Raw genomic sequence first — 72,089 nt, forward strand, 5'->3', positions numbered from 1 at the left:
GGTCCAATTCGTTATGAGGACCAGTTTTTCATAAGGCTCAATTCGTTATGAGGACCGGTTCGTTATAGTAGCCAATTCGTCATGAAGGCAAATTCGTTATGAAGTAACGAATGGCTTCATTCGTTATGAACCCAATTCCTTAAAAACTGGGTAACGAACTAGAAGTTTAATAGAATGACAGAACAGTCCCTGGACTTAGGGATGAATGATTTAATTACAAATTAGCCCTTGAAATTTATTAATTTATTTGAAGATACCTTAAAGGATTGAGAGGTTAACAATAAAATATTATCATGAAATCCTAATGGAAACGTGACGTTTTGCATAAACGGAAGCTCATAAAAACAATTTTTATTATTTATCATTAATTAAGATTGGTTATTTTGTTTCCATTTTCTCGGAGCTCGCTTAAGGGATGGCTATAATCCAAGTTTGTTGTTTTTAGAGAATATTTATAAGTGGATTGCTTGAGGACAAGCAATGTTCAAGTGTGGGAAATGAATATGATGTACACAAAAATATACATATTTTTAGCATCAAATAATCTCTAAAAACTGCAATTTCTATTAAATAACATAGCACAAAAGGCTACTTATCATAATAAAATGTAATTTTAGGTGAAACCAAGCCCCAAACGAAGAAACAAGCGAAAAGATGAAGAAAAATAGAAGAAAACACAAGAAAAACAAAGAAACACGCCCCCATGCTTCTGAACACCAGAAAAGACAAAAATCTAAAAGAAAAAACAAAAACTGGGAACAAAAGCACGGGACCGTGCTTCTCTACCACGGGGCCGTGGACGTCTACCAGAAAAGACAAAATGAATTTAGCACATGTTACTAAAATGCACGGGGCCGTGCCTCAGGAAGCATGGGGTCGTGGTGAGTCATCATGTACGATTTGACAACATGCAACTGGGACACGTAGACACGAGACCGTGCTTAATAAAGCACGGGGCCGTGCTTCTAGCTCTAGACAACCTATAAATAGAGGCTCTTGTTTCATTTGAGAGGTGTGCCTTGAAAAGAATTCTATCCGGTTTTTTCTTATAAAAACACACACTAATACTCACATAGAAGATTTAGTGAAGAGTTTGAAGGCTTGGAGGTCATCACCATCAACCATCATCGTCATCATTAAGAAAGAAGATTCATCTACATTTGGAAATGTTCCAAGTTTAATCATGTATTTGTTATCATCATTCATCTTAATGATTATCATCATGCCCATTATGAGCTAAACTCCTTTACCATCTAAAATCTATGAAGAAATTTTGTTTTACTTGATGATTATTTAAAACATGTGATGTAGTCTAGTAAAGTACATGGTTATCTTACAATTATCTTTTGATGAGAAATGTTTCACCATCTTAAATCACTAATTCAAAGTTGGTGGTTGTCAATTCTATTGGCAATCGTTCATGATCGATTCATGTTCTTGAAAGATAGAAATACTCTGATACATTATCGAAACATGGATCCTTATATTGGACTTAGAAATGATGAGATATAAGTTATGATGTATTTCTCTAAGTCTTGGTAATCCGAAAATGGCTTTGCTTAGGATATCATGCTAGTTAAAGGAATCATATGTTAATGGAATGTGTAAGTATAACTTACTTTAAATCAACCAAGGGGAGGTTGTGTGAGTTAACTACAACCACCCGAAGTTGTTAGAATTGGTATTTGAGAAATCGAAGTCAATCATAATCTTTCTACTTTACGAAACTACTTGCCAACTTAAATTGACATTTTGGAGGTGGCATAACATTAGGAAAGGGTCGACTTTAAAATACGCATGTTACCTCCCTAGTGCCAAAGATGCTCATTTAATGTTTAAGGAGCTATCTATCATATATTGCTATGACAAGTTTACCACATGTTTGAATATTAATCATCAATGCTAAAATGGAGTGGATTCTTGATCTTAGATAGTAACCTTCGCATAATTGAACAACTCGTTTAGAATCTCTCGTCTTGGTCACCTATATATTATATATATAAGTATTTATATTTTATAAAAAGTTCAAAAATTAACCCCAAAATGATTAAAACCTTCGATTAAAATAAAACAACGATTTATCATTAGAAATATTTGTGTCCACGGATCGATACTTGGTTCTTACCAATACTATTCTACATATACGATAGGTACACTTGCCTATTTTGTGTGTGTTTAGTCTTTGTAGAGATCACTTTTATAAATTTAAAACAAGATCTTGTGCAAAAGAAAATCATTCCATTTATTTTATAATTCATCACACGCACAACACACATCAGAATACATGACCATTTTCTTTTTTTCCAAATCATTTGCCCCCATATGCATGATACTCTCGGAAATGCAAAAATACACTAAAAAACGCTCTATCTTGCATACCCTCTCAAAGGCTTTTTTTTCAACTATCAACTCTGGCAACCTAAAGTGGACAATCGCAATCACAAAACATAAAATAAATTGAATTTTGTGTCATAATTTATAAAATTATGTTTTTTATAATGTTTTCACTTCTTATGGTTAACTCTTATAAATTTCAGAGGGAAAAATTATGCGATATGATCAAGCCATAGGGACCATTCTTATATGTAGATCGTAGTTAACTCTTATGAATTCTAGTGGGAAAAATCATAAAACTTTATTTAAATTTTACAAATGGTTGTATTCGTTGATGAACCGTGTAACATAATATGTTATACCAAGAAAAGTTTTTACTATTTGTGGGAATATTGTTAGCATTGATTTTGAGAAATTAATGAAATGTCATTGTTTAAAAGAATAAAAAATTCATAATGATAAACTCTCTCTCTCTCTCTCACACACACACATATATATATATATACAACTTTATGTACTTAATAAATACAATAATACAAATAGTAAATATTACACGATAACTACAATATGCGTAAGAGCATTCACATTCCGTTCTCCATCCCCATCTCTATAATTACACTACAAAACACTACATTTCTCTTTCCTGTTTAATTAAATAATACTTTTATCATTACAGTTTTCTCTCTCCCCTACTCACAACCAATCCAACAAATATTAAAAAATAAATAGGGGCAAACAATGTTCCCTAAATGTTTCCCCAAATTTACAAAAAATCACCACATTTCTCTCTCCACCCTATAATTTACACTCACAATCATTCAAAACCCATCCCTATAATTTACCAATCCCCTCACATAATTATGGGGGATGGGATGGGAATGCTCTAACATATTTGAAGTCAAGTTTCATACCGTAATATCATCAAAACTAAATTTCAAACCGGCTAAACTACTAATTTGACTGATACAGTAAACGAAAAACAACCCCACAAGGATAGACATTTGTGGAAAAACAACTCTTAGGAGTATAGGAGTGCTTCTCTAAAATACCTTGGAGTACACTACACCACCACCATCATCATCATCAAGCGGGAGGGAACGGTCCTCATTGACTTGTGGTTCATGATAAGTTGAGTTTCTTATTGCATATGGGTGGTCAAACGGTTTGAATGTCATTTGATCTTCCAAAGGTTAACGAAATTGGCCCAGTGCGACAAGAATAGGAGACCTTGGCGCTATGGATAAGCAATCACTGGAACATATACATTTGTAGGTGTGGGTGTTATGAAAACATGTGTTGCGGTAGATTTTGATTGAGTCTACCTCGAACCACTTCCTCTAGAGCTAGAACCATCTCATCACACACCAGCTCAAGATCTCTTGCCACCACCGACATCTGTATTTTTTGTGAATCCATAAAGAGTTTTAGGTTTGTGTGTGTAAAATATTGATACAAAATATAGATGTTTGTTGATTTAAATTTGTAAATAGAGTGATATATTATAAGGTTAAATTAATATTTATTTAATTAAATGCCAACAGCTAGAAATCCACAATCCAATGGCTCAATCTACAAATCATGTTGATAAGAAGTAACCAAGAAAGGTACTCGTGTGTTCTACCCGAGCGGGTGGGGGCAGTGTAGCCGAACGATGATGTCATATTCGAATGAAATACCCCGAGGTGCCCTACCCCCTTATAATCACATTAAGTTAAACTAAGGGGTGTTTAGGATTGTTTATTTTCACCAACTTATAACTTATTAATAATAAGGTGTTTGGGATTGCTTTTTATGTGTGAGAGAGAAAAGCTAATAAGTTACACTTTTGTAAACACTTTTGTAACTTATTAAAAAGTTATAAGGAATCCCAAACACCCCTAAGGCTGAACGATGTGGTTCAAGGGCTCTCACATGGGGTCCAACGTGGCAGGTGGTAATCCGAGGTGGCTTCTGTGAGCTGCGTGAAGCACCCCCCCCCCCCTCCTCCCCCCACGCTTGACAAGGTCTACGTGAGGTGGGTCATGCGGTTCATTCCCATCTTTGCTTCTCTCTCCTTCAATTTTCCTTAGTCTATTATTTATTAGGGTTGTTTGATTTTTGGAGCCATGGAGGAGAAGGGATGATTGTTTGATTTTGGGAGGAAGACAATTCGATGGGTTGATGGTAGGAGCTAGTGGTGGCGGCTAGAAACAAGGCAACGGTGATTGGATTAGGTTAAAAAAGGTGGGGGAATAGGGTTTGTTATATATTGATTTATAATTTATTTTTTTATAGACATGAAGCTTCATGGTTTAATATTTATTTTTAAGTTTTTATTTTGTATATTATATAAGATTTAATTATTTTTTAAAAATTATAAATTGTATTAAATAAACAAGAAAAATAAACATGGAGGATTAAGGGAATGATTTGTACCCCTACTTGAAGAGTGAGGAAGAAAGAGGGAGGTAAAGTTGACGTGATGCAAACGTTGCGAATGAGGGGGAATGATTCAAATAAATCATACCCATCAGGGGAGGGGAATAAAGGGGAATTAGTACAATAAAGAATGTTATGGGAAGGAAAATGTGTGATTTTATTTCGCGTCCCTGAGTTTAATGAAAATGAAAAGAAAATAAAGGAAATTAAACATTTTAGGTGCTTATGAGTTAAGAGGAAAAGAAAAAAAATAAGTTTCATATTATATAATTTAAGTAAACTACAATAATGAGTTAGATATAAGGATAATTTAGAAATTGATAAGAAGTTATTATCAGACATAAATTTTCTCTATCTTAATCTCTTCAAATTGAGAGGGCGAACATATGCTCAAATTTCCAAGCCTTTACCCTTCCTTCCCCTCTCACTCTCTTCTTACAAAATCTTTGAAACATGATTTTGCTTTTCCTTTTTTTTCTTTCCCTACCCTTATTAATTGAGACACAACTTAAATATCTTATAGGTGCTTTAATACATTAAATGAAAAAAGAAATTACTCTATAAAATAGTAATCAAGTTTTAAAATTATTCCAATCGGGTCACTAATAAAATATATTATTTCATTCTGGTCACTAAGTTTCTTTTTTATTCTAATAATAGATATTTTATCTAAATAACATGTTATATAGTTTTTTTTAAATCTAAATAGTTTTGCATTGCAAAATATTTTTTTTAAAAATAGTAAAATTTGAGAAAATAATTTTTAAATTGCAAAAAAATATGAAAAATTGCATAAGGGAACCTTTTATTTTTTTTGCAATTTTAATTGTTTTTTCTCAATTTTTACTAATTTTGTCAATTTAAAAAAATATATATTTTGCAATGTCAGACTATTTAAAAATAAAAAAAAAAACTTGCATAGTCTTCTATCCAGGTAAAATATCTAGAATAGAAAACAAAAGAAATTTTAGTCACCTGATTGTAACAAAACATTTTATGGTTAACCTGATTATTAAAACAATTTTAAAACTTGGTTACTATTCTATAGATCTATAGAGTAAGGATGAGTTCGGGATGATACTGAAATGTGCAGTTCGGTATCAGTAATTCGTGCAAAATTTAGGAAATACTGACACCAGTACCAGTACCGTACCAATACTGAAAACTAAAAACTTGTTACCGATACCAAAAGCGTTCATCCATGTTACTATAGAGTAACCAATTTTAAGGTAAAGTATTTGTGTTAAAGAAAATTAGTTACTTGATCATCTATCTATAATATATATAAACGAAAACATAAAAATCATGCGTGTCGCGATGTGGTCGCTCCTTCTTTTTTTGGAGTTATCAGATTTGCTTAATTTTTAAATGGAGGCTTCTCATGCATTTGACCCGAATTCACGGGTATGGTCTTATCAAATCCGGATATTTCTTAAAAGGGTTATAACATATCATTAAATTAAAAACTATTCTCATCGTATTATTGATGTGAAAGTCCTATAAAATAGAATATACTAAAAGATATTATATGACTTTTTTAAATATTATTTATAATTAAGAAACAATTTTATAGTAAAAAAAATAAGCGGGTAGTGAGTTTTATCAAACCCAGATAACTTTTAAACCGGGTTATAACATCTTAGTTATTTTTGAAACTTTTTTATCAGCAAACTCTAAATATATTATAAATTTCAGAGTTTTTATTACCAAAATGAGGGTGTGGAAAAATTTATTTACCTAAATAGGTAATTTTTAAAATATTTACTAAAATAGGTTTTTCTCTGCTTCTTTAATTTAAATAACATTTTATAATTCATATCTTTCTTACTTTAATTCAAATAAACTATTTATTCATTATCTTTCGCATTTCATCTCATGAAACAATTTACAAAACGTGTTTATAGTTCACATTTCTAATATTTAGTATTTTTGGATTTTTTTTTTCATCATTGCGCTAATCAAATTGTTTAGACAGAAACCACACTAAATCATAGCTAAAAGTATGAATAAATAATTCCTTTAAATTTCTTTCACATAACTTGTTCATGTTTAAATACATTATACAGTAGCCATGAATGATAAAAAAGTTATAAAGTTTAAGAAACAATTCGTTTACTTCTTTGAAACTAAATATAAACCGTTCAATAGAAACCGTAATGATTAATGAATCAAGTAAAACAATGGCTACACATATTAAGAAATAATTCTTTCTTTCACACCGATACGTTTAAATATGTTACGCTTCTGATATATTTTTTTTCACATAATTGAAACTTGTTATCAAATCCAGCATGTGATTCCGAAACCGGCGTTTGAACTTGAATAATCAAAACCAGAGATTGAACTTGATAAATCGATCCAAGTTGCGATTGAACAAGAATAAACGATTGAAACTTGTGATTGGAATAATGAGTTTTGAAAAGCTATTGAAACGAAAATTTGGAGAAGTAGAACGTTAGTTGGCTTCTTGAGGAAGTGGGTTGTATTTTTTTAATCATTTATGAGTTAAAATATAAGAAATAGAAAAAAAAAACCTATTTTAATAAATACTTTTAAATCATCCATTTTGGTAAATAAATATTCCCCCACCCCCATTTCATTTTAGTAAAAAACTCATAAATTTCATTACAATAAATAAAATTAAACCCAAAAATACCATCCAACCATCCAAATTCAACGATCAAGATTCTCCTTGTAGACCACCATAATCCAGATTACCAACCTAATTACTTTATAAACCAGTTTTCTTGATCCTCATTTGTCTTCTTCTAAGGTTTTAGGCATTCATATCTTTTACATAAACCTTTATGTTCAAGCAATTTAATTTGAACACCTTCACATTATCTATCTTCTCTCTCTGTTTCTAATCCCAATTTCTTATCTTTTTCAGTTTCTTGATTTCAAGAACTGAAAGCAGATAATGATTTTGGGCAGCAAATGGAAGGTGTCATTCATACAAAAGGGGTTTTATCTCTCCCATCAAACCCACAATCAAGAATCTTTCTTAACAAATTTTCACACCAATCCATCAGACAAAGATTCAATCTTTCAAACCCTTCAAAACCCAAATCCACACTTGGGTTTGCTTCAAATCTTGATGGGTCAAGTAAATTTCAAACCTTTATGGGTCAACAAGCTTTTAAGCCTTTGTTTGGTGTCAAAAAGCTTAATAATTTACATGTTTGTAAAGCTTCTGCTGGAGAATTGGAGGCTGAGCCACCAAAGTTTATGGGTGTTGAAGTCTTGACATTGAAAAAGATTGTACCTTTGGGGTTAATGTTTTTTGTATTCTTTTTAATTACACAATTCTTAGGGATACAAAAGATGTGTTAGTGGTGACAGCAAAGGGTTCAAGTGCTGAAATCATACCCTTTTTGAAAACATGGGTTAATTTGCCAATGGCTATTGGGTTTATGATTTTGTATACAAAGTTGGCTAATGTTTTGTCAAAAAAGGCTCTTTTTTATACTGTAATTCTTCCGTTTATCGCGTTTTTCGGGGCGTTTGGGTTCGTTTTGTATCCACTCAGCAATTATTTTCACCCGACTGCACTTGCTGATAAGCTTCTTGAGTTCTTGGGGCCTCGGTTTCTTGGCCCGCTCGTGATTATGAGAATTTGGAGTTTTTGTTTGTTTTATGTGATGGCTGAGCTTTGGGGAAGTGTGGTGGTTTCAGTATTGTTTTGGGGATTTGCTAATCAGGTATAATGTTTATTTCTATTTTTTAAGTTTATCTGGATTGTTACTGAATTGTGTTTATTAGTTTATAAGACAAAAACTTGCAGTGTGTTTCAATTATAAATATGATTGAATTTAGTGTTTTTAGACCATAAAGTTTCTGTTTTGAGATGAAAAATTGTTTTTATTGTAGATGAAGTGTGTTTGAAATGCGAACTTGATTGAATGATAGACGTGTTTTTCTTGTACATAAATTCGGTGCCTGTAAATATATAATGGATAACAAATAATTGAGGTCTTTTGTTTGCATTAGACAATTGTATATTTGGATTTCCTTCATGTATTAAGTATATGATTAGTGTATACATATAAACGTATATGCTTAATGCATGTATGATTTATATACATACATAAACATATAGGTTTAATGCATCTATATGCGTGAGTTTGCATGTATGGTTTGCGTATATACATTTCAATACATACTTTTATTAATGGAATATTTGTACTTGTAATATTGTTTCATGCAGATAACAACCATTGAGGAGGCCAAAAAGTTCTATCCACTATTCGGGCTCGGGGCCAATGTTGCCTTAATTTTCTCGGGCCGTACAGTGAAATACTTTTCAAATATGCGAAAACATTTGGGCCCGGGAGTTGATGGATGGGCCATTTCTTTAAAATACATGATGAGTATCGTGGTGTTAATGGGCCTTGCAATTTGCGGGCTTTATTGGTGGGTCAATACGTTCGTTCCTCTTCCGACTCGTAGCAAGAAGAAGAAGGTAGCATTTTAGATCTTTATACATTTGCTTGTTAGGTAATTAAAGTGGTGTTTATATTCACATTTTGGTACTAGTTATCTTATTACCACTTCTTTTAACCTAATTCAAGATTCTTTTATTTCCTTGTTTTTCACAAATGACATCTTTGGTATTTATGTGTTTATTTCTTAACTAACTAGAATTTTAAATGCTAAAAAAATATAATTATTAAAGTTGTACTTAGTATTTTCGACGACCCTTTGCATTATAGTTGATTATTTGATTATCTAAATCTATCAAGAGTTTTGGGACTTTTAGCACTCTTTAATTGTTTATTGAGTAGATTACAATAATGGTCCTTGTGGTAAGGCCATATTTTTGTTGTGGTCCCAAGTTTTTGGAAATTACACTTATGGTCCCCACTGTTCACTCAGCCATGACTTTTGTTCTTTTTCACTAACATTAAAACTTCTGTCAACTTTTACGAAATTAATCTTTTACTCGTATAAACTTTTTATATTCATTTTTTTTAAACATGGTTATATTTTGCAGGAGAAGCCAAACATGAGCACAATGGAAAGTTTGAAATTCTTGGCGTCATCACCATATATTAGGGATTTAGCCACTTTGGTTGTCGCATATGGAATTAGCATTAATCTTGTTGAGGTTACATGGAAATAAAAGCTCAAGGCGCAGGTAAAGTTTTTGAAAATAATTCATATTAGTATATAAAAATGATAAAAAAAAGAAATGTGGGTCGATGGTAATTTTACACAAATAAAATGTATTCTTTTGGTTGACTTAAAAGGGATGCAAAACTATATTATTTCAATAGTAATCTCTCTTGAAAATGTTGACACTTCAACTTACTTTGCACCCATATGATCCGTTTTCTTTTAAACTGTTTAAAAAAAAAAATCTTGAATGGGTCAAATAATAAAATTCTTTTAAAGAGGGAATATGGCAACTTGCTTAAACGTCTCAAAACAGGCCAAAGTTATCTAACGTGTAACTTTAAACATACAGCTTTCTAAATCACCTTGTTTAAAAAATGAATATTATCTTTGTACTCATATAGTTTCTATAATCATATCTTAACACATAAATTGTTTATATACAATTTCATAATAATGTACCCTTTTTTTTTCAGTTTCCTAGCCCGAACGAATATTCTTCATTCATGGGTGACTTTTCAACTGCAACCGGAATTGCAACATTTACGATGATGCTTTTAAGCCAATGGATATTCAACAAATATGGTTGGGGCGTGGCTGCTAAAATCACACCCACGGTCCTACTTGTAACAGGGGTCGGTTTCTTTTCTTTGATCTTGTTTGGTGACCCGCTTGGGCCCGGTCTTATGAAGTTTGGGCTGACCCCACTTTTAGCAGCGGTTTATGTTGGTGCAATGCAAAATATATTTAGCAAAAGTGCAAAATATAGTTTGTTTGATCCTTGCAAAGAAATGGCGTATATTCCTTTGGATGAAGACACCAAGGTTCGGTTTCTTACTTTGTTTGGTTTTTAATGATCATTTGGTGGTCAAATAATCTAGCTTTGATGTAACCATATATAATCTATTACTTTTTTATTGATGTAGGTTAAAGGCAAGGCAGCAATAGATGTTGTGTGCAACCCGTTAGGGAAATCAGGTGGAGCTCAAATCCAACAATTCATGATCTTAACCTTCGGTTCACTTGCCAACTCAACACCATACCTTGTCGGTGTGCTTCTAGTGATTGTGGTGGCGTGGCTAGGTGCCGCCAAATCACTGGACACACAGTTCACTGCCTTGAGGCAGGAGGAAGAGCTTGAAAAGGAGATGGAAAGAGCCGCGGTTAAAATCCCAATTGTTTCATCAAACGGGTCACTTGCCAGTGACAGTGACTCAAACACAAGTTCAACTGAAACGTCGTCTCCTCGAAATGTGTAGATAAAGATTGAAACTTTAGGATGTACTTTTGAGTATTTGTTGTTTTGAGTAGAATAATAAGAGCAAAGGCATGATTAGTGCTGGCTTTTTTAAGTCTTGAGAAGTTTTGCTTATTGTTCTCATCTATATAATATTTATAGAAACATCATCTTGATGTTGTCAATTTATTGTTAATTTGTTTTTTTTTACCAAAAAAGGGAGGGGGATACTTTGTAGATAATTTAAAAATAGGGAGCCATTTACTATTTGTTATTACAAAATATGGAACTTAAAGCAGTAAACTGGGATTTTGAAAATGAATTAGAAAACAAGTTAAATATCGAAAAGGCAAGAATCAGTAAGTGGAATTTTGATAATAAAGTTAAGAAAAATAAATATAGAAAATGGAGTCAAACCATATATGAACCAGTAAGATCATCCGTAAGGCTATCTGTAGTGGATGAGCTACAAATTGAGGCGTTTTGCGTCATGTGGCGCCCAGTCAGCAAAGGGTGAGTTTTTGATTTTGGGGTGTTGTAGCCCCATATATATACATATATATCTCTCACATAAACATGTATATAATAATAATATAAACACACAAAACACAGAGACATGCACAGCGAGAAAAACCCATCGCCCCCCGCCCCTTATCACCCTAAAATCACCCGGGGGCGGTGCCCCCCACCCACCCAAAACAAAAAAATCGCCCCTTGTCTCCTGGATTTGCCACCCACTACGTTAAGCCTAATGGAAAGTTATGGGGCGGCGTTTTGGCCCAAAAAGCCGGGGAACACCGCCCCCCCCCCCCCCCGACGTTTTGGGGTTTTTTAGGCGTTTTGTGTAAAATGCTGGAAATGGCTCAAAACCCCAAAAAAAATAGCGGCAGGGGAGCCTTGAAGCCGTTGGTTTTTTTTTAAAAAAATATATTCTCAAAAAAATAACCAAACGATACTATATAAACACATCTAAACCTCATTTTTTTACACAATTTACCCAAAAAACACCCAAAAACCAAAATGTTTCCGTTTAACAACAACCAAAATGTTCTCGGTTTCAGTCAATTTGCCCGTCAAGGCAACGCAAGCAACCAAAATCCACAACCGAACCCATCCACCGCCCCGATGCCAACCGTCCCCGTCCCTCAATCCCCGTATCTGTTCGAAGCGCATATGGCCACGTACATGCAATATCTTAGTTCGAGAGCCCCTTTACCAAATACGGTGCCCGGTTTCCAAAACCGAACTACAAACATTTTTGCCGGTTCGGGTTCTCAACCACAACCCAACGACGAGTTTGTGCCGGAGCCACAAATAAACCTGTAAGTCCCGAATCTGGATCACTATAATATGATATCAACCCGAACACGATGTTAGCGCGGAATCCTAACAAAGTGGTGATTCAAGAACAATGATACGAATTATATAAATATGATACAAATGCACACGATTATATTATTAAACCGTCTGGTACATGAGATTACAGAAATCAGTATATGCTCTCTAGATGGTGGCTCTCTAAGTGTTTTTCGCCTAAACCCTATACAATTATGACAAACTGAAAATTTTTCTTGCTTTTTTCAGACACCCATCGCGACTTAACTCAAATTTTCGGGACGAAAATTCTTTCAACATGGGAATGGTGTGACACTCGTCAATTTCAGGTTAACTCCGTTAATCCAAACTCCGTCAATTCAAACTTAAGATCACTTGATCTATAACGCACATCTCATTATATTTAAACTAGGGTTTTAAATGACGCTTGACAATCACTACATATGTAGTCTTTCGGGATTACACCGAAACGCAAACGAGTTGACGCAAACCATTGGTGAATAAACGAAAAACATCCAAACAATAATTATTTGATAATTATGTGTTAGGCTTATGTGCTATTTGATAATATTGTATAGAACACTAACTCAAGATGCAAACAAGTTACTTTAAGCTAGAAAAGTAATAATTAGAAGTTGAGGGGCCTTTGTGTAACATATTATTATTAATAATATTAAAAACCCTAACTCCTCTCTCCCTCTCTCTAACCCGATCGGCCTTACCCCCCCCCCCTCCTCTTGCGACGGCAGCCATCACCACCACCATATCACCTTCGTTTTGGCCTTAGTTTTCATAATCGGAGCATCCCGCACTTGTTTCTAGGCATCTCTCACCTTCCTCTTGGTTGTTTCTGCGTTTTTAAGGTACAAACATGAAACCCTAATTTTGCAAATCATGTATTAAGTGTTCTTATGCTTTGTATGGATTAGATGATGCTTGATTATGCTTTGGTTATTGATTTAGATGATCATATGTGATTTTGAACAGTGAAAGATTGCTAGAGCATTGATTGTTTGTAAACCCTAGAGGGTTTACTACTGATTTTTATGGATAATTATGTTTATTGCATGTTTGGAGATATGTCGTATGCTTAGGATGCATGCTAGACGTTTGTGTGTGCTTGCTGATTTTTGACAGCAGTGATAGTTAAACTTGAACGAGATGTAACTTGTTAAATATAAAACCAAACTGGATTATTTATGAGTCTAAAAGGTAGTACTCTGAGTCTAGTTTTCATAAAATCCAACCACGCCTGATTTGGAGGTGTTTTAGTTGCTCAAACGATTTAAATGTGATCAAAGGTCAAAACTGGTACTGGACAGATTGTAAGTTATGTTTAGACAACTGTAAATGAATGTTAATGTGGTAATTGGTCGAGATTGTTAACACTACAGTATACTAGGTTGAGTCTAGTTTCTATAAAGTCCAAGTTTGTAATTTTTGGACGGGTAAAAGTTTACTTTTATTATTTTACAAAACTGAAGTGCAAGTCTGAATTGTGAGACCTGCTGTTAGTCTATTTTGTAATTATCATATCTCATAAACTACAAGACCAAATGGGTTGGTTCCACTTCTGGAAGTTAACTTGTTGAGTTAAGAACCTATCCCAATTGGTCTTGCATTAATTGGATTTTTCATTTAACGGGAATAACAAATAAAATTCTGTTGCGCATGATTTTGACTGCTGTGAGTTTGCTGTAATGTTTTGGTCTTTGTGAGTAAACTATGTGGAATAAAAATACAATAAAAATAGTTCTGGAAACCTAACTCATGTGTGCTTTTGTGACGATATTTGGTGAATTAATTGATATACTATGATCTGTTGAATAGAGTAATCTTTCAAGTAGAATGCTGTCTTGATAAAACTAGCTGCTGAACTATGTGAAAATACATGAAACATGCATGTTGTTAAATAATTGCTATGTTTTGACCAAATTGCCCTTGTGGGGATAATTGCTAGTAATGTACAATATTAATACTTGACACGTAAGTAGTTGTTCACACATGTAACGTATCACCAATGTGTTTGTTGAGACACACACAATTCACAAACGAAACACGAAACGTATCTCATGCATAGGTATTATGTGCCGAGTCTAGAGACTCAATAATAGTTCCAACACTTAGAAAATCCCATTCTTGTTTTAGAACGCTAGTGAGGGTTTTCTGTGACGCGCATCTCTTGGTTGACTTGTTTTTGAATTCTTCGCAAACAGTGAGTTTCACGTTCCCCTTTTAACTCTTTTAAACGCTTTTACTTGGGGGAGAATACATACTCCAAAACGCTTTAGATTTTGTTATTAGTTATATATCACTTGTAAAGGCTAAGTGGCAAACGAAACAACTAAAGTCCTTCATAACATCGAACCGTTTAGTATTGGATAATAGCGAGTCACTGTTGAGTAGTACTACTGGGTTTGAGAAACCCCACCAAACGCTAAACTCGACTGGAGGTCGAGTGGGTGTAATCTTGGCTAACACATTACCATGGTCGGGATAGACATGGTGGCAAGGCAATTGATAAACAGTCAGCTTCGGTGTCGAACACTTAGTAATACTTGCTTTATAAACCAGCTACCTATAGATATATAATTGATTTAACATTATCTGGTAACGCAAACGCAAAACGTAAATGCAAACGCTTTTATTTATATAAACTTGTGAACTCACCAACCCCATGTTGACACTTTTAGTATGTTATTCTCAGGTAGCCGAGGCGGGCGCGCGGTATAGGAACATGCATCATTGAACTCTATCGTTTTTGCAAACTTATTTTTAAACTGTTATTAATTGGGTTTTAAGTCGTCCTGCGTGACGCAACACTTGGTTTATGATTTTACGCTTCCGCACTTATTTACACTTAAATGTTTTCGTGGTTTGAAAACTTTACTTATGGTTTGATTATAACTAATGATTCCGATCCTGTTAGTTCACACCCTCTGACGGTAAAACTCCGTTAGTGGATTTTGAGGGTGTGACAACAATAAGATCTATTTATAGGGAAACCAAAACACTAGCCCAACCAAAGCCTAAGGCCCACCGAGATCCATAAGGATCTCGGTTTACATACATAGTCCAATACGAAACCCAACAAACATAGAACTAAGTACAAACCACCAAATATGGACCCAACAATCTTCCCCTTGGTTTGTAGCTTCGTTCTTGTTTATTTTACTTCAAACTAGCCTAACCGAAATCTATAGGGATCTCGGTATTGCACCAATGTAATTCTTCAACTCGTCTTCGTTTGAATCACTTTAGTCTTGATCCTGTCGTGGCCTTTTGATATGCATCAGTCTAACCAAATTATGACCCAACAATCTTGCCCTTATACTGATGCTTTCAAGATCTTCAGAATCTTTACTAGAACATAATCAGCAACTTTAGTCATCAGCAACTTCAGCATCTGCATCCAATAATCTATCATCTCCCCCTTTTTGACAGCATCATCCAATTTGAATCTCAGATACTTCATATGCTTTCGTTGCAAGAATTCAGTCTTGAAAGAACAATCAACTTTGATAGAAATATCAACCAAAATATTTTGAAAATAATTAAATAAAACAAAATAAGACAGACATATTTTTTTTTAATTTTTTTTATTTTCTTATTTTTTATGAAATTTTATTGAAAAGACTTGAGATGAGATCATACCAGCTAAACCAAATATAACATATTCTTAACACATTTGTTTTGACAAGAGTAATCAAGAAGTAAAAAACAAAATAAATGAAATAAAATAAAACCAAAAACAACAAATAAAACAAATTTAATCACCCTGTCCTCTTGTAACTTAGCAAATTAGGGATCAAATATCAGTTCTGATAAAAACGCCGCCTTTTATGAAAAGATCCGAACATGGAATCATATTGTTTAAGGTGTTGTCACAAAGGTTCATGTTCAGCGTTATTATGACATAAAGAGACAAGTTGATCACAAGTATAATGAACTTAGCATGATTTTCATTGCATCAGTGATATGAATTAGGTTCAGTTCGGCATAAAGCTTAGATGGACATCACTCATGGACCTGTGGTGCCTTCTATATATTCTCAAAGCGTATTTGGCTTTCCCCTGATCACCCCAATTTGACTCCAACCCCCTAGTGCTTGATCAAAAGATTTTTATAAATAAATAAACAATAATTTTTAAGCTTTAAGGTTGAACGTTGGACTTAGTGCTTGTAAACTGACAAGCCTTTCATTCGAGACATGACAGGACTTACTTGTGTGCCCCCATCTCTGTAGTTCTAGTTTGACCCTTTAAGCTTTTGAAATACCAAGTTTTTAACAGTACAAATTATATACATACTCATAATAAGTTTTTTTTTTATGATTTTTTTTATCTTTTCATTTTTTTTATAATAATAAACATAATAGCACAACATTTTGGTGATCAAGACACTAACGGGCTTGTGTATGACTGGGTAATTGCTTTTCCGCCTATCATTCGGAGAGATGTATCTGGAGACATGCACATGTCTTCAAAATGACTCTCCACATTAAGTTTAGCAAATTTAGTTTATATCACTTCAACTTTTACGCATCATGGAAAGCTACCATACAAATCAATGACTGTTCTAGAGCCTTTTAAGCTTAATAACTTCACCCGTTAGGCACACAGAAACAATTTATCTATCATTTTCCAAAGGTTGGATCAATTTTCATTTGAAAATGTTTTGAAGCTTCTATAAAGTTGTTAACTGAATAAATATATCACTTCCCAGAAAGTTATAGAAGACACACATGTTAAGAACTCAGTCACCCCGGTCTCTCTTCAGTTTTCAGGTAAATGGCTATCCCGTATGACCACTAGTGGTTAACAGGACCAAAACATATATGAGAATACGTGTCCCTCCAACTTGGAATTACCGACATAATTTTAAGTGAAAGAATTCAAAACACGAAAACACATCACAATCGCCCCAGATGCTTTCAGTCTTTAGATAAATGGCTATCCTGTGAATCTACATGTAGATCACCGGACCAAACATATACAAGTATATGTTCTTCAAACTTGAGCAGCCGACGTAATTTTAAGCGAGAGTGAAGTTTGAAAGACATAGATAAACAAATTTTTATTAAACACACACACACTCTTTTTGAATATTTTAATTTTCTCCGCTTAAATTTGTGCAAAAACTTTTATGTACAAATTTAACCTCAAAAAGACTCAATCATCGAAACGTAGTATTTAATAAAAACTTTTATGAAGTGTGATAGTCAGCCAACTGATGTACTATCATTTCTCATGCACGTTCAAGTCATTTTCTCATTTTTTTGGGAAAAAAATACACTATACTTGAAAAACTATACGTGAACATATTTTTTATTTTTTTTATAAAAATTTAAAATTTTAAAATCTTTTTGACTGATCAATCTTTCATACCAAAGTGATACGGTTACCTTTTATCTTCAACACATCATCTTTCATTTATGAGAATCTCCCCTAGGAATAAGCTTGTATTGAGATTCTGCATCCGTGCGAGTTGAATGTCTGGAACAAGCATTTTAATATGCAATGTATTCCCTGATTTGTTCCTACACACTTAGAGAGCAGATTAAAAAAGTTCTATCACCCTAAATTTCCGTCCATGCAACAAATAATCCATTTTAATGGTTTAAAGATTTATAAAACAATGGATATTTTCTCTGTCATGTGCCTCGAACAACCCATTTAATAAACAATGAAATTGTGGTTGTTCCTACACACATAGCGGGATTAGTTGGACATAGGAACCCAAGTCATAAATGTCTTGGGGTTTCCTTGAGCATCAACATATGTGACCTCTTGCCAACTCATATCATTCCCATCTTTAACAAAATCATTTGTTATGACAGATTCTGGTTGCTGAGTTTTAAGTTTCCAAGTCTGTCTTGATTTAGTGAAATTAAAAGGAACAGACTTTGGAGTGGAGCAATTCGAATTCGAATTCGAATTCTTAGAACTCTCAACACTCTTTGACTTCTGAAAATTTATTCTTCTTTTAACATTTTCTAAATCATTTGAGTGCAAACCTGTCATATTAACTTTGAATCCTTGAGTATTAGTGACCCGTTGAACAGATACTCGTGGTTTTCTAAAATAAGCATTTTGTTTAACCACTAGATTCGGTTGAAACCTATTACCTTTCACCTGAGGAGCTTATCTATTAACAGCACGGTAGTGACACTCCTTTGCCAAATGCTCGCCGATCCTGCAGACGAAACACGCCTTCATCCTTCTTCTAATGTCAACGGAACACTTGCCTTATGTTGGAATTTCTTCTTAGGAAAGATTTTTCCATTCTTCTTGCCCCTTGACATAGCCTTCTGATTTTGCTTGTAGTATGGAACATATAGACGATGAACACAATTTTTGGCTATATGTCCTGGCGCGCCACAGTGGTAACATGTTTGCCTCTTGATATAAGTAGCACCCGATAATTTATCAACACATGGAGATCCGTAGGATCTATGAGAACGAGACTGTCCTTGTTGTGCTGATTTGTTACGTGCCTTCCCTTTGCTGCCACAACTCTGTGTTTTACTATTAGTACAATTTTGAGTTGTGGGGTCATCTGAGTTTGATGGCACGTTAGAATGAGATTCATTTTCACTAGCCTGAACCCCTTTACTATCAGAAGCAACATCATTTACTATATCTGCACATGAAGTAGAAGCATCAAAATTGTTCACACATTTAAAAACAGGCTTGATTTCCTCTAGGGATCCTGATCCAACAGTTTCAGATTAAACCTGTTTACTATACTTCATGTCTTTTATCTTTTCACCTTGTTCTTTGGTGATAGGGGTAGGGACATAATTGTGGTTGTTAGGTGGGGGAACTTGACAGTATCCTATTCCCTCACCTTCATTTTCCTTCCACCATAATTGGTTTTCAATCATTGAGTTAACTACTTTACTGGAACCATCGAATTTTTTAAAATCAAGTTCAGCCTTTTCAAACTTGCTAAGTTAGATTCAAGATCTCTAACTTGGAGGCTTCCAGTTTAGCAGTTAACTCAGCAATTTCTTGTTTGGCATCTAGATGGTGACAACTTTTTATACTAAAATTAGACTTAAGCTTTTTAATGTCCTTGTTCTGAGATTTTATTTTGTCTAGAAAGCCCTTTTCATTTTTCTTAAGTCTAAAATTCTTTGATTTTATTCTTTCCATATCTCTACTTAGACTGTCATTATGAAGTTTATACATTTCAATTTTCTCACCACAATTTAAAGAACACAGTTGAAAACATACCTCAGACGAATCCGGAGAGGTGAACACCATGTATGCAAACTGGAGTTCCTTGACCTTCTCCTCAACAGTGTTCTCTTCTTCAGAGTCTTCAACAGTAGCAAAATTTGCAGTTTGATTTCCAATGTTAAGTGCAGCCATCTGACTTCGAACGTTTGAGCAACCATACCTCTTTCACCATTACACGAACTACCTCTAGCCTCACCCCGAGTATTCCCAACTGGAACTAATGCCCTTTCCGTATTTCCATCCTTAGCTGGATTAATACATTCACGAGCAAAGTGACCCGGCTCATGACAGTTGTAGCACCTGAGAGTCTCTTTGTTAAAGCCCACCTTTTGGTTATTAGGCATGTTCCGATTATTTCTACCCGTCCTTTTAGTAAACTTCTTTGCATGGAAAACTGCCATGGCAATCTGCCACGAGATGTCCATTTCTTCAACATCATCGGGATGAATCTGATCTAGTTCAGCAGTGACCATAGGTTGAACCAGGTCTCCGGCCAGAAAAGCATGGTAACAGTTCATAAATACCTCCATTAGAGCTATGTTCTCTTGAGTCTCTTTTGGTATGGTGGGAATCTGGCTGAAGTTCTGACTTGGAGTGGTTTTACCAGAATCATTTGTAGACTGACCAGACTTAGTGAAAAATGCTGGAGCTGGATTTGGCGAATTAGATGAGGATGAGAACATCTGGAAGTTTCCCTATGGTGGGTGTTGAGTAGGCTTGAACAGTGAGAAGCTATCTTGAGACATAAGAGCACTGTTAGAAGCAACATTATATCCCGCAACACTGTAAGAACTGGCGTGATTTATTGCCTGCTGTTTATCATCCATATCCCAAGCTTTAATAGTGGCTATCATTTCAGTCATGCTCATTCTTTTAAGATCCTTGGTCTTTTTGATAACCGCAACATTCATGTCCCAATTTTTTGGTAAAGAGTTCACCAACTTGTTGTTAATTTCTGAGGTTTGCAGAAAAATTCCTGCAGTTCTCATTTCAGTCACAAGTGATATAAACCTTTGAAGTTGGGATTCTAATGTTTCTCCCAAAACATGATTAAACATATTAAATTTTTGTCGCAAGAGATCTTGGCGACTTCTCTTCATATCTTCATTTCCCTCATAAAATTCTATCAGTGCCGCCCACAACTCTTTAGCAGGCTGTAGTTCTCTAAACTGGAGAGCAATCTCAGGTGAGAGTGCCATGGTTAGAGTGGAGAGAGCTTTCTCATATTCTTCAACTTTAGCAAAGTCATCATCATCATATAGAGCAACCGACTTCACAAGAACCTCGTTTGAACCATCCCGTTGATAGGTGATCCTTTGAGGTCCCATCACAATGCTTTTCCAAATTTTTGAATCTTTCATCTTGGCATAGTGTTCGAAACAGAATTTCCATTCAATGAACCCCTCATGGGACAATAAACGGGGTATACGAGTGGCAGTTCCAATAATGGAGTCAAGTTCCTGATGAAGTGACGAGTTGGTTGAGTTACTAGTGTTAATTAATTGGGCCATTTTAAACTGATTGGATATTGTATTTAAGTCCAATTAAAATTTAAGTCCAGTAAGTCCAAGAGGAGCAGGCCCAAAGCAGTAGACTTGGCTGAGAACACGTTATGTTGACCGAAAACTCAGACTTTGACCAACTGTTGATCGAAAACAAAAGCTTTAACCAAATGTTGACTGAAAACTGAATTGTTGACCAATTCTATGACCGGGAACACAAGTGTTGACCAAAACTTGACCGAAAACCTCTCTTGGTCAAAAACTACGAGTTGCCGAGAACAGGTAATCACCGAACACAACACTCAGCCGAGAATAGCTAAGAATCCCAGTCGAGAACCACTCTTTTCACACCCTATAGTCAACCAGAATGTAACAAACTTCCTGTAACATCCCGAAATTTCTAGATTAATATTTAATATAATATTTTCGTTAGGTGAATTAAATGAGTTAGTGGAATAATAATAATACTAAATGAAGAAAATAATTATGGACTTGGGTAATTAAAATGGATCAAGATAGTGGGATGGGCTTAGAGTCCATGGGCCTTAGTAGTATAAATACCCACCCTAAAACCCTAAATCCTCATTTTCTTTCACCCAAATCTCTACACACTCAAAAAACACACACACCTACACCATAAACCTTCGGCCGAGAGAAAGAGAGGTGAGATCCGAGCAAGCACACGCGATTCAAGATAGACACAAGATCTAGAGCCCTTAAGCAAGCTAACCGAGACCGAAGAACGCATCGAGGTAAGCTGTTCGCCTTTAAAGTTTATGTTTTTAATAACGTTTAATCGTGAAACTTAGAACAAGATTAGATCGGGTGTAAATAGAACGAAAATCTGTAAACTTGATACCAAAGCGAAACTAATGAAATCATAATCATGTACGGCTCGATTAAAAGAGGACCTTAAACTAGTATTGAACGTTTTAACTTAAAGGTCCAACCTTTACGCGTTTTCGGGCCGAACCTTGTTTAAAAACGGCCATGGGGATGTTCGCGAGACTGGTTAACATCATCATTAAGGGTTATGGGTTGAACATGGGTGTTAATGAAGTTAAAATTAAAACCGCCGCCACCTGTTGATAACTTCACCGAAGGTTAACTTCGCCTGAGGTTAACTTCGCCTAAGGTTAACTTCGCTAAGGTTAACTTCACCTGTTGATAACTTCGCCTGAGGTTAACTTCGCCTGAGGTTAACTTCGCCTAAGGTTAACTTCGCTAAGGTTAACTTCACCTGTTGATAACTTCACCTAAGGTTAACTTCGCCTGAGGTTAACTTCACCTGAGGTTAACTTCACCTAAGCTTAACTTCACCTGAGTTTAACTTAGCACTAAGTTGAAATAATCTGATACGATAGGACGAGTATTGATACGTGTAACCTATATACAGTTAGCAGAGCACAGTTAAAGAGAGGAACCACGATAAACGGAGAAAGGAACCGCATTCAGGTGAGTTTCTAGCCCCATTCCTTGTTATGTTTTCGGGGCTGTGTGCATACTCGATGTGTTGTTAGTACACTCATCCTAAGTGATAAGTGTATGCCATATGTGATATATGTTATAGATATGAATGATTGCTTTTCGGTACGCGAACGATCTTCGGATATTGCGCGTACTATCAGGTTATAAATAAAGGTATGAATATTATATATGGAAGATGTATGAACATTACAAATGAACACTTGTCGGGGCGTGAACGATCTCTGGATATTGCACGTATCAACAAGGGGTATGACTGTTAAGTGAAAATTATGTGAAGAACGCCTAGAGTGTTCTTATGCTACAATGTAATTATAGTATATGTGAAGTATCTGTGTACAAGTACAGAAATGGTATTTGAGTTCTACGTCCGACGTATTAAGTTAGGATGGCGAATCCCTCTAACTTCTGTTGGACCTAGACTTGGCAGAGGATGGCGTAGTTAAGGACTGCGGGCTTTATACGTGATGTAGATGATAGATGTAAACGTAGATAGGGACGGTGGGCCTTATACGTGTTATAGGAGATAGACGCCAACGTAGATAAGGATTGCGGACCTTATACGTATTATAGATAGGCGTCAGCACAGGAAAGGACTGTGGACCTTATACGTGCTATACTTGTGTTCTGGTAGCATAGGGGAAGACTGCGGACTTCACACGTGCTATGGGATAGGTTGCAACATAGGGAAGGACTAAGGACCTTGTACGTGTTGTTAATATAGGATGGTAAATGGAAGGACTGCGGACCTTGCACGTACCATAACTGGTGAACATAGGTAAGGACTGCGGACCTTTTACGTGTTCACGATCTTGAGTACAGGTATAGACGGCGGACTATAAACGTACTCTCGGTAGACTGAGGTTAGCCATTGTAGATATGTATGTATGTATGGTAGTAGGGTAAAGGATTAAGTATGGATATGTATCTTCGGATATGTATGTATGTGTATGTATTGTATGGCGTCCGATTAACTAGAACTCACTCAGCGTAGCTGACTTTTAGTATGCACGCAGGTGAGTAGAATGAGACAGTTAGCTTGAGCGGGAACATGGTGGGCGAATAGGAGACTGGCATCTGAAGACTCAAGATGTTTTAATGTTAATTGACGTTTATTTTGAAAGACAAGAATGTTTAATTAAGGCAAGTTTTGGATTGCTGTAATGTTTTATGAAAGTTTTTATATTCCGCGAAAGTTTTAATTACTCTGATTTGTAAGAACTGTGTTTATGAGTAAATCCGACGCTAAAGTAAGGCTACCGGGTTCGGGGCCTTACACTTCCAAATAAAATGGGATTTGATTTAATTTCCAAATTAAGTCCAATATTTACCCAAGATATATCAATATTCTTCTCCGATCAGACTCTCGCCGGAAAACACAATATAACTACTGTAAAAAGGCTGTTCTCGAATCGTTGATATCACAATAACGAGCCTGAAAAGGTAAGGCTCTGATACCAATTGTAAGTCCCGAATCTGGATCACTACAATATGATATCAACCAGAACACGATGTTAGTGCGGAATCCTAACAAAGTGGTGATTCAAGAACAATGATACGAAATATATAAATATGATGAACACGATGTAATACTCCAAATGCACACGATTATATTATTAAACCGCCTGGTACATGAGATTACAGAAATCGGTATATGCTCTCTAGATGGTGGCTCTCCAAGTGTTTTTCGCCTAAACCCTATACAATAAGATCTATTTATAGGGAAACCAAAACACTAGCCCAACCAAAGCCCAAGGCCCACCGAGATCCATAAGGATCTCGGTTTACATACATAGTCCAATACGAAACCCAACAAACATAGAAGTAAGTACAAACCACCAAATATAAACCCAACAAAACCCGGAGCCACAACCCGTCCCGGAGACTCTCGGCGGTTCGAGCCAACGCGGACGTCCGAGAAAACACGAAAAAAAGCCCGCCGGCAAAGCTCGGGCTAAAAAGAACACCATACCGTGGTGTATCGACGAGTGAGAACTATGTGCTCGTGCTTGGTGCGCGATATCGGAAGATCCCGAGTGCGGTCGGTTTTTAAAAAATATATACATTTTTTAAATTTCTTAGAAAAAACATTGAACTTGTAATGTTTTTATTTTTTTAGCGAACTATCAACAAGCGGGCTTATTTTGGCACAAAATTAAAGAGTGTTCCACGAACTTGGCGGGACTCGCGTCGAGAAAAAGATTCGGTGCAGTCGAAATGGAACGACATCAACACCAAATGCACGGGTTACCATACGATTCACTATCGGATGACTCAAACGCAGAGTAGCGGTGTCTCCGACGCGGAAATAATGGAAAACGCGTTAATAGAGTATCAGCATGAGCTCAAAGGGAGTTTCCAATACTTTGGCATTTGGAAACAACACCTGAGGTTTCACCCGAAATGGGGCCCGGTTTTGGAGGCCAATACAGAAGGTGGTCCGCCCAAAAAAAGGTCTAAAACGTCGTCTTCCAATTGATCCGGACACGCCCCGTTCCGATGCTCGAAACTTCAACCTAAGCGATAATGAAGCCGGGAATCCTTATGCGGATATTACCGAGATGCCTTGACCGGGGGGTAGAAGAAGCAAGAGAAAGGGAAAGGGGAAAGGGGCCGCGTCGTCGTCGGCAACAGATTCGAATGTCGAAATGGGAAGTCATTTTAAAGAAATGAACATTCGACTCAAAGATATACAAGAACTTGGAGCTAAACGTCTTCAAGTAAATTTGGACGCCGTCGAAGTACAACATGTAGTCTTATTAATTTAGTTTTTATTGTAATTTTTTAATTTAATGTATTTTTTTATTTTAATTTAGTTTTTATTTGTGAGTTTAATGTATTTTTTTTTTAATTTTAGTGTAGTTTTTTTAATTTTATATCTATTATTTAAATGAATTATTATTTAAAAAAAATTAATGGTGATTGGGCGCCACGTGTCGCATAATGGGGTAGGGTTTTATGACTACACCATGTTTTTGTATAAAACCATAACTCTAACTGGGCGCCTCACATAATGCCTGGGGGTGTTTTTGACAGGGCGCCTCGCATGGTCTAAATGGGATTTTGAAATACATTAAATATGGTTCAATCGACATAATAGGAGTTGGAAAATAAGATTTTGAAATAAAATAAATTGTAATGAGCAACCTAAAGAAAGACTGTTTAAGAGTACCCAATTAACAGCATATAAATTAGTAAATGGGATTTTGATATAAATTATATATAAAGTTGACATGGAAATAAATAGAAAACGACTTTAACAGAATTACGATTGTCATAATTGACCTGCCTAGACTTGATTGGTACAAGTCAAGTTCTAAAAAGTGAAAAAGAATTTAAAACAATTACTATATCCACTATTTATTTTTTATCTTCAAATTTATATGAACATAAAAAGAAACAGTAGCAAGTTATTACATGCTTGGTACAAGAACCAAGTAAGCATATCAAACCAAACCAACAAATCCAATCAAACAACCACACACACAAATCCACACTAGTTTCACACATTTATTCAGTCTAAAAGAATCCTACACACACACACATATACTGCACTGCAACTAACAGTTGCAAAAACTATATCTTTACTGCTTTCTTGATTACTTTGTATGAAGACTTGATAAAATTCTTACTTCCTGCATAATTTTCTTCTTCATCATCACCGATGACAGCCAGCTTTCTTCTCATGCAATCAACCCCCTTTTTCATGCCCAAAATAATCGACGGTGACGATGGAATCCGCCTCAAAACTCTTGCACTCTCACTCCTTGCAATTTCCTTAAACTTTCCAATCTTTTCACTTTTTTCCTTCACTTCAAAACTCTTCCTCCTGCTAAGTAGTTTTGCTGACTTGTCACTCCCCAATTCGCTAACACTACTTCTTCTTGGATCAATCTTGCTTTTCAAGACCGTTTCTTGAAGTTTAGCACACTCCAATTCACTAGCATTGCTTCTTCTTGGATCTATCTTGTAAGGCGGGTTCTTCAAGATTGTTTCTCTCTTCGATTCTTGAACAAGCACCTCATTTTTCAAGATTTCTTGATGTGGAGACTTCAAATTCTTGATCTCGAGTGCCTCGGGTTTCAAGATTTCTTTCGGGGGATACTTTAAGTTCATCTTTTTTATGATTTCATCGGTCTTTTGATCATTTGCATCATAAAGCTGAGTGCTTTGATCATCGCTGTTACCATCTTTCTCAAGTAACATTTGAAGCCATTTTTCGACATTCCCTTTGCCACGCTGCTTTCGGCTTTCTTCATCTTCATCTTCCACTAAATCATATTCATCGGTTGGAAACCGAATGTCATATTCAATCCCGTTTTCTTCCATTTTCATTTTTAGCAGCCTTTGACCATTTTCAATATCATTTTTAATATTATCTTCAGTCTCTTCTATCTCTCCTTCTGATGCTTTATGCTCTTCTTCCAAAAACACCCTTAACTGCTTGTGTTCTGGGTGGGTACAAGGCAAACATAAAAGAGTATTATCATCTTTTTCTTGCTCAAAGACGGTTTCTTGTTCTTGGGTTGGTTTGTTTTCGGGTTGCTGATACAAGACAATCTGATCATTGTTTTCATCATCATGTATGAGGGTATCATCCATTCTTGATCTTTTTCTTGTTTGTTCCCAATCGGGTCGAATTTGTTTCTCTAATTCGTCTTTTTGCTTGAATTTCTTATGGAGTTCTCTTTCTGATGAATCACACATTGCCTTTTGAGCTTCCAGTCTAGCCATGAGAGAATTAGACGCTGCTTGGTTTAACCGAGCTTGTTCTTTATAAATCACACTCCTGCAATAATTAAAAAAGATTTTAGCAAATATCCTGACGAGAGGTTATTAATTAAACAAATAAAGATTAAAGGTGGGAAAGCCAACCTCCAAAATTTATTTTATTCAAACAACTGTTATAAAAATTTAATATAGAACAGTTTCTTTAATTATACATAAACCTTCTAAAATCATTTTATTGTAAAAATTATGGTAATTATGAGTGAAACACTATAATTTACCTCCTCAAATTCATTGCATTAAAGAAAAAATGTTACCAGTGAAATGCTATAGTTTTGCAACCAGATTTAACACACTAATTATTCAAAAAATACTTCAAAATTTTGAACAATTTTAAAGATTATGGAGTTCATCAGAATTCACACCCTCAAAGCTGTATGATTTCATTGATGACCCGTTTTGACCTGTTAAACCAACCCGACCCGTTTTCAACATCTTGTTATTAAAGATTCTTACTGGTGCATGGCGTCTCTAATCATCTTCTCTAGCATTCCCTTATACGACGATTGTGCTTCCGCTAACCGCCTACATTTTTCTGCACGCCTTCGTTTTTTAATTAACAGTAATTCAAGATCTTGAATTGAAGTTCTTTCTTCTTCATTCTTTTGTTTCAGTTCTACCATTTCTTCATCTAGTTTCTCAATCTCTGCATGCTTTTTTGCAGTTTCTTCTTTTTGTCTCAGTGAGTCCCGAGCTATTACAATAGCTTGATACGGGTTTGTATTAAAATTGGGAGCTTCATTTTCTTTTGACATACTTGGCCTTGATTTTTTTAAAGCTGTCACAAAATATGAGTTTAATATGGTTGATTTAGTAAAAAAAAAAAACCATTTAGTCATGAATGTGTTAATAACTACAAACTAATTCTTCATAGATAAGTGAAATTTTTGGACATAAAATCGGTATCGGCGTGACCTGTCTCGACCCGTCAAAGCATTGGAGATCATTTTATACGAACAATAAATTATTAACGAAATAATATATTTTAGAATCATATTTGACACACCAGTTATTTATTTAAAAGGTAACAAAAAGAGTGTCAATATCATAATGCATAAACTTCATAATCATATCTTTAATGAAGTTGTATAGTTTTGTTATCATAATTTATACACTAATTAATTTTAATAAAATAAGAAACAACTTGGACAAAATGTATAGGCATTTCATATTTGTTACCTATAGGTGAATTTGTTGTGTGTCTTCGGTTAATATCAACCGACTGCAGAGCCAATAAGGTGTCATTTGATTCCTTTCTAGACAAAACAATAGCAGCCGGAGCAAGTCCTGATTTCTTCTTTGATTCGTTAAACGGTTGTGGAAAACAATGTGAATCCACCGTTTGTGAATCATTAAGTTCTTCACACTCACCGTTGCTAAACAACAAATAAAATCCCCTTTGCCTGAAAAGTTTTGTGACAAAGTTATACAAGTAGAGGTGGAAAAATTCATGGGTCAAGCGGGTTATGAAATGGGTCAAAATGGACCGGTTCAAGTTGGATTGACCTATGTACTAATAAAAATAAAAATAACACAACCCAAATCTACACATTCAAAATTAAATGGTTCAAAAAAATTTATTGTAAATTTCTTGCAATAACATAAAAACACAATTTTGACCCATATAACCCGTTTGAAAAAAAACATAACCCAAATCGACTCAATAACCATCAAGGTGTCAAGAATTCTTTACCTGAAATCCGAGTTTGACGATGCAAAAATGGACAAGAACTGGTTAACCGATATACCCACTTGTAGGTCCCACCATGGAACCAAAAACTCAAGCTTGTTATGCTTCTTCTTGCATACTTGCCATTGTAGTAATCTTAAATTGCTTGAAACAGTCAATCCTCCCCCTGTAATTCATCAATAAATTAAAAAAATAATACGCACCTTTGTTATAAATATTTTAAGAAAAACTATATAACAAAATAGTATCTATTTATTTGAATAAATCAGCGTAGGATATTGAGAACGTTTGAATAACACTTTGGAGGACTTTCAACCGGGAGTTCATGAAAGACAACCAAATTGAACTGAACCCAACCGAATTTCTGGTTCGGTTTTGGTTTTGCTTGTACCAAAACCAAGAAAATCAAACTACTTTTATAACTGAACCGAACCCGTAAAAGCTGAAAACCGACTTTTGTTATTAATTTATGAATTATAATTTTAGTTTTTGAATGCTTAGTAATTTATAAGAACTTAATAAACGATTAGTCTAAAAGTTTTAGACTCAAATGTGTATTAATGCCCAAATTCATTATTTTGGGCCAATTTCTTACCTGCCAAAATATCTTAAGCCGAAATCACAAAACCAAAAACAGAAACCAAACTGAACCATTGTGAAAACCGAAAAGCCAAAAAGAATGGTTTTCAAGCCCAAAAACGAAACTTTGATTTTTGAGCTCGCTTTGAGCCCAAAATCGACCCAAACCCTATGTTGTAGAAATCAAATAGGTTCACTATTTATAAAGGTAATTACTTGAGCAAGGAAACCAATGATCAACATCCCAAGCAAGAGGAGAAGCCACGTCAGCATGAATATACAGAACATTGCCATACGGGTCTACTCTAAACGTCTCGGGATCAAAGCCAGCATTCCTGAAATCAAAATCATTAAAAAATCAAAATCCCTTTTTTATTGAATAACATATAGTTTCTTGAATTGAAGTCTCAAATTACCCAAGATGGTTGAGCTGCTTCCATAGTAGGCTGACAAAAATCTTTGGCCTTGCAGACGGTTTTGCTTTCGGGTCAATAACCGGAAACAACTCATCTAACTCATTGGCTCTTGAAACCTATAAAAAAGCATACATAATCAATAAAACAGGTTCTTTATACCAAATTAATTGCAACTCCAAATTATTTTTCTTTTACACAACATGTGGAGATCAAGAATGAAACTTTTGAAAAAAATCAGCACACAGAACAAAAATCCCTAAATATTGAATGTTAGTTTCATGATTGGTAATCTACTTGATTTTTGTGTTTAATTATCTAAATTACTAATATTCTTGAAAAAAGGCCTAATCTTGATTTGAATTACATGATCTGTAACACACTTGATCTGATAAATTCAGTGTTTAGGGTTTTGTTTTGTGTTCAATTTGTCGACACAAATTGAGAACACCAACCCTAAATTAGGTCTTATTTTAAGAATGTCAAAATAAAACCCTAAACACTGAATTTATCAAATCATAAGTGGATTACCAATCAAGATTAGGGCTTTTCTATTTTTCACAATCTGCTGAGATAAAAATCAAAACTTAAACGAAACTCTAATCACTGAATTGATCTAATCAAGTGGGTTCCAGATCATGAAATGCAAATCAAGATAAGGGTTTTATAAAACCGAATCGAATACTTTAGTAGTTTTACCTGATGCGGTTGTATCGCATACGGAGTGAAAGTAAAAGGCGGGCCAAGCGCGTACGGGCCAAACCCACGACCCCGACAGATCTTAGCATAAGCTTTCGGGTAGCCGAGGCCTTCATCGACCCTCAATTCTTCTGCGGAAAACATCAACTCATCGGCCATTGTCAGGTGGTTTGAGTTCCAGTTAAAGGTGAAGTAATAGCAGAGCAGAGAACAGCTAGTAAATGGATGTGTTTTGTTGGAGTAGAATATAACGGTCGAGTTGTGTTGGGTGATAATAATAATGACTAGGATTTTGTTTGGTCGTTGGGCTTTTCAAATTGAACTTACGGGTGCCACGCTGGCAACTGTAACGGCTACATTAGTAGTATAATACTGGTCGGATTTGGTGCTGAAATTTTCACACTTTAAGCTAATAACATATATTTTATAATTAATTGTTTTAAATGAATATTATAATTGATTGATTATATTATACTACAAACAAATCATTGTCTTTAAGTATATCAAACTATATAATATTGAATTTGAATTCAGAAATTTTTGTACCGAGACAAATGTATTACTGCAAATTTTGAAAAATAAAAAATAATAACTAAAAAAGGTTTAATTTTATAGGGATGTTATATTCGGATACCATTCCATGGTGTATAGGCCTATAGCACCGACCTGTATAGACATTGCGTGTCCAAGTTCATGCTCGTAGTTGGTTGGTTGTTTTTTTTGTGTAGTTTGTACGGGTTGTATAGGCCTATACATGTCGTATACTATGTCTTGTATAGGTATATACGGGCCGTATAGGAACATCACACCTCGTATAGGCCTATACGAGGCATATAAGCACGTTCTTTTGAATTTTTTGTTTAATTTTTTTAAATAACATCCTCTTTTTTTTTAATAACATCCTCTTCCATGGTACATATAAGCACGTTCTTTTGAATTTTTTAATAACATCCTCTTTTTAAATAATAAAACAACTTTTAGTAAAAAAAACATAAAGTTTAAGAAATAATATCCCATGTAGTTATAAAATAATACACATGATTTATACTCCCTCCGTCCCTCTATAAGTGTCATGGTTTGAAAAACACAAAATTTAAGAAAGTTTGAATGATTACATTTTTTTTCTTAAAAAAAATACTATAATGCCCTTGACATAAATAAAAAGACAAAATTTAAGAAAGTCGGAATGATTGCATTTTAAGGGTAAATTTGAAAATTAATTAATAAAATTTGAAAGTGAACATTTATAATGGGACAAATTAAAAAGAAAATGTAGACACTTGAAAAGAGACGGGGGGGAGTAAATAAAAATACGCATATTTGGAAGTACATATTTTGCTCCACACTAATTGAACAACTTACAAAGATATCATCTTTTATTGTATAATCACTGTAATCATTGTTTGTGAGTGACATTCGAACGTTTCAGATGTTTAAAGGACCCCACTCTAGTTTTCTCATTCTCACCGGGGCAACGCGGGGGGTGACGACCAATTGGAGTCTCTCAAAAGGCCCGGGTTTCTTTTAATAGACTATATATTTTATTAATAATATATTTAGGGGGTGTTTGGCCTAGCTTTTTTAGCAAAGCTTATAGCTATTTTAGCTTTTTTTATAAAATAAGCTTTATTTGGTGTTTGGTTTAGCTTTTTTAGCTTAGGCTTATAAGCTTATATAAGCTAATTTGTAGAAGCTTATTTGAAAATGGTTATTTAGCTTATTTGAATAAGCTTATTTGTTTAAGGGGGTAAATTATTCATTTGCCTACAAATGGTGATGAATTAATAATATAGAGTAACTTATTACTATAACAAATTAAAAATGATGGATTTAACAACTTATTAAAATGTATAATCAACTTGTAGAATATAAGCTAATCCAAACACTTAAATATAGTTTATCAAATGATATAAAATAAGCCATAAACTTCAAAAAAATATAAGCATAAACGAAAAAATTATAAGCTAGGCCAAACACCCCCTTATTTACATACCTTTTTATTGTACATCAAATTTTGTTGGTACAACGGAAAATTTCATCTCAAGTTATCAAAACACTATATTTTAAGACATGGTTACAACACCTCTTTTTTCTTTCTCGTTTTATTTTATTTTTTAATTTGTTCACTTTCTTTCTTTTTTCTCTTTAAAAATTACGCGTGTAATAAATATAACATTTCACAATCTCTATACATAGTAGTTTCAAGTCTATTTCAATGGCTAGGAACATGATGGATGGCCCGAGTGTTCCGGGTTCGAATCCTGATTCCGACCGGATTTTTCCAGAGAATTAAAAACTTGTCGTGCCTTCGAGCGGGGTGAGCAAACTGGATTTTACCGGGAACGCCAAACCAAACTTGGACGCCAGCGTGGATCCCTGTCATATTAACATAGCTGCCCTGAGTGGGGTGGTGGGGCGCGACTTGGTCGTACAGTGCTAGCTTAACAGTGAAAGTCATCATTCGAAAAAAAAGTCTTATTTCAAATTCATTTTCAAAGTCTCCATCTAGTGAAAGAATTTGAGGCACGTCGAACAAAGTTGGCTTGGTTTGTAGTTGAGCTTGAGTGGGCTTGGTTGTGACTTTAGGGCCATTTTTTAAACTCATTCGAGGCCTGTGAATTTTCAATGACTATCAAAGACACAAAGACTGCCCTGAACATTAGTATCATCCACAAAATACTTTCATTATTCATATACGTTCAAAATTGTTTGTAATACTTTGTTTAGATGACAATTTAACTTTTTATATTGTCTAGTAACAAGCAGAAAAGATTAAAGACATATGTTTTACATGAAAAATTCATTATATATCAGAATAAATTTTGATATTGTTGTCTAGTAACAAACAGAAAAGTTAAACCTGTTAACTACCAATAAATTTTTATCAGTTAAGAAAACCATTAACAAAAGAAACTCCCAACCCAAATATCACAGCATTTATTTTATTAAAAAGACCCACATTCAACAATTTAAAAATTCAACATAGTAACAAATTTAATAAATATATTTCCAAATTCAATTCAAAAAATTCGTTTGCGTCAATATTTATTTTATTAAAAAGAATATGAAACACCATCATGTATACTTGTTTATCTCTTCTGGAAATTGAAGGCCCGGATGCAGTATGCAAAGATGAACCCGAAAAACAAAACCAGCCCAACATGCACCCCTGCAACCGCACCAAGGAAATCATGTTTGTAACCATAATAACGGTCCAAGTAACCTTTCACGGTCTCCTCACTTGTGAGCACGTTATCAAAATCCCCGAATTGTGATGCTACCATGCCATAGATGGTCCATGCTAGCGGGTTTCCCCAGTAGTACCACCTCCACCAGACCGGGATCCTCTGTAAAACGGGCCATGAAAAATGTATAAGAAAGTGCAAGTAAATAAAAGGCGAAAACGAATAATGGGTAACATGTATTTTTTTTTCTAGGTACATGCCTACTCAAAAATTTTAAATTTTTGTGAAATTTTAAATATGATTAACGAATGCGAATAATAAAATGTTTTTGAGGGACTTACAGGTCGTGGAACAATGAATCCCGAAAAGAGATTGAAGATTCCATAAAATGAGGCGGCAATGATGGCAGCAATGTTGGCGTTTGGTGTAATAGCGACGGTCATCATACCGTAATATGTCATGTAGAGTAGACAACAAAACTGGAAGAACATGTACCAGAAGAATTTGGCCACTGTCCAATCGAATCCGATCATAGCGTACACTATGACACTGTACACCGCTGTTTGTGAAAAAATGTATGGTACTTCAACCAAAATCTAAAAAAAGAAAAAAAAAAAAGAGAAATTAGGTGTTTATATTTATTAAAAGAGAAAATAACGTTAATTATTTATGTTATGGAGGATTAAATCCGATCAAAATATATTAGATTAATATAACAAAATTGTTAAACTTTCTTTTCCATAAAACGAACCTAGTAAATTTGCGCCATTTATGACTTTATGTCAACTTTTAACGCAAATTTGGCTATGTTTAATGCCTCCAGTTGTGAACATGATATTGATTTTTTTAATTGGTGAAAAAGTGACTTAAGTTTGGTGTTATTGACACGTGTCAATATATTATTGGTTTATAATTTATAGGCGTAAAAGTCGATTGACAGAAAATGGTTAAAATTTGCACTATGAATCTATGATTTGCCAAGGCTGTTAAGTTCCATGTAAAAATGAGTCATGGGTCCAATATTGTTTTGTCTTCTTAACTAAAATATTTTATATAGTCAAATTGAAAAAATTATTAAATTGTGAATATAAGTTTCTAAATACTAAGAGTTTAGTACCTGAGCAAAGGCGTATGGCAATGCAGAATACATTCCAGCAGCTCGTTCTCTATAAAACACGGTTCGTTCAACGTCTACGACTGGCTGTACCGACGACGCGTTTTGAATCCCGAGAAACAGCACGGCCGCGTACATTGACCCCATGGCGTTGGTCAAATCTCGTTGTGTTGACCTGAAACAATTTTAACATGATTTACCTTTTACTAGTTTGCCTTTTTAATGAAAGTTGTCGGTTAAAGAAAAAAAAAAGTAGGATTTACTTTTTACTCCCGAGATCCCAAAACATGGTACCGAACATAACCGCAATGAAGGTTGTCGAAACATGAAATGAATCTGACCTGATCCGTGACGATGTTTCCACGGATGTCGAGATGAACGAACCACGTCTTGATCTTCTTCTCCGGTTGCTTGAGATCTGCAATGGCCTTTTGGGGGTGTGGAGGTGACTGCTAAGAAATCTCAAGGATCTCTTGTTTACAGACACAAAAATATGGTGGTGGCTCTTATTGAGCATGACCCCTTAATAAGGAGGTGGAGACCTCCTTATATAGAGAGCCTCATGGCCACCATCATGGTACCCTAATGGGCCTAGCCCAGTTAGGGTTACCTCCACAAAACCCCCTCAGCCCAATAACATTGTATTAGTCCATATAAAAAAATAAGCCAAACATAATAAATTTAGGGTCGTAAAACCGGGTTTAGTACCATACCCCTACAAGCCCCCCAAGTCCAGTGTTGCTCCTAGGCGCGCAAGCGTTTAGGTGGAGCGCTGGACTTTATGAGGTGTGTTAGGACATGAGGCGGATTTTTCCCTTTACTTCGGCCTTGTCTTTATTGTCTTTGAGTTTTGGGAGGTTTTCTTCATGATGGTGACATGTTGTGGTCCTTATGATAATGATGGTGCACTAGCATGAATAAGATATAGCACGCATCATAACAATAGTGGCGCGGGGCCTGATAAAAGATAGAGTGCGCGTCTCGATAATAATGTAACATAACTTGCGCGCGAGGCAGCTTACGAGCTATAAAAATAATAAAGCTTGTGCGCGAGGCGACTTACGAGCTATGAGAATAATAAAGCTTGCGCGCGAGGCGACTTACGAGCTATGAGAATAATGAAGCTTGCGCGCGAGGCGACTTACGAGCTATGAGAATAATAAAGCTTGCGCGCGAGGCGACTTACGAGCTATAATATAATTAAGCTTGCGCGCGAGGCGACTTACGAGCTATAATATAATTAAGCTTGCGCGCGAGGCGACTTACGAGCTACAATATGATGATAATGACTGGCCCACAAGGGCATCTTCTGCGCAGGATGACTATCCCGGCTTGTCTTCAAAATAATAATGGAGGCACAAACGGCCAGATAATAATAATAATGTCATAGGCGTTTGTGCGGCTCGTAGCCGAACCTGCAAAAACACATCAACTAAAAGTGGATGTATTACAAGGTTCCCATCCTCGGGCAAATTATGAGGTGTGCCCATCCTATGTTGGCGCGTGGCCGTTTGGGATATTATTAGGCTCCCGATCTTTATGTTTGGCGCGTAGCCGTGTGGGATATTATTAGGATTCCCAACCTTTGAATATGGCGTGTAGCCGTATGGGTTTGAGGATTTCCAACCTTTTAGTTTGGCGCGCGGCCTATGGGTTTGAGGATTCCCAACCTTTAAGTTTGGCGCGTGGCCTATGGGTTTATGAAAATTCCCAACCTTTAAGTTTGGCGCGTATGTGATATGCGCCACGCGCAGATGTTTCATGCGCAGATGTGATATGCGTGAGCATATGCGATGCGTGAGCATATGCGTGAGCATTCGTGAGGCGTGAGCATATGCGTGAGCATACGTGGTGCGTGAGCATGTCATCTGCGCCACGCGCAGATGTGATATGCGTGAGCATATGCGTGAGCATACGTGATGCGTGAGCATATGCGTTAGCATACGTGATGCGTGAGCATACGTGATGCGTGAGCATATGCGATATGTGCCACGCGCATAGGTTTTGGCTTTGTGTCTTCATAACATCCTGATTTTAAGCCTCGTCTATATTTTGTGGGTTGACCCGCCCCGCTCGATGTTAAGGCGGGTGCATACCCCCTTCAATAATCCCATGCGCGGCCCCGACCTGAAACCTCAACAACTATGTTTTGGCATGTGCTTTGCCTTAGTTGTGCTTAGGTATGTTATGGTCCAACTGCGCAATATGTGGGATGGATGCTATGAGTAATTTGAGCTAAGGCTCATATTATTGGGCTAAAGCCCTGACGTTTTAGAGTTAAAACTCGTCAACGCGTCTGAGCTTGAAGCTCGCGCATGTATGTTTTACTTCGTTTTATTTTTAGTTTGATGTCAATATAATGTTGTCATATTGCTCAAATTAATAAAAGGAAGTGTGAAATATGTATGCAAAAATCAAAATCAGGCTTGCACACGCATGGCGGCGGAGTCGTGACTCGCGGGCGTGCATGCATGGTGGCGAAGCTTGATCCTTGGCAGTGCGCATGCACGGCGGCGGAGTGGTGACTCGCGGGCGCGCATGCATGGCGGAGAGTTGCGTGGGCATGCATGGCGGCGAGTCCTTTGCGCAAAACCCACATGGCGGTTTCCGCGGTGGTTTCCACGGGCGCTCACGCATGTCGGCGGAATGGTGACCCGCTGGCGAGCATGCATGGTGGCAGTCTTCTGCGCAAAACCCACATGGTGGTTTCCGCGGAGTGAGAATTCGCGGGCGCGCGTGCATGGCGGCGAAAGTCTCTGTAATCTAGACTGTAATTTTAAACCTAAAATCCAGGTCTGTAATCCAGATCTAGATCTGTAAATCAGATCTAGATAGATCTGAAGCTCGGAGCGGAGAGAATTTAAAACCATCACAGATCCGGAGGCTTGATCATCCGAATCAGGTAGTTTCTTTTTTGGATCTACAAATCCTTTTCAGCTTCATTTTTGCACAGATCTGGAAGCCTCTTTTAGATCTATGGATCTTTTTGAGCTTTAATAGAACAAGTCTTGAAGCCTCTTTCTGTAAACTTCCAGATCTGGGTTTTTCTTGGGAGAGATCTGAGAACCGAGACGAAGATCGAAGGGTAGTTCGTTGCCGTCCCACGGATGGCGCCAATGTCGAAACATGAAATGAATCTGACCTGATCCGTGACGATGTTTCCACGGATGTCGAGATGAACGAACCACGTCTTGATCTTCTTCTCCGGTTGCTTGAGATCTGCAATGGCCTTTTGGGGGTGTGGAGGTGGCTGCTAAGAAATCTCAAGGATCTCTTGTTTACAGACACAAAAATATGGTTTTAATTAAGGAGGTGGAGACCTCCTTATATAGAGAGCCTCATGGCCACCATCATGGTACCCTAATGGGCCTAGCCCAGTTAGGGTTACCTCCACAAAACCCCCTCAGCCCAATAACATTGTATTAGTCCATATAATAAAATAAGCCAAACATAATAAATTTAGGGTCGTAAAACCGGGTTTAGTACCATACCCCTACAAAGGTGGTGAATACAAACCGGACCGCCGTGTAGGGCGGGTTTCGCCAGTACGACAACCGTTGTTTCCATAAACAAGCGATGCATTGAACGATAAACGATTGGGAATATTGGGTTGGGAAGTAGAGGTCTTTTGTGCCGGGTCGAGGCACACTGAGTTCGGCAATGAGGGCTTTGTTTCGTTGGTAAAGACCCGAGGTTCTGTAGATTTCAGTGAAGTCGACGCCTAAAGCGAGTTCTTGAGAAGTGGTGCTGACTTCTAACATCCATGTTGCCGGGTTGTACCCGTCTTTTATCTTGCTCACGCCGTCGATAGCCTGGTTCATAACCGGTTATTCAAATTCTGGTTACTAAGCGTAGCCGGTTATCGGTCAAACGGTCAAAACCAGTTACTGGTCTTTTGGGCTTGAAAAATGAAAACACTAACTTGTCTGAACCGGTTTTAATTAACTAAATCTAGTAACAATTGATGTATAACTTACCTCAAAATACTTGATCAACTCGCAAGAATGACGACCCACGGGTCCCACATACAACTCTTGTCCTCCACGTTTCATCAAAAACAACTACAAACAATTAATATAACATTTTAGCAACATACAAATACATGAATACCAATCAACTATAAATCCATAATAACATTAACTTTGTACCTCATCAAAGGCTTCAAAGATATCAATACTAGGCTGATGAATGGTGCACACAACTGTTCGCCCCGTGTCCACCGTGTTCCTAACGGTCCTCATCACAATAGCCGCGGCTCGAGCATCTAGCCCCGAGGTGGGCTCGTCCATAAATATTATAGACGGGTTGGCTACAAGCTCCACGGCTATGGTTAACCTCTTTCTTTGTTCGGTTGAGAGCCCGTTTACACCTGGCAACCCGACTAACGCCTCCCTTAACGGGTTCAGTTCCACAAGGTCCGTAACCTCATCAACAAAACTCTATAGATACATCAACCCATGTTAGTTATAACTCCAAAAACATGATATTTTACCAAAAAAAGAAGTATGTTTAATATTATTTGCACGAACCTTTCGGGTTTTTTCGTCGACATCAGTAGCCAACCGAAGCCAAGCCGAGTAAAGCAATGACTCGTAAACGGTAACATGAGGAGAGTGGATATCGTTTTGCTCGCAGTATCCAGAAACCCGAGCGAAAGTTTCTTGTTTTTTTGGATACCCGGAAATCCTGACATCGCCTTCGATATAACCACCTGTTTTCCGGCCCGCTAACACATCCATCAAAGTCGTTTTTCCAGCCCCGCTCACACCCATGAGAGCGGTAAGAATACCGGGCCGAAAAGCACCACTTACACCCTTGAGTAATAATAATCTATCTTCATTCACTCCTTGCTCTTTCATTTCCTACAATAAGAGCGGGTCAATATCAACCGAACCAACCCGTTTGACCCATTTAGGACAGTAGACAAGCTAAGCCAGCCTGGGATCGGCTTGTAAAAAGCTCAAGTCAGCTCGTTTATTCTTTAAAATAGTTAAAGTTTATATTTTTACACATACTGATGTATACAAAAAGAAAAAAAAAGAAACTTTTTAACATGCACATAATGCATACTTAATATACTATGAAATTTTATTATTTATATATTGATCTTTGGGTTATAATCTATAAATATTTAAATTTGGGCTTTATTCCAAAGGAGCCAGCTAATAGAGCCTAACGAGCCGAGCTTACCTTGGCTCCGCTCGGCTTGTTTGTAGCAGGCTGATTTCTAGCAAGCCACGAGCTTTTGAACAACACTAGGCCCATTATGCTAGAATGGCCCGTCACCCAACCCGACCCACCCGTTTTTGTCACCTCTACTCAATATTATAATTTGTAACCAAGTTACCCGTGGCATGTCAACCGAGTATTTCACATCATTAAAGGTAATCGAGTGCGGTTCAAATGGAAGAATCATCCCTTTCTTATTGGATTGACTGCCATCACGTGTCGTTGTGGGTGTCAATTCAACGGCTCCAGTGTCACTATCATCTTGTGCTGATACATTAGACTGTGTTTTCCCGTAAGCTGTAGAGTTCACATTATGTTAGAAAATGACCAATCTCAAGTATGTTCATGTTCATTACTGAAATGTAATAATCAAGGGACCAGTTCTAGTGCTAGTGATGATCAAAAGGCAAAAGATTGTGATACTCACGGTTGAGCAAAGCGAGAGACAAAGCAAACCACGCGTTAAAGACAAAAACGAATCCAACTAAAGCTGCAGCCGCAATCCAATACCAATAGTTTTCAGCAAAGAACCCTCCGGATGTGATGACTCTTCGTCCGAGTGTGGTACCATTATATGGCTGTTACACCAAAATCAGTTATAACTCTTAGTTTCATCACACATTCATACGAGTGTTTATACATATGCAAGGGTAGCATTGCCAACACGGCACAAAAATAACCCATTTTTATTCGTGCCTGTTTAAAAACGAGTCGGGTCTGGGTTGACATGTTTAAGCCGTTTGGTTAAACCAGTCGACCCATTCACCTAAATAACACTTTACATGAATAAATATATGGGTCGTGTTCAGGTTGAACAAGTCAACCCGCAACCCAACATGATTGATAAATAGATAGATAGATAGATATAAGGGAGGTATACATACAATATCCCATTGATGACCAAGAAACTCATTCACTGAAATTCCATTCATGGCATACATTAGTGGAGATGACCAGTAGCCCCATAACCACCACTTCTTTACATCATCTTTAACAAAAAAAAATGTTTGTTAGTTGATAATAGCCGGCTAACGATTGTTTGCCTTTTTTTAAACAAGTTTCAACAAACTAGTACCTCGAACAAGAATAAAGCCACCCAAAGCGAACACTAATAGAAGCGCGAAAGAGCCAAAAGTGTTTGCAACGATCATGTTCCGACCCATTGCTCCAATGAACCAAAACAGTGCGGAAGCCATTTGGTTCACAAGAAAGAGCAGAAGATAGTGCTTGAAAAATCTGCAGATTTATAAAAGGTTTAATAAATAAACGTTATGAATATCAGGAAAAAAATGAGTTTCTAGAGGTTATAGAGGTGGCAGTATCGACTCGTTAACTATTAGGTTGATGGGTAGTGGTTAATCTTGGAGGACCAAATGAATAAACTTATTACCTTGCCACATTAGGATCAAATCCTACAACATAATAAGTCAAAATTGTCCAAACAGCGGCTTCAAGAACAGAAACGGGAATCTTGATGATCCATGATGGTAAGGCGTATGCCCACGAGGGGAAAAACAAGAAATCCCTTTGTTTATAAAACACTGGAAGCTTTGCAATCGTCATTGAGATTTCAGACATCCCGTTAAACATGATCATGCAAACACCGAAGAAAAGAGCACCTACATAGATCCAACCGTCTTCTAAAACACGTCGATGCATCTCAGTTCGGAAGAAGACAGTCAATGTGATAAATGACATCACAGTTAGTTGAAACCGAGAAAAAATAGCATAAAACTGATTAATAATCTTTATCCTAGTCACAATGCATGAAACGTAACCGGGTAAAATAAAAGTCTGTATGATCAAAGTTACTGAAATGGCATCATTTGACTTGGTAAAATGTAAGGACTACTTATCAAAAATTTAAAAGTCATCAAGCTCGAGCTCAGCTCGTTAAGTATATTGCAAGTTCAAACTCGGCTAGGCTAGGAGCATTTATTAAGTATTAAGCATTAGTTATTTAATTATTTTATTTTTATACATATATATTATTTAGTTATTTTTAAACTTTATATATAATAATATCTATTATATAACTATATATTTATTATACAAATTTCAGATTACTATATGATATAAATAATAGGCTTGTGAGCCTAGCCAAGCTCCATATGTGAAGCTAGAGATTGAGCTGGTTTATTGAATGAGCCACTGAGATTCAGGCTCGTTTAAGTTTGGCTCCATTTGAGCTTTTAACGGGCCAATCTCGAGAAGCTCAAGAGCGGCTTTGGCCGTCTACGCCCCTAGGCAAAGTCTTCATAAAAGATGATAATAAAGGCAAGAAAACACTCACTTAAAATAATTTGAAGAAATAAACGAATGAATTTCGCTTCATGAGCAATATTTCTCTATCGGTACAAGCCTTCAAGAGTTCTTTTTTATTTAAGCCATATTTTTCGGTTGTTAGTGCAGCCGGGTGGCTTTTGGTTTTGTCGTAAGGGGTCGATAAATCATCTCCTAGTTTCCTTCCAACATGAAATGATTGGTATGCATCTGCAAACTCCTTAGCTGTTACAAATCTGTAAGTCAAATCTCTTCTCATCCAATATTGTTGTTGATCTTTCTTTGATGTAACCTATAACCAAAGTTCAAGCATAATTACTCAAAAAGAATAAGATAAAGAAAATGACTTGTTTACTTACAAATGGGTTGATTTGGGTTGTGTTGTATCTCAAAAGGGTCGAACCCAAAGACTGTTTTTAATGCATTCAACAACCAAAATCTTCTTGATTTGAAGATTTAGATTATTAGTGTAATAAATATGTTTTAATAAGGATTAGCGCGTTATTTATTCACAAAACGTTTTTCAAACGAAAAAAAGTGTGTTTGTGGATCAGCCCAACTCATCTTGGCTCGTCTAGGACCATACTAAAAAATAGATTTTTTCAACCCAACATGTTTAAAGCCATACAAAAATGGTTTTTTTTTCAACCCGGCCCGTTAACCATACAAAACACTGAATTTTTTCAACCCGGCAGTTTGTAACCAGAGTGAAAAATGAACTTTTCAACCCAGCCCGTTTAGAACAAAAAACAGTTAATCTTTTTCAACCTGGCCCGTTTTGACATGTTACCCAACCCATTTTGCCACTTCTAGGAAACGGACAAAAAAACATGTGAGCCAGCCAAACTATTTTCTACCTGTAGTAACACCGACCCGTTTCAACCTTTATACATTTTAACCCGTTACCTACCAGCCATACTTTCACCTCTACATAAATGTATAACAAAAACAATGTTTGCTTACTTCTTGCAAGAAATCAGCAACTCCTTTCCTTTCAGGGCATTTAAACCCCATAGATTCAAAAAACTCAAGCACGTTTTCACGTGGGCCCTGATACACTATCTTCCCATCAGTTAAAAGGATGATATCATCAAATAAATCATACATCTCGGGTGCAGGCTGGAGAAGAGAAATGACAGCTGTTCCTTCAAGAATATGAAGAAATTGTTTAAGTGATTTCACAATTTGGAAAGTTGTAGAACTATCCAGGCCCGTTGATATCTCGTCCATAAGAAGAACCTTTGAGGGTCCAACAATCATTTCACCCGTTGTCACACGTTTCTTTTGACCACCAGAAATACCTCTTATCATTTGATCCCCAACCATGGTATCAGCACAAATGTCCAATCCTAGTAACTGTAACACAAATGGTTTATGTTAGTTAAGCCATTTACTTAAGAAACCGCCAATCCTGGTCATGTTTAATCTCTAACGGCCCGAAAGAGTAAACTGAAAATAAAGTTAGTGTTTCTCTTTAATGCATAAATCATAATAAATATTTTTATTGATAACTTTATACAGTTACTGGAATAATATGATTTTTCTTTACAGGATTTGACGCTGGTTATTTATTAAAAAAATATATGTATTTGAATAAAAAAGTGTTTTTGGGTCAACCCGGCCCGTTTAGACCCATACTACTAAGTTGATTATGTGGACAAGAACCATGTTTTGATTCTTAACCAAACCTGTCTGGCCTGTTTAAATCCATACCACTAAGTTGACCACTTTGACTAGAACCATGTTTTGACTTTTTAACCAACCTGCCCGACCCGCTAACTTTTCAATCTCTTATGTAAATATTTATAGAACTGTTGTGTTATCGCACCTTGAGAGTATAGTCTGTGACCACACTAGCTTCTTGTCCAGCTGATGCTGCAGCCTAAATAATAACAGTAAAAAAAATGAATAAAGTTTCAATCTTTATTAAACTGAAAAAAAAAATTAAAGATTAAAAATATTAGTTATCCGGGAAACTTATTTTTTTCACCTTCATATAGATATCGATATCAGGATCAGGCTTAATGTTTGCATTTTTCTCCCTTCTTGCTAACTCTGCCAACATTTCTGCATTTTGTATGAAAAAGATGTTATTCACCCCATTTTCTTAGGAAATGGGTCGGTTCGGTGGTGTTTTATCTCAAACGAGTCAAGCAAAAAAATTTAGTGGAGAAAGGAAAACTATTCTTTCTATATTCATAGTTGATGTAGTAGTTATTTGTAAAGTGTTTTATGAAATAACAAAAGAAAAACAAAAGTTTAGCGGGCCAATCCGACCAAGTCTGTTATGACCCGTAACAAAAAAATAACCGTTTCAACCCGTTAACCATCTTGCCCGACCCATACTAACCATAACGTGATCCAACCCCTTGGCATCGAGCCGAGAAAGCTAGGGTTTCTCTGACTGTCATTTCTCCAATATGCACATCGTTTTGACTAATATAAGCAGATGTTCTTTCCGGTACAAATTCATGCAATTCATGGCCATTATATGTCACCCTCCCTGAGCTCTATAATTACAAGATTTTTAAACAAAGGATTACATACTAAACTATAGTTAAAGGTGGCAGTTTCGGCCCATTTACTTTTGAATGGGTCAATTGGCACTATGTTTTGTCAAAGGTCAGACGGGTAAAATTTAAAAAGTTTAGCTAAAGTTTATAACCGGCCATATGGTCAAATGCGCCAAATTTATATATTTAGCGCATGCAACCTACAAGACCATTTCATTAAAGATCTTAAAAGCATTCTCGGCCATAGGCTTTGTTAACCATAACTGAAAAATTATTATTTTTAAAAATGCTATTTTAATTGGACAAGAAAAGCGTTACCGAGTTGAACTAGCCTGGCCCGTTTTGACTTGTTAAGTAATTAAGGTTAGTAATTTACCTTAAGCTCCTTTGCTAGCTTCCCAGCTAAGGCTAACAATAGTGTGGTCTTCCCAGAACTTGGAGGACCCAATAGTAATGTCATTCTACAAACACATTTACATGATATTATGAATAAATAATAGATATATTATTAAATAAAACAATAACAAATATGTGAGTTATATATGTTCTTCTTCACCTGCTAGGTTTAACAACACCACTAACATCATCAAGGATGGTTAAATGCCTTTTTGAATTTGAAAGTAGATTCAGTAAGCTCAAGAACCCCTATAGACAACAGATATGAACAAAATTATGATTTGAAACTTGCACTTTAAACATGTATGGGCCCACTTTGAATTATTTAGTTTCTTAATGAATTGTTAAGTCTCTTAGATAAATATTTGAATTGCATACTTTTTTTTTATGAATTATTAATTGTTTAGACAAATACTTGCATGATTTGTAAGACCCAAAATATATTTGTTTCTAGTCCAAATAATGCCAAATGATGAGTCCAATTTGCAGCCCAAATAATGCAGGCCAAAATAGCAGCTATAGACTAAAGTCCAACAATTTATGCAGGGTCAAAAACATGTTTCAGCCTCCACAGTCAAATGTTCAGATCTAACAGAAACCACAAAAAATGTGTTTTACCTCAAAAATATCAATGTGGAAATTAATGAAACTAGGTGAAGAAACACTAAGTGAACCCTGGACAGATTATAGATAATCTGGGGGTTAAGTAATGTTTCCCACGGATGAGATCTAGCTGAGAAGGTTGTTCTTCAGGAGACCTGCAAAACAGACACCGTAAGCTCGTCACTGAGAAGGGGGGGGTTCCTCCTTGTGACCACCCTCCGGCGTGAGAATCAGACTAGATTGCTCTGAATATAAGAGTATATTAAGAGATTGCTAGATAAGATTGAGATATCAGATGATGTCCTTACCATTCCAAGGTGTTGGAGTATTTATAGCCGAAGGTAGGTTTCCAAGCAGGTACAGCCGGCTGAATAGTATTCCTGTTCTACCAACAGTGGACGTACGCACAGGCCATGCTGGTTGGTGGATAGGTTATGGCCAACAGTAATAGGGTCGGCTGTATACTGTTCCTTTACTGCCGGCTACGCACTGTTCCACCAACTGTAGGCTGCGCACGTCCCCTCGTAAGGGTTGGTGAGTAGGCAGCGGCTAATAGTGACAAACAGTACTAGAGGATGCTCCTCCTCGTATTGTTGTCGGTGAGCTGTCACCCTGTGATTAGTTCATGGGCTGCTCTGGTCAAACTGTCTGTTCCGTCCATACCTTAGTAGGTATAGTACGAAAGACCTTCCAGAAGCATACGGACTGGCTCATTTAGGCGGGAGTGTTCCCGCCTTGCTCATTCCTTCATGTGACAACTGAAGTAACGAATGCCTTGTGCGTGTAGCCTTGCTGTTAGTGCGGGTAGCCTTCCCTGATGGCTTGTATCCGCAGCTGCGGGAACAGGCGGGGTACTTCACCATTGGGAGGCTTTCCCTGCGGGTACAGCTGGCGTACTGCGCGTAAGGTTCTTTGAGCATGGTGGGTCCTGCTGGAGCAGTTGGTCATCGCGCAGACGTCCCTGTTCAAGGTGAGTCTTGCGGGTCCAACTGGGCTCTGCTGGGACCTACCTCTTCAAGTCCCCCCAGTCCAATGTTCTTCTCATGAATTATTAATAAGTGAGGTGAGCTTTTGGACTTAGCAAGGGGTTTTGAAAAGGGTTTAGTTTTTCGGTTTTCCGTGGTGATTCATCCCGCGGTTTTCCTGATGTCACGCAGAAATTCCCGACTTTTCTGCTTGATCTTTGGGCGTGAAGCGGGTAAGTTTGTAACCTCCTCGCGCATCAGGAGTGTTGAGTCCCAATTGTGTGGATTCTCCATGAGGTTTTGGTGGTTTTCGACATAGTGATCATTTATGCTAAAACCACCAATTCCATTTTGGAGTTTCAAACAATATAGTTCTCGACGTTCCCGTCGTGCGGGAATGTTATTCGCGTTTCCGCAAGCATGGCCCAGAAGATCCTTCTTGGTTTGAATTCCCTGCAGAGTGCTAAGTACGTGAAGGGTTTTGCCTTGACACTGTACCCGCACTCGCCTTACGGTTACTTTACTTCCAAGGTATTCTTGGCGTCAGTTCCCTGCGGGTGCTAAGTATGTGAAGGGTTTTGCCTTGACACTGTACCCGCACCCGTCTGATGGTTACTTGGTTGCCAAGTTATTCTTGGCTTCAATTCCCTGCGGGTGTTAGGTATGTGAAGGGTTTTGCCTTAACACTGTACCCGCACCCGTCTTACGGTTACTTGGTTGCCAAGGTAAGGGGTATTTTCCCTCTCACTTTTGAATCTTTTTGAATTTTGAATTTTTTGAAATTCGAAGAGTTGGTGGAAAGATAGGAACAGTCCAAACATCTGAAACGTCGTGGGACGGTTTCTTCTGACTGTGTCAGGACGTGCAGGAAGTTATGGCGACGTGACAGTACATGGTCATTCCAGACGCTTTTTCAGGCGCGTGGGCGCGATTTTTCGGGCGCGTGGCCGCGAAATTAATGGTGTGCGTCCTGTCAACAGCTGTTGCCAGTTTGCTTTTTGCCACGTGTCATAGTTTCATTGCACCTTCGTTTTCTCTCTCTTCCGCATTAATTTCATCGCATTAATTGCGATTAGTATATAAAGGGGGAGAGGGTTATTTGTAATCCACACTTTCACTCTTCTTCATCTTCTTTGCGATTTCCGGCGAATACTTATCCTTTTCAGGCAAGCATTCTCCCAAAATCGTTTTCTTCTTTTACAAGATGTCTCGTGATATCGATTCCACAGCTGACGACAGGAGTACTGCTGGTGAGTGCCAGTGTGCTCTTCCTGGCGATCTGTACCGGTATGTTGTCAGGAAGTTCATGCTCGAGTCTCTCGAGCCTGAGTTTCCTGAACCCCATCAGACCGTGTACGATGCCCCCCGAGGCAAGATCGGGGTTTATGCAGCATTCTTTGTCTATGGGAATCTTAGGTTCCCATTGACAAAGTTTGTTTACCGTGTCCTTGAGAGGCATGGTGTTCACTTGACCGAGTTGCACCCCATGGCGATCGCCAAGATTCGCCATTTTGAGTGGGTGTGCCGGATACTGGGCATTGAGCCCTATGTTGACCGCCTGATGACCTTCTACACTTGGAGGTGCATCCAGGGGTGGTACACGTTGACAACCCGGATTAAGGGTTTGAAGATCTGTGCGACCGAGCGCAGTCTTCGCGCGTGGAAGAGGGAGTTTTTCTTCATATCCGCCCGCGCCATCCCCATTGCTATGAAATTCAAGAATGGGCAGGCACTTCCCAGCCTTCACGCTTCCAGCTACCAGGAGGCGGAATGGTTTGCCCAGATATCTCGGGTCCAATCTCCGGTTTACCAGTTTGCGGAGTCCGGGATGGTAATGCTGGGGATGAGCCGGGTGTGGAAGGAGGCTGATGCGCGCAAGATTCCGATCGTCCTCGAATACGGTTCGAACTCTGTTCCTTACGGTATGCCTTTTTCCCTTTTGTTGATTTTGAATTTCTTCTAATTTTTTTCCTGTTTATTTCAGAGGGGAACGACCTGCAGTCGCTCCTGAACCCGCGGGAGGCTGACGGTCCCGCACGGATGGGTACTCGCGCTCTAGATGAGAACGAGTTGCCCATCCTCGAACAAACGGCGGATCGGTTCGTGGAGGTCTATCCGCTAGGCAATGATATCCTCAGTGCCCGTCGGCCAGGTAAGGCGCTCTTCGCCCCTCGACCTCTCAATGCTGAAACCTCTGCTGGAATTCCTCTAATCGTATGTTCTGATGAGGAATCCGCAGATGGTCCTCCGTTGGTGGGGAAGAAGAAGACTGCCGGCGGGAAGGGAAAGGAGAAGGTGGCCTCCACTGCCGATCCGGTGGCTCTGTCTGACTCGGAGACTGAGAGCGAAGAGGTGGCGGGGAATCCCGGTGGTGGTAAGACCACAGCTCCGGAGGTTGCGACTGTCACCTCCGGAGAGCCAAAGAAGACGACGGTGACCGGCGCAAAGAGGCCGGCTCCATCGGGTCCGTCCCCGCCTCTCCGTACCTTTAGGCTCAAGAAAACCCGTAAGTACAACTTTCTTTTAGCTTTTTTCATAGCTTGCTGTTTTAACACTTTTCTTCTTTACGCAGGCGTGGATGTTGGCGCATTCCAGGGTGAAGTGCCTAGTAGTACCTCTCCGCCAATGACGGTAGGCTTGGTCAGCCTACCTGAGGCGTCGACCCAGGCGCCTGCGCCTGCTTCCGCTGGATCAGTTGCTCACTCCTTTGAGCCGACTGTTCCAGCCGAGATGACGTCACCGCCGGCTGTGAGTGCGATTTTTACAGCATCCTTCACAGAGCCGGCGGTTACGATTGCTGCGGATTCTGCGGCAGCGACCGCGGTGGCGACCACGGCGGCTGCAACCATGCCCCCACCATCGGCAACGACGGCCGGTCCATCAGGTACGCGTGGGGCTTCTCGCATCTCTCCGCCACCTTCCCATCTGCCTGACCTCTTGGATGGATTTCCATTGGGTTCAGGTGATGGGTTCGGCGGCTATCGGCCTGTAATTGACCCTACAGGTGCGTAGGGTTGTTTTGGCCCATTTTTCTACATATATTTTTTATCATCTTTTCCTAACTGCTTTTTGTTTTTTGCAGTGTCGGATTCCAATGAAGTGTATGTTCCACGATGGAACATCCGCCGAGGAACAACCCTTCGTACCCCTGTGGAGTGCGTGGAATGGGCTCGCCACGCTGCTCCCCATGGTGCGTTGGGGGAAGCCATGGCTAGCTACCAGGAGGGTAGGCTAACCAACGAGCTTCGGGTTCTCCAGGCCCGGATGCAGCCGCGCGTCGAGCTGCTTTGTCGTGAAAACGACAAGTTGAAAGCAGCTCGCGCCAAGGAAGTATCTCAAGCGCGGGCTCTTCGGGAGGAGAACCAACAGCTGTCCGCAGCTGCTGCGGAGAAGGAGAAGGCCTTCAAGGCCCTCGAGGTTGAGGTTCAAGCGCGACTCGAGGCCCGCTCCAAGGCTGCCCAAGCTGTTAACGAACAGCTTCGGCTGGCTAAGGAGACTGCGAGGAACGCAGCCGAGAGGGCCACCAAGGCTGAAGCCGTTGCTGAGCCTTTACGCGTGGAGAATGAGGAGCTCAAGGCCAAATTAGAGGCTCTCCAACGTGCTCATGATGCCTTGGCGATGGAAGATGCCAAGAAGCTCCAGGAGATCTTGGACCAGAGGGGTGTGCTTGACCATACCGAGCGGAAGCTTAAGGGCGTCGAAGAGGCTGCCGCAAAGGAAGTGCTACTTGCCAACCTTAACAAAAGCGAAGCCGAACGCGCCTGCACCCAAGCTCAAGCCGCCCTTCAAGAAGCTCTGGTTGCCAAGGAATGGCTTCTTCGAGAAGCGTTGTCTCAGGTAAGTCTATGCTCATGTCTTCACGCTTTTCTTTGTAAATAGGGTGTTGACACTTGTATATTTTCTTATGTAGGTTGTGCATCGGGTCTTCTCAGAGACATCTTACGACGATGCTATGAGCGCAGCCCTCAACGTTTCTCACGAGGATGGGGAACGGGTCGGCTTCCTGCTTGGTCTAGGGTTTGTTGAGAAAGGCGTCCCGCCATCCAACTTCCCTTTGTACAATGTAGATACTGAAGCCATATATGACCAAGCAGTAAATCAATACGCCGCCTTCCCGCATCCGGTGGTGGAGAAGGTGAATGAAATTGCTGCTGCTGATGATGGGCTACCTATCCTTAAGGCTTACCTTGAACAGCCACGCTCTACTGACGGCGCTGGTCCAAGTGGAAGTGGCCCTGAAGCCTGATCCTGAAGATCCCTTCCCGCTGCTAGGATAGATTTAGTTTGTATAGATTTACTTTCTTGTAGGCGGGTAGTTACCCGGCCATTCTTGTAACGAATATTTATGAAATGTAAATCTTTGTGCGGCTAAGACCGCTTGATTCATTGGATTCCTTGCTTTATAAACGTTATATGACTTACATACTTTAGTTTAAATTAGCAATTTTCCAAGTGTTTAGAATAAGTTAACCTTTGAACGTGGTAGATAGGTGTGAAGTTTTGCTTCCTCTTCCGTGATTGTGCGGGTAGGACCGTCACTTGCACGTAGTAGGATGGCTAAACTTTACCATCTGACCTGTGTGTAGGTTTTCCTCATCTTTGAGGATAAGTTAACCTTTGAACGTGGTAAATAATAGGTGTGAAGTTTTGCTTCCTCTTTCGTGATTGTGCGGGTATGACCGTCACTTGCACTTAGTAGGATGGCTAAACTTTACCCATATCTGACCTGCGTGTAGGTTTTCCTCATCTTTGAGGATAAGTTAACCTTTGAACGTGGTAGATGATGGGTGTGAAGTTTTGCTTCCTCTTTCGTGATTGTGCGGGTATGACCGTCACTTGCACTTAGTAGGATGGCTAAACTTTACCCATATCTGACCTGCGTGTAGGTTTTCCTCATCTTTGAGGATAAGTTAACCTTTGAACGTGGTAGATGATGGGTGTGAAGTTTTGCTTCCTCTTTCTTGATTGTGCGGGTATGACCGTCACTTGCACTTAGTAGGATGGCTAAACTTTACCCATATCTGACCTGCGTGTAGGTTTTCCTTATCTTTTTTTTTTTTTTTTTTTTTTTTAGGATAACCTTTGAACGTGGTAGATGATAGGTTGAAGTTTTGCTTCCTTGTTCGTGATTGTGCGGGTAAGACCGTCACTTGCACTTACAAGGATGGCTAAACTTTACTTACATCTGACCTGCGTGTAGGTTTCCCTTATTTTTAACGTTGTGTTTATGCGGGTTTTGCCGCCTTCCACACGTAACGACTTACTTCTTCCCGTTTATGCGGTAAATACCGGCACCAATGGGAAGTTCATAAGTATAAAGGTAAACACATTATGAAAGGAGAATCATTTCCATTAGAAGTGGCTTTAGGCCTTTTCTTTACAAGTTTTGGAATTGATCTACATATAACATTTGCGTAATTGAGCTCCATTCCATGTTCTTGGGATGGGAGTGCCATCGAGCCTTTCGAGCCGGTATGCGCCCTTTCCCAGGACTTCTTTTATAATGTATGGCCCTTCCCAGACCGGGGCCAGCTTTCCCGGGCGCTCTTGGTTTGAAGCCTCGTTGTTACGCAGTATGTAGTCTCCTATATTGAAGTTGCAGAGTTTTACCCGCGTGTTGTAGTACTTTTGCATTTGTCGTTTGTAGTTCTCTTCACGCACTGCGGCTAAGTCTCTGCGTTCCTCGGTTAGCATAAGATCCAACCGTCTTTCCGCATCATTGTCTTCTGGCTTAATCAAGACCCTTGGTGAGGGTAGACCAATTTCGACCGGGACCATGGCTTCAGTGCCATAAGTGAGGCTGAACGGGGTTTCTCCCGTACTGGCCTTCTTCAGCGTTCTGTTTGCCCAAAGGACGTGCGGAAGCTCGTCCACCCAGCCGGATCTGTGTTCCAATAGTCTCTTGTTGATGCCTTCGACGATGCTCTTATTTGCTCTTTCCACCTCACCATTACCTTGCGGGTGTGCCACTGAGGTAAAGGTGTGGGTGATTTGAAGTTCTTTTAGCCACTGTTGTAGCTTCTTGTCAGCAAAGTTGGTGCCGTTATCGCTCACCAAATTCTGTGGAAGTCCAAAACGACAAATAATAAATTCCCAAATAAATTTTTTGATATGTTTCGCGGTTGTTTGGGCTAAAGGTTTTGCTTCTATCCACTTGGTGAAGTAGTCGATGGCTACCACTAGGAACTGAACATTTCCTGCTGCTGTAGGAAATGGGCCTGTCACATCGATGGCCCACTTCTGAAATGGCCATGAAGAGGTGACTGGAACAAGTTCATTCTTCGGGCGGTGCGTGTTGGGTGCGTAAAGCTGGCAAGACCTGCATTTTCTGATGTATGCCAGTGCATCCGTATGCATCCCCGGCCAAAAGTATCCCGCGTTGTTTAGCTTGGCTACAACAGCGCGGGGACCTGCGTGTACTCCACAGATGCCTTCGTGTACTTCCCTTAGGAGGTAGTCAGCATCTTGGTTGTCCACGCATCTTAAGAGTGGGCCAAGAAAGTTACGTCTGTAAAGGATGTCATTGACGAGTTGATAATTCAGTGCCTTACAGCGTAGTTTTCTTGCCTGTGTTTTGGACTCCGGTAGTGTACCTATCGCAAGGTATTTTATTATTGGTGTCATCCACGTTTCCGTGCCGGTTTGGATGACACAAATTTCCTTGTGCGGGACCGAAGGTGTCTCGAGGAGTTCAATGCGGATATCCTTTCCTAGGTGGGTAAAGGCTAATGAAGCAAGCTTGCTTAACGCATCCGCAGATTTGTTTTCACTTCGCTTGACGTGTATGACTTTGCAGTCATTGAAATCGCGCATAAGGGATTTTGCTTGTGCGAGGTACAGGGCCATTGTGTCGTTCACGGCCGTGTACGTCCCGTTGATTTGATTAGCTACTAACATGGAATCCACGTGGGCTTCCAAGTTTTTCACTCCCATCTTACGCGCAATTCTCAGCCCAGCCAGGAATGCCTCATACTCGGCTTCGTTATTCGTACTTGGAAAATCCAATCGAATAGCGTAGGTGTATTCTTGGCCCGCTGGGTTGGTTAGCTTTAGCCCTGCGCCTGAACCCTCGTTATTGGCTGCCCCATCTGTGTAGAGTCGCCAGACATCATTGATGTCTTGTGCTGGAGAGGGTTGAGCCTCTTCCTGGCACTCTTTTTCCCGCGATGCAGGCACTTCTGCAATAAAGTCGGCCAGAACCTGGCCCTTTATGGCTGGTCTTGGCTTATACTTTATCGCGTATTCTCCCAACTCAATTGCCCATTTGGCTAGGCGTCCCGATAACTCGGGTTTGCCTAGAACGTTTGCAAGTTTGAAGTTGGAGAGTATGGTGATTGGGTGACCCTGGAAATATCGTCTTAACCTGCGTGAGGCGTGTAAAAGTGCTAAGACTAATTTTTCGAGGGTAGAGTACCGGGTTTCAACATCTGTTAGGATACGGCTGACATAATAGATTGGCATCTGGATGCCTTTTCGCTCTACTAGCAGGACTGCCCCGGTTGCTCTATCAGTTGCGGAAAGGTATAGGATTAACTCCTCTCCCGCTTCTGGTGCTGTGAGTGTTGGGAGTTCGATCAAGCGTGACCGAATCTCCTGGAAAGCTGCTTCCGCTTCTGGTGTCCAGCGGAAGTGCGTTTTTTTCAAACAGTTTCTCAACGTTGACACGAAGGGGAACGACTTATCCGCGTGGTTTGCCAAAAAGCGATTAAGTGCCACTAGTCGTCCGTTCAGTGTCTGAGCCTGTTTGATGGTAGTAGGTGATTCCATTTTGATAATGGCTTCGACCTTTTCAGGGTTCGCTCTGAAGCCATCTTTAGTGACAATGACCCCCAAGAACTTCCCTTCTTCCGCTCCAAAGGCACACTTGCTCGGGTTGAGCTTCATGTTTATCTTCCTGAGCGTGTTGAAAGTTTCTTCGATGTCTTTCAACATCGCTTCTGGGTCAGGGCTTTTGATGACCAAGTCATCCATGTAGACTTCCAAGTTCCTCCCAATTTGGGAATGAAACTCTTTGTCCATCAGGCGTTGGTATGTGGACCCGGCATTCTTAAGTCCGAATGGCATCATTTGATAACAAAATGTGCCATCGGGCGTCCGAAAAGCGGTTTTGTCCTGATCATCAACGGCCATGTGGATTTGATGGTACCCCTTGTACGCGTCCAGGAAGCATTTAAGGCGGAATGGTGCCAACGAATCCACCTTAAGATCAATTTCAGGTAACGGATAACAATCTTTGGGGCATGCTTTGTTCAAATCTTTGAAATCTATGCACATGCGCCATTGTTTGTCATTCTTCGGTACCATTACGGGATTTGCAACCCAAGTTTGATATCTACTAACGCGTAAGATGCCTGCGTCAAGAAGTTCCTTGACTTGGGTTCTACACGCGTTAGTTTGTTCTGGCCCCATTACTCTACGCTTTTGTACGATCGGTGTGACAGCCGGATCGCATTTGAGCTTATGCTCTGCCTTACTCCGGGGTACACCAGTCATGTCAGCTGGTGTCCACGCGAAGATGTCGGCGTTCCTTTGTAATAAGCGCTTAAGTAAGGTGCGAGTGGGATCAACAATTGTTGGGCCAATGGTAACGGCCTGGTCAGGGTACTTGCCATTGAAGGCCCATCTTTCTGGTTCGGTGATGGTTGGTTTAGCCATCTTTGGTTTGGGTTTAGATGAGACAGATGCGATGCATACCTGGGGAATGCCGGTGATCATCGCTACACCCTCAGCTGTTGGCCATCCCATCATGCCGTGGACTGAGGATACCACGGCGTTGAATCTTGCCATCCCGTCTCTCCCGAAGAGAATGTCGTACGTGTGGTGCGGCTTCCTCATCACGACAAAGTCTACATCCTCTGTGCGGGAGTGTTTTCCATCTGTAAGAGTGACGGGGAAAGATAGGATACCCAGGGAGGTGCTTGTGCTGCCATCAAACCCTTCCATCGAGGCGCAGATCGTCTCCAGGCGCTCCTTGTCTTCGTCATCTAGCTTGTCGAAGAACTGCCTGTACATCACCGTTGACGAGGCGCCGTTGTCAGCAAGAGTGCGAGAAGTGATGTAGTGCCCCAGCTGGCTTTTTATGACGATAGGGCCTTCTTTGCTGGGTCCTCCTGGCACTCGCGGGAAGCGCACCTCAGCTTCCTTCCATGCGCATGGTTCTGGCGCTCGCCTTTTTCTTCCTCTGATGTTGCCATGAACCATGTTGATGCTGATGTCAACGGGCTTTCGTCCGTTGCCCCGGTACCGGTTGTCGTTCCGTCCTCCATTCTTGATTGATGCCACCAGGTGTGCCAATCTTCCATCCTTGACGAATGCTTCGACAATGTCTTTCAAGGATGTGCACTCTTCCGTACCATGACCTTTGGTCCCGTGGAAGTCACAGGATTTGCTCTGATCCGCATTAGGTCGGTGCCGGATCGCTGGAGCTTTCGGCCACGGTAGCTTTTCAGTGGCAAATATCTCCGTGACGCTTTTGGTGAGTGGCGTCCACCGGTGCTTTTGGCTTGAAGGGTGTGTGTGACTTCTTCCGCCAACAAGAGGGCGAGAGCTGGATGAGGTGTCAAAGTTTACCCTTGACTGCCAGATACCTAGCTTCCGATTTTTGTTCTGCCGGGCGATCCGGACATTGTTCTCTCTTGTCCTCTGCGTGTAGAGGTGTGTACTCTGGGGAAGATCCCTTCCCAGTTGCTTTTCCGTCTCGGCAAAGCGCTTTTCCGCCGTCATGATGGCATCCCATGTTGATGGCATGCCATCCTTACCCGTCAATGTGCGGATAAGTTCTGGGTATTCGGCGCCTTGGACGAAAGCGGCGCGAACCAGATCTTCACTTATGTTGCCGAGACTTAGCTTTTTGGAGTTGAAGCGGGTGATGAAGTCTAGTAAAGATTCATCCTCCTCTCACACGCAGTTGAGGATCGTCCACTGTTCTTCAGTGTACTTCCTCTGTTGGCTGAAGTGCTGGCTGAACTTGTTCTGAAAGTCCGCCCAGTCATATATGTGGTGGATCGGTAAACGATCGAACCATGCCCTGGCCGCTCCGACCAGAGTCATCTGGAACATGTAGCACCACGTGGGTTCCGTCCAGTTGCTGACGGTAGCCCCCGCAATGAACCTGTTCAAATGGTCGTCTGGGTCGGATAGACCATCATAAGTGCCAATGTTGGACATCTGTTTGGCCCTTCTCGGGGCGATTGCTTCCGCAATGTCCCTTGCGAATTTTGACTTTCCTGCATTTGTAGCAGTTGGTCTAAAGGTTTTGGAGAAGTCACGCGGGTTTCTCTCCGCAGTTGGTTTAAAAGCTTCCCCAAAATTCCTTTTTGGTTGGACGTCCGTTTCCTTACGCTTCCCTTTCGCCTTATGGCGAGGGTTTGCGTCGGTATCGGACTCCCTCTCGTCGTCTGAGTACTCGCACTCACTGCTCATATTGAGGTGTTGGCGAGTACTGCCGAATTCGTCAGCCTGTTGAGCTGAACGCAAGCATTCATCCAACTCGGCTTGGAATTCTCTTTGACGTGCTTCGGCCCACGCCTTCACTTGATCTAGTGTTTGGCGAGGGGCCCTTGTTCGTTTTTCCAACTGGGTGTCAGTGAACCCCAGTGGAATATTTACTGCACTTGCCCCGGCTTGGGTAGTCGGGGTAGTGTTCGTAAGATTCGTGTAACCGCCGGTGTTCCTCCCAGTTGCTGGGGTTGTGGTTACCGGGGTTTCTTGGTCGGTTACTGGCCTTTGGACCGGAGTAACGTTAACCATTTCTTCAGAAATTTTGAAAAAACTAAAATAGTTCTAGCTTTTATGCACGGATGGCGCCAATGAAGAAACACTAAGTGAACCCTGGACAGATTAACGGATGAGATCTAGCTGAGAAGGTTGTTCTTCAGGAGACCTGCAAAACAGACACCGTAAGCTCGTCACTGAGAAGGGGGGGGGTTCCTCCTTGTGACCACCCTCCGGCGTGAGAATCAGACTAGATTGCTCTGAATATAAGAGTATATTAAGAGATTGCTAGATAAGATTGAGATATCAGATGATGTCCTTACCATTCCAAGGTGTTGGAGTATTTATAGCCGAAGGTAGGTTTCCAAGCAGGTACAGCCGGCTGAATAGTATTCCTGTTCTACCAACAGTGGACGTACGCACAGGCCATGCTGGTTGGTGGATAGGTTATGGCCAACAGTAATAGGGTCGGCTGTATACTGTTCCTTTACTGCCGGCTACGCACTGTTCCACCAACTGTAGGCTGCGCACGTCCCCTCGTAAGGGTTGGTGAGTAGGCAGCGGCTAATAGTGACAAACAGTACTAGAGGATGCTCCTCCTCGTATTGTTGTCGGTGAGCTATCACCCTGTGATTAGTTCATGGGCTGCTCTGGTCAAACTGTCTGTTCCGTCCATACCTTAGTAGGTATAGTACGAAAGACCTTCCAGAAGCATACGGACTGGCTCATTTAGGCGGGAGTGTTCCCGCCTTGCTCATTCCTTCATGTGACAACTGAAGTAACGAATGCCTTGTGCGTGTAGCCTTGCTGTTAGTGCGGGTAGCCTTCCCTGATGGCTTGTATCCGCAGCTGCGGGAACAGGCGGGGTACTTCACCATTGGGAGGCTTTCCCTGCGGGTACAGCTGGCGTACTGCGCGTAAGGTTCTTTGAGCATGGTGGGTCCTGCTGGAGCAGTTGGTCATCGCGCAGACGTCCCTGTTCAAGGTGAGTCTTGCGGGTCCAACTGGGCTCCGCTGGGACCTACCTCTTCACTAGGCAAAGCTCTGCTTCCTGTATTAACATCAGCCTCCACAGTCAAATGTTCAAATCTGACTTCAATTGTTGGTAAATCAATCCCAACCCTGCATTGTGTATTATATATTTAATTATATATTAAATATAAAATAAAATAAAGTCAAGCACTTATAACAGTTGATAATTAGTTAATTACACCATAAAAGACAGACACCTAACCTACATACACTGTGTGACAACTATATTAAATATGATTACATGTTTAACAAACAAATTAGATACGTTAGGTCACCTAAGCTCACAAGATAACCTTTATTATAATTAAACATCTTATGGTTTTGATTGAGAAAATAACAGAATTAGGGATGTAACGAAACGTACCGGGTATAGCTCGGATCGTCTTCTACGGGATGATGTAACCAAATCTCGCTCTCCTCCGCTCAGATCTGCAATGGTTTTTGGGGGTGTGGAGGTGACTGCTAAGAAATCTCGAGAATCTCTTGTTTACAGACACAAAAATGGTTATGGTGGTGGCTCTTATTGAGAACAACCCTTAATAAGGAGGTGGAGACCTCCTTATATAGGGAGCCTCATGGCCACCATCATGGTACCCTAATGGGCCTAGCCCAGTTAGGGTTACCTCCACAAAACCCCCTCAGCCCAATAACATTGTATTAGTCCATATAATAAAATAAGCCAAACATAATAAATTTAGGGTCGTAAAACCGGGTTTAGTACCATACCCCTACAAGCCCCCCAAGTCCAGTGTTGCTCCTAGGCGCGCAAGCGTTTAGGTGGAGCGCTGGACTTTATGAGGTGTGTTAGGACATGAGGCGGATTTTTCCCTTTTCTTCGGCCTTGTCTTTATTGTCTTTGAGTTTTGGGAGGTTTTCTCCATGATGGTGACATAATGTGATCCTTATGATAATAATGGTGCACTGGCATGAATAAGATATAGCACGCATCATAACAATAGTGGCGCGGGGCCTGATAAAAGATAGAGTGCGCATCTCGATAATAATGTAATGCAACTTGCGCGCGAGGCAGCTTACGAGCTATAAAAATAATGAAGCTTGCGCGCGAGGCGACTTACGAGCTATAAAATAATGAAGCATGCGCGAGTTGCGGCTTATGAGCTATAATATGATGATAATGACTGGCCCACAAGGGCCTCTTCTACGCAGGATGACTATCCCGGCTTGTCTTCAAAATAATAATGGAGGCACAAACGGCCAGATAATAATAATAATGTCATAGGTGCTTGTGCGACTCGTAGCCGAACCTGCAAAAACATATCAACTAAAAGTGGATGTATTACAAGGTTCCCATCCTCGGGCAAATTATGAGGTGTGCCCAACCTACGTTGGCGCGTGGCCGTTTGGGATATTATTAGGCTCCCGACCTTTATGTTTGGCGCGTGGCCATGTGGGATATTATTAGGCTCCCGACCTTTATGTTTGGCGCGTGGCCATGTGGGACATTATTAGGCTCCCGACCTTTATGTTTGGCGCGTGGCCGTTTGGGACATTATTAGGCTCCCGACCTTTATGTTTGGCGCGTGGCCGTTTGGGACATTATTAGGCTCCCGGCCTTTATGTTTGGCGCGTGGCCGTTTGGGACATTATTAGGCTCCCGGCCTTTATGTTTGGCGCGTGGCCGTGTGGGATATTATTAGGCTCCCGACCTAAGATTCGGATGTCTTCCATAGCGATAATGTAGTGGTGGTATACCACGATAGTCCCCCAGTTCATTGCTGCTAAATAATGTTAGGAGCATTGAACTTGTAATAATAAACTTGTTAATAAAGTTTTAATCACATGGGCGGATGAGGGGCTGTTATGAAAAATTGGAAATAATTCCTTCCTCTTTTAAATCTTTTTGCCTCTACACGTTCCTGCCACCATTTTGAACATTTGGGATGGTTGCATGGAGTTCGTAATTGCCGGAGTTAGCGTTGAACTTCAAGAAGGTCGCATGCGTTCCGCGACGGCGGAGTTTTACCCACCGGATCAAGTTGGTGGAATGTGATACGCGACTGCGCGCAAGCATCATGGCGGTGCGCATGTAGAGTGGCGGAAGGGTTGATCTGCGACTGCGGTGGCAGAATGTTGATCCGCGGTGGCGCGCATGCGACGTGGCTTGTATTCCACCCTGCTATAGTGGCGCTGTTGCGTTACAGTGGCGCTGTTGGTATGCTAGTGTGTATGTGATCCGCGGTGGCGGGTGTTAATCCGCCGTGCCTGTTTTTGTCCGCCTACGCGCATGAGAAAGCGGTTGACACGCCGTGAACGGATTACAAATAACAAGCATGGTGGTCTTCGTGATGGCGGCCTTCATGTCTTCCCACTTGAACAGTGATGCGGATGCAAGAAACCAAATTTTTGGAGGCGCCCATCCATAATGACGCGGTGTTGTTCCGCGACGGCGCCCACGCATGTGGCGCAGTGTTCTTTTGTGACGTGATTGCGTAGTGGTGATCCGCAAGTATAATGGCGGTGTGTTGTTTAGCGATGTGCATGCACGGTGGCGAGGTGTTGGATCGCGGTGGTGCGGTGCTCGGTGCCAGCGCGCATGCGTGATGGCACGCTGCTGCTTCATAGCGGTGGAACTCATGCATGGTGGCATGCACCATGGCGGCCAGATGGTTATCCGCGGTGGCGTGTACGCGTGGTGGCGCAATGACATTACGCGGTGGCGAGGTTCACTTGTCGTGGCGCGCATGAATGTTGGCATTGTATTGAACCACGGCGAGTGCATGCGCAGTGGCGGAGCGTTGTGCCACGGTGATCATCACAACTTGCGGCTTGCTTGCCGGAGCAGGAGGCGGCGTGGACTCTAATTACCCGCCATGTTTTGTTTTTTCCGGTGATAGGTTTTTCAATGAAATTCTTGGATGATGATAAGAAAATTGGAAACTGGACCCACCTGTGACATTAATATTAATGCCTCCTCATGCTGGACAAAAGACAATGTCATCATCTTTTATGTACTATTGTACACTGTCAAACGTGAACCACCCATTTTTTCATCAACTTTTTTTTATAAAAAACGTAGCAGATCTAAAAGCTTCGATTTTTTGCCGGATGAACTCTTATATGAAGATTTCTGAGCCGGATCTTGGCTGTATTGCCGGAAAAAATGCAGATCTCGCACCGTGAGAATTTTAGGCCACCAAAATAAAGTAGATCTGGACGTTATTGTGAGATCTAGTTAAAACCGTCACAGATCTAGTTCAGAAAAACTACTAGATTCGGATGGTATCTGAAAAATTATCAGATCTGAAAGGGTTTTCAAATTTATTTCACCCTCTTGTTCTTCCAAAAACAGATCTTGAAGTCAAAAAGAGAGAGTCGAAGATGAGGTTCGTTTTCATGTCCCACGGATGGCGCCAATGAAGAAACACGAAACGTACCGGGTATAGCTCGGATCGTCTTCTACGGGATGATGTAACCAAATCTCGCTCTCCTCCGCTCAGATCTGCAATGGTTTTTGGGGGTGTGGAGATGACTGCTAAGAAATCTCGAGGATCTCTTGTTTACAGACACAAAAATGGTTATGGTGGTGGCTCTTATTGAGAACAACCCTTAATAAGGAGGTGGAGACCTCCTTATATAGGGAGCCTCATGGCCACCATCATGGTACCCTAATGGGCCTAGCCCAGTTAGGGTTACCTCCACAAACCCCCCTCAGCCCAATAATATTGTATTAGTCCATATAATAAAATAAGCCAAACATAATAAATTAAGATCGTAAGCCGGGTTTAGTACCATACCCCTACACTTATGGTTTTGATTGAGAAAATAACAGAATTAGGGATGTAACGAACCGAATGAACACCTACGACTTGTTCATGTGGGTTCAAATTAGTTTGACTGAACAAACACAAACACTTAAACAAACCGCTTTCTTATCAGTAAATTTGTTTGTTTATGTTCTTTTATTTAAAAGATAAACAAATATAAACAATTGATAACAATTAAACATACATGAAAAACATAAACCATTTGAAACCTATAAAAAAAACATTAATTTAAAATATGCCTAGTATTCATTATCCTACAATATCAAAATTGTTATAATTAAATGCTGCTTCTACATAAACAACATATATACACATGAACAAGCAGTTTACCAAACATTAATGAACGAACAAAAAGTTTGTTCATATTTATTCATATAACTAACAGAAAATAATATCTTATTCATATTAATTGGTTCGTTTAATAAATGAGCAAAGAAAAGTGAGAATCATCAACTTATATAACGTGAGTGAATATGTCATGTGATGCTTAAAACTATTTTATTATTACGTATTAATACAAAATTCTAAATTGACGGAAAGACAACACATGTCCTGTTTCCCGTTTAGTTAGTTTCGAGAGATAAATTGGATACTTATTTTACAAGTGAGAGGTAGGGGTTTAAACCTCACTATCACCAATTTATATAGGAGATATGAGGGATGTCAGGGTTCGAGTTCTGATCTCACCCGGTTTTATCGGCTCCTCACAGTCGTGTCATTTGGCGGGGGTGGGGATCGGGTTTAATTTATTAAAATATAGTTTTCTTTATGTATAAAAAGAAAGTTTAAAACAAAAATATGTCTTGTTTTGATTTTTTATGCAGAGTTTTTGTGTTCTTTAAAATAAGTTATGGTGTGTGTGTTTAATCTTAGAAAATTTTTTTAGCGATTTAATGTTATCTAGCTTATTGGTAGTATAAATTTAATAAAATAGCTCATCAACATTAAACACAATCTTTGTCATTAATTACATATATTGTAATATCTAGAACATTGTTCTAGAAGCATCTAAAACATTAACATAATAAGTAGCTTCTTATAAGGCGTTACGACTATGTCAGTAGGCGCAAAGCCCCTACTAACGACGCGAACACCATCATACACCGGCACAAAGGAAGCAACTTGGTTACACCGGCGCGGGTGAATATGTCATGCTTGAATATATTTTATTTATATAAAAATCTAAAATGCTGAAAAGACAAGACGTGTCTTGTTTAGGTGATTGGGAGAGAGGGGGGGGGGGGTATTTTTCTTTTCTCTTTTTCTTACCATCACCAATGCTTGTGCTAAATGCACTCACAAATGTTTGTAGTAAAATATCACATCAGATTTCTAAAAATGCACAAAAAGTACTTATTTTTTCTCCAACTCTATCAAGTCCCGATTGATATATAATTATGAACTAAATGACTAACTCTCGTTTATCATTAATCAGAAAATCTAACTAAAAAAATGATTACAAACTCTCAACCCTAACTCGGTTTGACTCTTGATGAACCTAACTGGTTGCATCTAGATGAGCTCTAACTCGGTTACATTTCGTATGTGTCTCTAGATGAACCATAACTCAATTGCATCTCACACTCTCTCTTTAATGTGTAACCATAATTCGGTTTATATAGACTAAGCTAACTTACTAGCCAAGACATTATATATTATAATTACATAACAATTAGGAAACATGATATAATTAGGAAACATAACAAACTATGACATACTTGTCAATATTGGTCTCTCAAGTTTACCGACTTGTGGCTTGGAGTCCGAAATTACGTCCAACAATCACCCCCCCTAATTTCTGACTCGAAATAGGTGGTTCTTCAACTCCGAGCATGTCTCTTTTACCCTGTCTGATTTGAAGCATGATTTCGACCATCTCGGCTTTAGCAACATCTTGGTTCTCATTATCTCGGTCTTGATCTCCTCGGAACATCTCTTGATCCATAGATGTGTTCTTTCGGTTCTCCCGAACTCGACTACCTTCATGACTCACTCCCTGACCATTACCTCAGTAGTATGAACTCGCGTATCCACTCCTTTGATTGCGATGTTTGTCATCTAATCGAGTGAACACCAATCTTTCTAGGACTTTTTTTGTTCCTGAATCAAAACATGAGCACATAATTCAAATAAAAATTTTGGTTAAAACATAACTCGTTTAACCCATACAAAACAAACTCTGAATTGAACCTGCTTGTCTAACCCAAATAAAATACCCAACAAGAGTAATCAAACCAACTTGTTTTACCAATACACAAACAACTTAAGCACGTTAGTTCAAAGAAAAACAACCAACAAAGAAAAGAGAAACCAACTTACCGTTTTCATGTTTTCTTTAGTTCCTCGTAGCCCAATAAATAACCAATGTAAATTCAACACCAAAAACACCTTTTTTTTCTTTTAATTTCGTGGAAGCCACAGAAGTTAAGAAACCTGCTTCGTTTTCCTTCAAATTCCTCTTACACCAAAACATTCCAAAATGTGACCTTTAAAGCAAAGAATCAATTAAAAAGTATAATTATTATAGATTTAGGAAAATGTCATAAAAAACCAACCAACTTTCTTAATTTTCTTACAAAAGTCCTTCTACTTATTTTTGCATGTTAAAGTCCTTGCACTTGATATTTTTAAACAAAAATGTGAAGTTAGCTGTGATAACGACCCAAAACTCATTTTCTATATAATAAATAAAAAAAATGACACTGTTTAATTATATCTTCTTCTACCTCCGACACCTACACCACCGTGTATCCACCGTCTCCACCATATTGCCCGTCACACACCTCACGGCTTTAAAAGATAAGGGAGTGCCTATGTCAAATTAATATCTTTTTCACAGTGACGCCGGCTACAATTTTGTTCGTTTCTAAACTTGGTGTTTGATGATGCACCAGAGGTGTTCGACGAAATGGTTGAAGGAGATGGAGGCGGATATCTGGAATCGGAAGAGACGTTGGGTGGAGTGGAAACCGAGGACGGGTCTACACAGAGGTTTTTTTAACGGCTTCCCGCAAAGCTCGGGGTTTCCGGCGATTGAACTCTCATTTTGGTTGAAGAACACGCCGGGTTCTGGGATTGCTCCGGTCATATTATTAGATGACAAATCATTCTCGCATTTACTAGAATTTTGTTTGCAATTCCCGACAAAATTTTGCCGGAAATATTATTGTGTGAAATGTTAAGCTACTCTAGTTCCGACGCACTGTAAAACGATAACGGAATCGAGCCGTTGATTGAATCATTCGCTAAATTGGATTCTTAAAGGTGCTCAGTTAAAGAAAATTTGGGGACAATGGATATGGAATAAGTAATAAAAGAAGAAATGAAAGGTTTTGGTGACCGAGAGCCTGGTAAGATTTATGACCACATAAAATTAGAATGGCATTTGTGTGTGTTTAAGAGAGTGAGAGATACGTATATACCATAGGTGAACAAAGATGTGACGGGCAGTATGGCAGAGACGGTGGATTCACGGTGGTGTAGGTGTTGGAGGTAGACGTGTCATTTTTTTTATTTATCATATAGAAAATGAGTTTGGGTCATTAACCTGTTATCACAGGTAACTTCACATTTTTGTTTAAAAATATCATGTGCAAAGACTTTAACATGCAAAAATAAGTAGGACTTTTGTGAGAAAATTAAAAAAGTTGGTTGGTTTTTTATGACATTTTCTCTATAGATTTTTTTACCAAAATGGGTGGGGTGGAAAATTTATTTACCAAAATGGGTGATTTGAAAAATATTTACTAAAATGAGTGTTTCTCATTTATTCCTTTATTTAACTAATCTATTATAACTTTTTTTTCTTTTTATTTAATGAACCTATTAATAATATGTATTAGTTTTATTTTTTTAATCAACACGTTTAAGACTTTTTTGAACTAATTAGTTATAAAAAAAACTTTTAATTATGCCCAGGTAAAATAAAAACAAAATAACAAGCTAAACAAATGTTAAAAATGAATAAAGGTTCTAAAATATACTTAACAAAACTAATAAATTAATATGAATGTTTTATATGTCTTTCTTTAACTAAGAAGTCAAAATAATTGAGTTTTCATTTTAGCAAAATAAACTATAGTTTCTTTAGGTTTTGTTTAAGATATACCTATTATTTATATGTTTCGTACAGATACCTATAATTTATATATATGTTTCAATTAAAATAAAGAATAAAAAGAAATAGTTATACAAAAAGGTGAAAATTCTTCGTACATATATCTATAATGAGTTGTAATTAATAAGTTGAAAAAAAAATTATGAAGTCTAAAATGAGTTGATCCAAGAGAATAAAGAAATTAATAATAATTGGTCTATTAAATAAAAAGAAGAAGAAGAAAGTTATATTAGATTAGTTAAACAAAGGAATAAATGAAAAATAAATAATTTTTCCACCAAACCCTCTCATCTTTTACTGTTCATTTGTATATTACAAGAATGAAAGCGTATGGTTCCATTTTTAATGCATTCAAATGGTACGGTATTAATGCATACTGCATTTACTACGTGTATTCCTTTCACGCTAGCTGCCACCACAGCCTCCTTTCATGTCACCTGGTTAGGTTGAAAAGGTAAAGGTATCATCTCCTCCTTTGCTCCAGATCAGATGCCACCGACTGTTACAAAGACAGTCCGAACGAAGAACAAAATACAGTTGGTTTTTCAGGTTTGTCTTCCTTCTCTATAATTGAAGGGCTTCAAAGGGATTTAATCGAGTGCTGTGGCAAACTAATCTTATTCATTAATTATAGTTGTTGGAACATCTACTAATTCTACCTAAACACAAATATATATCGTCTGAGGATGATGAACAAGATGAAGATTTTACACCAATTATGTTCATTAAATTCAATTTTATAAGTGTGTGTTTGCACCGCCATAGAAGGAACGTGTGGAGAAAGAATACTCAAAGAAAAGGTATGTAATGTTTTCAATTGAATAAAGAAATAATAGGGGAAACGAGAGTAATCTTATTGACAACATGATGCCATCAAGAGAATCGTACGTTGTCATTTTCTTATAAGTTGCCCCATATTAATTAATGTAAGAGGTGAGGAACATGTATATATAAAAAAACACTAATAGTTGTGTTTATGGTTATGTATCAATCAATGTTAAATCATTTCATACTCTTTGTTCACGTATCAGGGGAAACACGTTGATTCATGCAGCAACGCGGATAATAAAGCATTTCGTGAGAGGTAAAAAAGGGAAATGCTGAATAAAATTAGGTGACTCTTTGCTTGATTGAATATTTTATAATTAGTTAATGGTTGTCACACATACAACATGTTTGTTTAAATGTCTAAAGTGAGTATTGAAATAATATGATCTTTTAGTTTCTTTTGACATGGTCATGATGTTTTTCAGGCTGCATAAAACTTGGTAGAATGACATCAATCGTGAAATCATAGGACGGAAGATTTAAGATTGCAAAGCAGAGAGCATTAACCATTTTCATAAATCGTTGAGCATTCTTAATCCTAGAAGCCATCTGGTAATTATTTTTTCATATTTCAAAAGTATTCTAAGACAACCACTAATTCTTATAACATTATGCTATTTTACTAAGCACTTATGTATACATGCTTTCTGCATGGTGGGTCAAACTGATCAATTTGAATCCACTCTTGCTGTTGATGGGTCTTACTTTCTCAAATGATGAAATAAAAGACTGTGCGACACATAAAAGAAGGTTTGATTTTCGTTTTTTGTGCTTTTTTTAATTTGAGTAGCCTTCCTTTTTAATTTGAGTACCCTACTAATGTAAAGTTGACTTGCTATTTCTATCTATCCGTTCATCGACAAACCCCGTGTTAGGTTAGTAATAATTGTTATGTGACAGTTATTGGTTTCACATTATTTAGATCATCTGATTATGAATATATTCACTCAACATAAAAGTTTGGACATTGAGAAATTGGCTAATACAGGTTCTGTTCATTTTTCTGAGACGGCGATATATTCGGACCGTGCATCTGTGTTTACATTTGGTTTTAAACACTAGTTATGATTCAAATGGGAACAGAAAAACATCTTCACATGCTGCTTGTGATAGTTTTCCTTAAACGCCGGCTTCTGGATCTTCTTGATTACCCTTCTTGAGCGAACCAGCTGATCCTTATCCTTCTCCCCGATAATCTTAATTTTTTTCTAATTTCTTAAACTTGACTCTGATACCAATTCAAGTCCTGATTGATAAATAATCATGAACTAAACGACTAGCTCTCGTTTATGATTAATCAAGAAATCTAACTCAAAAAACTAATTACAAACTCTCAAATCCTAACTCGGTTTGACTCTTTATAAACCCTAAGTTGGTTGCATCTAGGTCAAGGTATCTTGCTTTCTCGTGCAGGAAATCCCACTCTAATGGCCTATTGTGACTCTGACTGGTTAGGCTGTCCCTACACCAGACGATCACACACCGGGTATATCCTTTTATTGGGTGGTTCACCTATCTCTCGGAAAACCAAAAAGCAAGCGGTTGTCTCACGCTCCTCCGCAGAAGCGGAATACAGGGCTATGGCCTCTACAGTTAGTGAGATATTATGGGTTCGATGGTTGCTTCGTGAACTCAAGGTCCCCGTATTTTTGCCTACGGATTTATTCCGTGATAATCAAGCGGCTTGCCACATTGCCAACAACCCCGTCTTTCATGAGCGCACCAAGCATGTTGAAATGGATTGCTATTTCGTCCGTGAACGAGTTACCTCAAAAGAAATTACTCCTATGAACATTAGCAGCAAAATGCAAGTTGCGGATTTTCTCACAAAAGGACTCTCTTCTCAACAACTACATCTTCTTCTTGGCAAGATTGGCATTGCTAACTTACATGCTCCATCTTGAGGGGGAATATAGAATATTGTGTTTTTATTATAGAAAATTATGTTTTTATTAGTTTGATTCTCTTCCTTATTTAGAGAAGTCCTATTTAATCATGTAATTGCCTTGACATTATTTGAATAACAATAAACCAATTATCATTCTATAACTAATAAGTTCGCATGAAATAAACTTCCAATCTAATTTTGCATGGAAATCATTATGTGAAGATATGTTCACCAGAATATATTGTGAAACAACTTGACCAAGTTTGTTTGGAATAAAATAATCTCCAGAAGTTCGCCTGAAATTTGTTTTGATACAACTTTGCTGGATTAATTAGTTTTGATACAACTTTCGCCAAAAAGGAAAACCTAACTGCAACTTCGCCTCAACTTATGTGACTTTCCAAATATGAGATTGGTTAATTTCGGCGGCATAAGCAAAACCAATAATCACGTCAGACACTTTGAGGGACAATTTCTATCGGTTTTGAACGCCAAATCACCGTAAATAACTCATGTAATACTCGTTAATCAATCCCGAACCACACAATTTTGAGCAAAGGCTCTGATACCAATTGCAGGTCCCTAGCCGGATCTTGACGAGACTGAATCGATCTATCAAGGGTGCGGAAACCCCTTGACTATTGACAACAAGTAAAACAAGAACACGAACAATCACTTTAATATTCTTCTTTTTGTTGTTATAACCAATATTACAATCATTCTAAACGCCAATCACGAACACATTTTGTTCGCCTATGGAAAACAAATGGTTGAATCTATAGTGGCGAACTTGGTGGTTGCGATAACTGTGAACTCTAACTTAATACCCTACATAATATGTCATATATATATATATATATATATATATATATATATATATATATATGGGAGGGTTATTTTGAGAACCTTGATGAGTTGTTAAGAACTCAATGTGAACCACAGATTTTATTAAATGAGTATGGAATATGGCCGAGAATAAATCTGATTAAAAAATGAATTAGAAGAAAAAAATAAAGATTTTTGATGATTACATAAGTTTAAATGTTAGTTATACCTATGTAATGAGTCGATTCGGTGTGTTAAAAAATACTTTAATTTTTTTTACGTTACTTACACTTACGTATTACATATGTGTAAATAAATTCAAAAAAGTGTAAGGCCCCGAACCCGGTAGCCCTCCTTTAACGTCAGATTTACTCATAAACACAGTTCTTACAAATCAGAGTTAATTAAAACTTTCGCGGAATATAAACCTTTCATTAAGTATTACATATTACTTTATACACAAGTATTAACAACATTCTTTTCTTTTAAAATAAACATTAATAACATTAAAACATCTTGAGTCTTCGGATGCCAGTCTCTTATTTGTCCACCATGTGCCTGCTCAAGCAAGCTGTCTCATTTAATTCACCTGCGTGCATATTAAAAGTCAGCTACGCTGAGTGAGTTCTAGTTAATCAGGCGACATACAATACATACACATATCATACATACTTACATATCTGAAGATACATATCCACACTTAACCAGTTACCTTTATGTCATACATACATACTAATACTAATACTAATACTAATACTAATACTAATACTAATACTAATACTTACCTCAGTCCACCGAGATTATGCTCATAGTCCGCCGTCTATACCTATACTCAAGGTCGTGAACACGAAAAAGGTCCTCAATACTTACCTATGTTCACCATTTATGGTACGTGCAAGGTCCGCAGTCCTTCCCTATACCATCCTACATTAACAACACGTACAAGGTCCACAGTCCTTCCCTATGTTGCAACCTAATTCATAGCACGTACGAAGTCCGCAGTCCTCCCCTATGCTACCACAATACAATTACAACACGTATAAGGTCGCAGTCCCTTCCTATGCTGGCTCCTATCTGAATACGTATAAGGCCCACAGTCCTTAACTACGTTCTCATCTATCGTCTATAACTCGTATTGTGACACTCGTCAATTTCAGGTTAACTCAGTTAACCCGAACCCTGTTAATTCAAACTCAAGTTCACACGAACTATGTCATTTCCATTTTCGCATTCCTCATTGCATTAAATTAGGGTTTAAATTAAATGTGTCGATTATTACACAAATAGTCATTCGGAGTTTTACCGAACCACACACGAATCGACTCAAACCGTTAGTGAACAGACAATAATTAATCTGAACAAGTATTTGGTATAATACGTATTATGATGTAATAATATATGTTTATACGTGACTACGAGGAGTATGTAGTTAGTTTAACGTGCAAGTAGTTCCTAACATTATGAAGTATGCATTATGAGTGTTGATCACACTAGCAAAGAATTGGTTTTAAATTCAAACAAGCAAATTAATCAAAGGTTAGGCTATTAAAAAGAGAAAATCACACCTGGATTTCAAGCATATAAGAATGCAATAATCTCATGTCACTTAACAGATTAATTGTCAATAATCAAATCAGGTTGGTTAACTAGTTAAATCTTAGGCATCAACAATCGCTAACACACAACACTGGTTATTAAACGGTCCCTGCCAGTGTGACTCAACCAAGTATGCTTCATCACATTCAAACTAATCAAAGCAACCCTATAAGCAAGT

General features: G+C 38.7%; 1 protein-coding gene and 2 pseudogenes across 3 annotated transcripts; 1 reads left to right on the top strand and 2 right to left on the bottom strand.

The window, feature by feature from the left end:
• The first annotated feature begins 7,580 nt into the window (after window positions 1-7,580).
• Window positions 7,581-11,126, top strand: LOC143635021 (plastidic ATP/ADP-transporter-like; annotated as a pseudogene). The gene is made up of 5 exons (XR_013153983.1): window positions 7,581-8,453; window positions 8,960-9,214; window positions 9,746-9,889; window positions 10,344-10,691; window positions 10,794-11,126. The product of XR_013153983.1 is annotated as a plastidic ATP/ADP-transporter-like (transcript).
• A 14,875-nt stretch (window positions 11,127-26,001) lies between these two features.
• Window positions 26,002-30,082, bottom strand: LOC143635030 (uncharacterized; the record flags this gene model as incomplete). Its single annotated transcript, XM_077102945.1, has 5 exons — window positions 26,002-27,459; window positions 27,915-28,236; window positions 28,638-28,861; window positions 29,152-29,314; window positions 29,944-30,082. Coding segments are annotated over 5 exons (2,061 nt in total), but the record flags the coding sequence as incomplete, so codon positions are not given.
• Window positions 30,083-33,876: 3,794 nt separating this feature from the next.
• Window positions 33,877-45,623, bottom strand: LOC143635024 (pleiotropic drug resistance protein 1-like; annotated as a pseudogene). Its single transcript, XR_013153984.1, has 19 exons — window positions 45,540-45,623; window positions 45,001-45,160; window positions 44,641-44,717; window positions 44,479-44,532; window positions 43,614-44,006; window positions 42,661-42,942; window positions 41,758-42,101; window positions 41,443-41,603; window positions 41,252-41,355; window positions 40,795-40,945; window positions 40,486-40,664; window positions 39,668-40,000; window positions 39,287-39,577; window positions 39,116-39,199; window positions 38,645-38,950; window positions 35,402-35,457; window positions 35,142-35,313; window positions 34,366-34,620; window positions 33,877-34,186 (listed from the first exon to the last, which is right to left on the bottom strand). The product of XR_013153984.1 is annotated as a pleiotropic drug resistance protein 1-like (transcript).
• Window positions 45,624-72,089: the final 26,466 nt, after the last annotated feature.

Source organism: Bidens hawaiensis, unplaced genomic scaffold (assembly GCF_021521415.1).
Source record: "Bidens hawaiensis isolate Kalapana, Puna unplaced genomic scaffold, B.hawaiensis_p1.1 tig00007388_1, whole genome shotgun sequence".
Classification (NCBI taxonomy): domain Eukaryota; kingdom Viridiplantae; phylum Streptophyta; class Magnoliopsida; order Asterales; family Asteraceae; genus Bidens; species Bidens hawaiensis.